Source organism: Centroberyx affinis, unplaced genomic scaffold, assembly GCF_046629955.1.
Source record: "Centroberyx affinis isolate AG114_WGS23_722 - 3 ecotype Tasmania unplaced genomic scaffold, CSIRO-AGI_Caff_v1 ptg005120l_1, whole genome shotgun sequence".
Classification (NCBI taxonomy): Eukaryota; Metazoa; Chordata; class Actinopteri; order Beryciformes; family Berycidae; genus Centroberyx; species Centroberyx affinis.
The window spans coordinates 33647-104806 of NW_027282538.1; the positions used below are offsets into that span (position 1 = coordinate 33647).

Below are 71160 nucleotides of genomic sequence, written 5' to 3' on the forward strand. Positions count from 1 at the left end.
AGGATTCTACTGCCCAGTGTTGCCAAGCAACAGGTTTACTGTTTCCCGACTGCAGGCTAGCTGCTACTTTGAGGTTAGCACAGACGAGCTCAGCTTACTTTCGTACCAATCAGTTCCGACCAAGCAATCTGATTGGTCAACTAGACATTTAGAACGTGATCAAATCAGCGTGACAGCACACCTAGCCGTGCTCATCACTAAATATTACTCCGCCGTATATTATCATACAATATATTTAAATATAACTCTGTTCAGCCTAGATGTTACCAGACGCTCTGGCATCCTCCAGCAACTGTGCCGGTGAGTCGGTGATACTAGCTTAAAAATACATGTGAAGTTCGGGACGTAGTAGCTAAATCTGTCTTCTCTTTTTTTCAGCAGATATCTAAATTACAACAAGATTAAGCTAGCAAGGCAGTTTTGTGTTTATATGTGTGGTATTTATTCTGTTTGGGAAATCCCACGATCTCGAGAAAGCATTAACGTTAGCTCAAGTTAGCTGGCTGACTCAACAGGGACTAGAAATCGTCTCTGTTGCTAGGTCGTTACTAAGGGTCGGCCTACTTGCTGGAGTAGTAAACTAAGTTCCATTACATAGGAGTCTACTGTCGTGACTGATTGTTTTCCAGTTATTAGTCATACCCCATGTATTTCCAGGGAAACACTAGCAAAAAGTTTTTTTAATTTTGAGAGCGAATTTTTAGGCCCCACAGTACATTTGGATTATATCTTTTATTTTGTTGGTAACTGTTGTATAATCGCAATATTACACATATTACACTTAAGTGATGCTTAGGACCGCATCACTGTCGTGCCAATAATGACGGTAAAGCTCACCCTCTCGTGTAATAATGCTTATTATTGTCGTGATTCGCTTTTTATTTCTCCTCACGAGAAGCTCCAGGCAGAGCTTTCTCCACACAAACAAACGCTATATGTGAACTCCAAGTCCCAGTGCTGTTATACTGTATATCAGCACTGATGGAATGCCTCTTGTCCAATCAAATTACTCGACCGGAACTAACTGTTATATAATATACATTGCATAACACGGATACAGATGCTGATGACACCAACATGTTGCTGAGCAGCTTCGCACACAGTCTCACTGTCACAAGTGTTTTTTTTTTGTTTTTTTTTTAATAATACACTCATTGGCAGGAAAAGGAATTAGGAATCTGTAATTGAGTTGGCTGTGTTATTGTATTGTCTGTACATAAAATTGTGAATTTTATACGAGTGTTGTTTATTTATTATCATCTTAATTTCACAAAATACTAACTCAAGAAATTCGAGAGTGCAGTGCCCGAGATAAAGACTAGACTAAGACAAATTATTCATGAATTATTAATTAATTATTATATTATTAAAATTCAAGACCGAGGCGAGACTGAGATCAAGAGAGACTAGTCTTGACAGCTACAACACTTTTTCCCACACTGACCACTTGAAATTAATTAGGCAAATTGGGTGAATCTACAGTGTCTCAATTAGTGGGGATGAGATGCTCTTCCCTGTGATTTAGGCTGATAAGACTTTTTATGAAAATCTTGCCTAATGCATCTTTAAAGCATGAAGGATATTGTGAATGTTTCCTTGTTGTTGTTCTACAGGTGAGCGGCCGGCATCCGACATGCAACTTCCTGCTGGAGCTGGAGCAAGACCAGGCGGAGTGTCTGAACAGGCTGAGGGAGCAGGACTCCACCGGCAACCCTAAAGGTCACATTCATGAATAAAACCCCAGTCCACACACTGCACAACAGTGAGTCTGTAACGCTTTGCTGCGCAGACTGGGTTTTCTCCTGGCTGTCTAAACAGGAAACATGGAGGAAAGGGAGAGTCGGCACACTGGAAGCTGATCCCAAGATGTTTATATTTATCAACACCTAGACAGGCGGCTTTCAGTTGGCAAACTCTACAGATATTCCCTGTTTTGCGTTTTGTCCAGCACCTGGGATGGGACTGGGATGTGTGTGATTTTATCCTGTTTTGTCTAAACGGGGAAAAAAAAAAAATCAGATTCCATCCCAGGTTTCTCCCTGTTCACATTTTCACAATAGGCGAATTAGAGCAGAGATCCAACAAACATCTCATGAGGAATAATATGAGTATGCTAAATATTCCAAATACTGGAATAACAAAACTGCTTTTTTATTTGATTTTTTGGCTTGAGAATGAGGCTTTTTAACCTTCTTGGTTGCTTAACAATTAATGGGAAAGAAAAACAAAACAAAATCTCAAAATGAACTGCAATTTCCAAATCGCAGAGGCTGCAATTAATTGCTTAAAGGAATAGTTCACCCAAAAATGAAAATCTAGTCATTATTTGTTCACCCCCATGCCAGCTGAAACACTGGTGAAGTTTGTTAGCCCATGTAACACTCCCACAGCTTCCCAGCACGACTCTGAGTGTTATATCAATATCATAAAATATTATATTATATTAGTGTTATAACAAACTTCACCAGAGTTTCAGCTGGCATGGGGGTGAGCAGATAATGACTGAAGAGAGAGGGGGACGTCCAGAATGGATTTGTGAACAAGGAGTTTTAGGGCGTTTTCACACCTATAGTTAGTTTGCTCTGGTCCGAATCAGTTGATGAGTTTGTGAACTTGGAGCGTTTTCCCCCTTGGTTCGGTTTCTTTTCACACGGAGAAAAATCCAAGCGAACCAAAATGCATCACTACAAACCACGTGAGAACGTTCACTCCGCTTATTGGTCAGATGTGTCTGGGGCGGGAGCAAGAAAGTAAATACAGGAAGAAGGTCCTGTGTTCTGGACTAGTGCACATTGCTATGCAACATGGAGCAACGGCAGAGTTGGCATTTGCTCATAACTGTTGTAATTATCTGGGCAATATACCAGGCAAAACTGTACCAGCAGAATGCCAAATGCACTTTGAGGAAACGTCTTGAAAATGCTGTACTGGCTACACCTGCTATACCTGCTGTACCTGCTATACCTGCTGTACCTGCTGTACCTGCTGTACCTGCTATACCTGCTGTACCTGCTATACCTGGCTACAGGAGCCGTTTAGCTCAAACTTGCAGAGTAAATTGAGTACACCTGGTAGTTGGGTCGGATCGAGGTCGGATCACGTTCCCACCACAAACGAACCGCTCCAGAGTTTGTTCGGGACCGGACCGAGACCGCCTCCTCTAAAGGGTCTCGGTGCGGTTGTTTTGGTCCGCACCCGAGTGCGATTACTGTGTTCACACCTGCCCAAACGAATCGCACCAAGGGGGAAAACGAACCAGAGTCCGATTTAACCGGACTAAAAGCGCAGGTGTGAAAACGCCCTTAGAGCTGCAGGTAATCTTTGGTCCATGAATCAAAACCGTTCATCAGACTCAAACTCAGTAAATCCTGCACACTGACTTTTTTTTTTTTTTTTTACAAAAGCCAGAAATCTCAGCACCTGGCCAAGTAATCGTTACATTACATCACTGGTATTGATCAAGAACCCCATCAACCCAGATATGTTATGGTCATCTTGTGCTCTGGGGCTGTAAAAAACCTTACTTATTGCCCCTTTAAATCTAAAAGTGAGACTAACCTCTTCAGCTGTTTGCAGCCCTGTGATCTGGCTGCTTGAAGGTCTTTAGATCATACCTCACCAGCTGCCTCAGACAGAAATGTAAGCAGTGCAGACAGTGTTTATACGCTCCGACCCCAGCTTAGGGACCATAATTAACACACTAATGTAAACCTCATGATGTACTGTGACGTTCCATGATACAAAGGTATGAATAGTAGTACATGTACACTACTAGCCTACTGTAACAAGACTGTTCAGCTGACTACAGTCTAAAACACCCTTTATCATGTACTGTAAAAACATATTAACAAGTCATTTCATAATGCATTGCAAAATAATATTTTTCTTAAATTAAGTGGCACATCTTCCATTAGGGAAAGTTAATTTTTTTTCAATCACTCCAACTTCTGTCATGAAATTTCTTCAAGAGTGGCAACGCCTCCAAATAAATCATCAGTCATTCCAGATGTTTAAAGATAATGTATATTTTTTCCAGAAAACATCTGGAACAAGTTGAATTCAGATTTTAAGTCTTATAGTGTTGTTTTTTTCCCCCTCCATAGAATACCAAATAATCCAACAGGATTCATATGAATCTTAGAGAACTTGTAGAACCTTATCAGACTGTCCTGTAAGATTTTATCCACATCCTAAATATTCTACATTTTTAGTTTTGAAATCAACAGAATCTATTGGATTCATAAAAGGTTGTAATTATTACTAAGAAATACGACCACAGTAATTATGGAGTTTGCCTGGTAATGGAGTAAACTCTTGTCCTGAACTGTAACTTTTCAATGACATTTTGTAGCTATACAAATTGTCTTCTCCTTCTCCTCCTCCTTCTTCTTCTTCTTCTTCTTCTTCTCCTCCATATTCTTCTTCTCCTTCATATCCATCTTCTCTTCCTCCTCCATCTTCTTCTCCTTCATCTTCTTCTCCTCCTTTTTCTTCTCCTCCTCCTCCTCCTTCATCTTCATCTTCTTCTTTCTCCTCCTCCTCCTCCTTCTTGGTCTTCTTCTTTTTCTTCTCCTCCTCCTTCTTCTTCTCCTTCTCCTTCGATTCCCTCTGGTCATATCAGTTCCCAAAAGATTTTTTGGGATTTCAGTAGTTTGATTTCATGAGGTCGGGCCAATATTTCTAATTTAGCTTTCTAATTTACAAAGCCTGTGCATGCCAAACCCCTCTACGAAGCCAAGTTGAGTCTTTAATGATTTCACTGTGACAGTTTTAGAATTAGAATTAATTTAACAGCGACTTCATCAACAATTTTCCCCACTAACTTAACTCTGGCACAGCGGGCAAAATCTGAGTCGCTTCACGCTTCTCAATTTAAGCGTCCAAATTTAACCTTTTAATAAGTTTGATTGAGTTTTTGTTTGGATAATATTGAGCACTAATGAGACAATTATACACAGCAAGAATCCAATTTCATCAGGAATGAGTCATCCCAAAAAGCAGCAGTACTCAGTAAACTTTTTTGAACACATTTGTGTGTCTAGTTTGGGACAGTACACATTTGTCTTACTTTTCAACACAACATGCTGTAATTTAGTAACAATACATATCAACTCAACATATATTATTATTAATATATGAAGAGTTTTGTTCTAAAATGAGATCCACCAATTGATAAATGTAACACCCTACTCTTACTAAATGATTGTTGGCATGAAAGTAAAACTCACGATTTGATATTATTGAAGTCATTAGCTATTTGGAGCCCTTAAGTCCAATTTTAGAGGATGTAATCATTATCTTTTTATGTAATCTTTATCTTTTTTAAATACTGGCCAATGAACACATTTTTCCTCAGTGTGTGGGAATGAAACTCTTCATATCTTATGTTAAAAAGTAACACAAATATGTGTTATCCCAAACTACATTAGACACATGGGTGTGTTGAAAATTAGACTATATTTGCTTGCTGTGTATAATTGCCCCAGTATTGAATCGGCTTGGCATCTATACAAGAACTCAGTCAAACTTATTATAAGATCTAATTAGTTTGTTGACTTTAAATTGAGACGGGTCAGCACACCTGCTTTTCACCTGCTGTGTGCAGTGTATCTACCATAATAATCTGTATAATGTAATGGATCCAGAGTATGTATCTACAGGTTTAATAAGCAATCTGTAGTCTTATTTCTGAAGTGCACATCCCTTTAAAAACAAACTCATTTTATTCAGCATTTCACCTCGGACAGACTGAGGACTAAAGCCTAAAACTTTATCCAAACACTGTGGCTTTGACTGGGACATTTCTGGAGAGTTAACGAGCGTGAATTTCCTCTCCAGTGATGTGGACGCCGAATCCCCCTGCTGTGTTAATTAAGGCTCAATGACATGAAGTAGAGCAAAATAACAACATGGCCCAAATCCTCCGTGGGGGAAAATTGATTGGGAAAACAATTTCTGAGGAGTGGTTTTATGCACTTTGAAGAGTGCATGAGGCTTTCAGGGATTCAGCTGAAGCATCAGCCACTTGTTGAGCGCCTTGGTCCGGAGCACCTTACAGTACGACGAGTGGTACAATCAGTACATAAACGAGAACAACCTTCGACCCTCAATGTAAAAAAGGAAAAAAAAAAACTCCTGTGAAAACCTCATTAGGGAAAAAAAAAAGACGGAAGAAACCATGGGCCAAGGACCTCAGAGAGAGGGATCCCCCATCCAGGACGGCCAGGCGAGCGATGGGTGCTGAGAGAGGGCAGATAAACAAAATAATCTGAATAATCACAATAAAAACACTTGGCTGTATGTCTGACAGCATTTCGGCATGGTATTCAAAAACCCATAACGGTCAAACAATCAATCAATAATCAGTGGGTGGTCCAAACGAATATTCGGATATTCTTTGCGTGCAGAAATCTCTGTGGCTCTGGTCCCCATTTCCTAATTACGATCGCTCTTAGAGGAAAATAAGTGTTTTTAAAGGAACAGTTCACCCAAAAATTAAAAATTCGGTCATTATCGGCTCATTCTCATGCCAGGACAAACTCGGGTGAATGTTTTTTCTTCATACAACTTACCTTGAGTTCTCCAGGCTCGCTGCTGGAGGAGCTTTCTTCCAAACAATTGCAGTGAATGGGGAGTAGGATGTTCTGCTTCAAAAAGGGGAAACAAATGTCCATAAAAATTACTCCATAAAGCTTGTGTAGTATAATCAAAGTCTTCTGATGCCTGACGATCGCTCTGAGTTGGAAAAAAAAAAATTTGATCCATTATTTCATGAAAATCCGTCCTGCTCCCCATTCACTCCCCTTCACTGCAATTGTTTGGAAGAAAGCTCCTCCAGGTTAAGTTGTATGAAGAAAAAACACTCACCCGAGTTTGTACTGGCATGAGAATGAGCAGATAATGACCGAATTTTAATTTTTGGGTGAGCTATTCCTTTAAGTGTGATTCTTATATAACCTTTATTTAACCAGGAAAGTCCCACAGAGATTAAGAATCTCTTTTTCAAGGGAGACCTGGCCAAGACAGGCAGCAGCATATATAAAAACACATAATTACAGACAGAAAACACAAAAGGAGACAAAATTAAAAAGAACTAACCAGGTAAATTAAAAACATTGACATCTTAAGGAATCTGCCTCTAATTCTGCAAAGGTTCGTTCATTATCTCTGCGTGTTTCTTTGCAAGCAAGCCGTTTCATTTGCAGGCAAAAACTCATCCGCCCATCCATCACCCGACACCCTTACTTTCCACTGAGCTGCTTCAGTGTGACTCTACTTCCTGTTTACAGTCCTGCCTCCTTTGCGGAAGCTCTTCATGCCGGGAGCCCTGTAACACTTTACATGCTTCCAACGAGTCATTTTGGTGCTAACGAGTCGGTGTGTGCCCAGTACGATCACAGAAGACTGTGGTCGTACTGGGCAAGGTTATATGAAAGAAAACAAAATAACAAAAACTAGGTGTGAAAAAACATTTCCGTTAACTGAAATAAAAATAAAAACGAGGTTTTACAAAAAACGATAACTAACTGAAACTGTATTGTGTGTTTACAAAACTAACTAAAATAAACTAAAATTATAGAGAAAATGTCTTTAGTTTTCGTCTTTGTCAATTTATTTCATACATAAACCTAGTATTTTGGGTGGATATGAAATCTGTTTTTTTTTTTATTTTTACCTTTTTGAATCTCGCCCCATATTACAAAAAAAAAGACTGAAACTAATAAAAACTAAACTAAAACTAAGCATTCTCAAAAAATAAAAACTAAACTAGCAAACCCGCTTTAAAAACGAATTAAAACTGAAATTGAAAACAAAAAGTCAAAACGAAATAAAAATAAACCCTAATGAAAAATGCAAAACGATAATAACCTTGGTACCGGGCAGCAGCTCCCAGGCGGGACTGGGTACAGCTGTGTGAATGTGAAGCGGGGCGATGCTGGGAAAGCTGTCCTTGAATAAATAAATAAATACAGGTTTGAAGTGACGCTGTGTCTCTGATCTCTCGCCTTGCTCGGAGGCTTTAAGCCGGTGGGCTCTGTGTCGTGGATGTACAGCGTGTTCCTGAGTGGTTCTGTGAAAGCGTAGAGAGAAAGCACCGGAACACTTAGTAGATAGATGGAGTGGATTTCATGCACCAGTGAGCCTGGCTCTGCATCCGAGCCGCTCCCCCCCCCCCCCCCCCCTCCCCATAGACATCTGTTCAGTTTCAGCTCTTCCTCTTCTCTTCCTCTGTTTCCTCCTCTTTTGTTGTCTTGTCCTTTCGTTTTCCATCTCCTCCATTTAGTCTCCCGCTCTCTCTCTCTCTACCTTTTGTTCTTCCTTCCTCTCTCTCTCTCTCTCTCTCTCTCTCATCTCTTTCCTTCTCATCCTTTTGTTTCCTATCTCTTTCCATTTCGTCTCACTCTTTCTCACTTTCTTTTCTCTGTCTCGCTTTCCCTCTCTCCCTCTCTCTTATCCTTTCGTTCCCTTGTTCTTTTGTTTCTTCTTTCGTACATTTGGTTTCTCTCCTGCTCTCCCTTTCTTACTTTCTCTTTCTTTATCCTAGCTTGTCTTTGTCTCTCTTTCTCCATCCATCTGCCTCTCTTCCTCTTTTCATCCTCTCATCCTTTTGTTATCCATTTCTCCTTCATTAAGTCTCTCTCCCTCTCTTTCTCTTCCTTTCTCTCTATCTCTTGCTCTCTCTCCCTCCATCTCTTCCTCTTTCATTCTCCTGCCCTTTTTGTTTTCTATCTCTTTTTCCATCACTTTCTCTCTTTTCCTCGTTTTCTGTCTCGTCTTCATTTAGTCTCCCTCCCTTTCCTCTCTCACTCTTCCTTGCTCTCTTTTGCTTTCTTTCTTGTCTTTTTGTTTTCAATCCCTCCTTCACTTACTCTCTCTTCCTCTGTCTCTTCATCTTCCCCTCCGTCCCTCCCTCCCTCTTTTCCTCTTTCCTTCTCTTGTCCTTTGGGTTTCTAACTCTTCTCCACTTAACCGTCTCTCCTGCTCTCTCTATCTCCCTCTCTTGCTCTTTCTCATACTCGTTCTTTCGTTTTCCCCTGTATTTAATCTCTCACACTCCCTTGGTTTTGTCTCTTTCTCTCTTTTACTTTCTCTCTCTCCCTCCCCTGCTTTCTTTTCCTCTTTATTTCAATTTTCAGTTTCTCCATTTACAGTCTTTTCCTCTCATCCCTCTCTCTCTTTTCCTTGCATTCTCTCCTCCTTTCATTTATATCTCTCCTTCACTTAGCCTTTCTCTTCCTGTCTTCCCCTCTCTTCCTCTCTCATTTCCTCTTTCACTTTCTCATCCTTCTGTTTCCTATCTCCCCTTCTCTTAGCCCTTCTCTTCCCCTCTCTCTCTCTCTGTCTCTCTCTCTCTCATTCTCCCTCTTGTCGTCTTTTGTTCTCTCCTAATTGTTTTCTATTTCTTTTGTTTTCCGTCTCCCCTCCACTCCCACTGAATTCCAAACAGCACAGAAAACAGCTGGAGACTGAAGTCGGTAAATCCACACTGGAATTGTTCTTTAAAGCCTCTCTCCCTCCCTCTTTCTCTCACTTTTTCTTTTCCTCTCTCATCTTGTCCTTTCATTTGCTATTTCTCCCTCACTTATTCCCTCTCTTCCCCCTGTCTCTCTCCCTCTTTCTCCTTCTCTCGTTCTATAGGGTCTCAAACTTCGCTGATTGATTCCTTAAATATTCATTGCTATGAAAAACATAACTTGAACTTTCCCTTCAGAATGTCAATTCAGTCTGAGAGTTAAAACACAAGGGTAAAATATTAATGGTAGGAAAAACTCCATTCTCTTCAGCCAAATGCAAATAGAAATATTTGCAGAGTGCTGATGGACTCTGCAGTGTGGTCATTTTTACATTTAACATTCGCAGCCTGTAGCTGGCAAGTTTATCCAGAGCCACTTACAGTGAGGTCAAGAGTAGAATAAGCTTCAATTCCTAGATCATCAACCAAGCAACCGATAGGGTCAGAGCAGCAGCACCCAGACAGTAGATGGAACAAATTACCCTGTCCATAACCTCTTAACCTTCCTTCAGATACAACAAGAAAAATATATCACGGTGGCATGAAAAACATGAAGTCAGTGGAAGGAGGCAAACAGCGTAAATTGAGGTGAAGAGGCATTTGCTCCAAGTGAAATTTTTCAATTTGAACAAGAAATTCCTCAGAGAAAATGAAATCCTAATATGTCCACAGAAGAGATGAGGTGAAACGGCTATAATCCAAACTGAATACTGGGACTGGAATAAACTTGTTGTGTGAAGTGACTTGTTTCCACATTCAGGTCAGTCAACTGGTGCTAGCCTATTGTAGCTCTGGCTCTGACACTGTGTGACAAAAAAAGTATTTTTTCAGTAGACTGAGCTAGCAGAGCTGTTTTTATGTGTAAAATATTTGGAACTTATTAAGTTTGGTGTGAAGTTACTCTTTAATGTATGTTTTCCACAGAAATATGTCATCCTACCCATTTTCAATCCTAATTCCTGTATAGAATCAGATACTGTGTGAAACATTACAGTGAAGAGAGGAGCAGTCTTAGAGTGTAACATGTAAGATAAATACGATGTGTTATAGCTGAATACAACTAGTCTAGAGCTGCAACGATTCATCAGTTAATCGATTAGTTGTCAACTATTAAATTAATCGCCAACTATTTTGATAATCGGTTTGAGTAATTTTTTAAGGAAAATAAGTCAAAATTCTTCCAGCTTCTTAAATGTGAATATTTTCTGGTTTCTTTACTCCTCTATGACAGTAAACTGAATATCTTTGGGTTGTGGACAAAACAAGACATTTGAGGACGTCATCTTGGGCTTTGGGAAACACTGATCCACATTTTTCACCTTTTTCTGACATTTTATAGACCAAACAACTAATCGATTAATCGAGAAAATATTTGACAGATTAATCGACAATGAAAATAATCATTAGTTGCAGCCCTAAACTAGTCATCACATTGCCATTGCTATAGTCCAAACACATCATGTCATGGAAGCAGGTTAAAAACGAGCTGGTTTGCTGAGTTTCTCATCTCCTCTGGCTGCGTGTTCATTTTTTTTACGCGACACTAATAGGTTTCTTTTTATAGCTGTTATTTGTTTTTTGTTTTTGTTTTTTCACAGAAGGATGGGTAAATTTTCACCAAGCAGACGGTCTTCGTTCTTCTGTCGCAAAAAAAAAAAAAAAGCCTTGTTGACTGTTGTGTTTGCCATCAGCGCTTTCGCACCCTTTTAGATCCGTGGCGAAGAGCTATTTTGGGAGACCATGTTGTGGGGAAAACACTTGAGGGGAGACTAGAATAAAATCCAGTCAGAAGTGATTCTATTGTGTCTGTTTTGTGTTGAATGATTCGGCCATAAGCTGGTATCTGTCTGGGAGAAATAAAACATGAATAAATGTCATGTTCTATTGTCCCTGATGTTAGCAACATTTCCAATAGCGATATGAAAGACTTGTGTTTCAGAAAAGATTGATTCTATATGGCAAACATTATCTATAAATCTGTAAAACAATAAGTTTGTTAATGAATATGTCTGTTATACACATGTTGTAAGTGATATATGAATGTGTCTGATTTTCTCATGTGAACTAGGCATTTAGAGCCCACTGACTGAAATCAAATCTATAAAAGTCGGTTCATTATTTAACAGTTTTCCATGATGCCGCCTTTGGTTCTGTTGCACAGGGCTGGGATGCAAAGGATCATGGGACAACATAGCATGCTGGGAGCGGGCCGAGATCGGCGAGACCGTCACCATCCCCTGTCCCCGAGTCCTCAAGACTTTATTCGGCAGAAACGGTAGGCTGTTTATTCAAATCGCGCTGAAAGAAAAGCGTGAAAGGCACTCCTCCTTCCGTTTATCAAACACTGAGATGCCTTCACTTGGGAAACATACCAACATGCTTGAGAAAAAGGCGTGTTGAGGCATGTGTGGGATTAGTTCAGTTTAGCTTTCTTTTCATTCAATTCTTCTTGCATTTCATTAAAACCCGTGTTGATTTAATGAGCGCTCCCAAAGAGAGAGAGCTGCTCGGCGGAGAGACTTTATGAAAACATTGATTCGACATGAATATGGAAAACATGCCCTCATTTGTTTGCACCTTCACTCTATTAAAACTGGGACAAGAAGCTGCAAACTGTAGGTGGGACTCTTTCTTTCTTTCTTTTCTTCTTTCTTTCTTTCTTTCTTGTTGTTCTCACAACCATCACATGACAAAAAGTAGATTTTCCTATTTGCTACATTTCTACACACTCTGTAACCCTAACCCTGACCTGACCTAACCTGACCCTGTCTCTAACATTAAGCGTCAGTGGCGGGAGGGGCTTATTTGAATATTAATGAGATATGGAGGAAGTGGTTGTGGAGGAATCTGCTCCGTCTGGGGAAAAGAGTTTTAGGTGGCTTGCACACCAGCATCGTTTGGTCCGGACTGTAGGACCTTTCGGATAATTTTGACAGGTGTGTATGTGCCTTGCGGACTCGGGTGCGGACCAAAATCTTGCAAAAGGTTCGCCAAAAAATCGGCGGTCTCGGTCCGCTTCCATTCAGACCGAGATGCGGATCATTTTGGTGTGAAAGCAACTTTGATAAAGTCCGAACCAAACGGAGGAAATGACAACGTGTGTGTAATGATTTGCTCTTTCACAGCGGGTTGTTTGGGTTGTTTTTAGCCAAATTACAGAGAGTTTCCGACTCTAGCTGCTCTGTGTTGGAGCGACGGTGGACTCAGTAGTGATATTCTTTTCTCCTTTTTCGGTTGGTAAGGAAATGATATTTTTCTTCAGTTGAACACGCCACATCTGCGGCCTCGGTCAATATTTTACGGAAACAAACATGCACTCACCTATGCAGAGGCACTGTTGACAGGGGAGTACAATGGCAAGGTGTACCATTATAATGTCTGGCCTCTGGATGTCATTCTAGTTTGATTTTTTTTTGTATTCCTTTCAAGATATCTGTCCTATAGTTCCACTTGATATTATAGTCGGTATAAAACGACCCGGACCAATACAGTGTAACAACCTAGTGAACTCTGGCTCGGACTTTAAGCGGACTTTGCGGTGTGAAAGCGCCCTTAGGTGAAGCAGCCAGTAACACTCCTTTGTCCATATTGCAGCTGAACTGAGCTGCATGCTGGGAAAAAAGTGCGGGAGGGGATCTTTGGTAATTCCAAAGTTTATCAAAATATCATTGGATGAAATATTTGTCTTCGCCACCAAGTACAGGATGAGTCATCAACAGAAATGTGCTGTTTACTGGAAGGAGACACTTAAACTCTAAGTACAGCAACATTTCCAATAAGTTAAAAAAATAATAATAATTTCATGGGATCTTTAACCTGAACCCAGACTCTATACTATCTATAAACTACTTTTCACACTGCTGCACCACCTGAAACTCCGTAGGCTTTCAGTGACACGTTATAGTCGCTTGACAGTAAGTTGAGTTTTGGCATTGACCTGCGATCTTTCTTTCCGTCTCACATCGTTCCACCTCGTTTGTCTCCTCTCTGTGAATGTGTGCCGTGAATTCCCCCCTGAATCCGTACTATTCTTCCAGCCAGAGACCAGATGGCGGTGTGGAGTTCCACCCCGAGCCATGTTCTCGTTTCCATTGATGTCTAAACGTTATGTAAGCACCCGCCGGCTCGTTCAAAGCCAAAGCTCCCGCCGCCGCCGCCGCCGCTTCCCCGTTCGGGACGCCCCCAAACCCCCCGAAAGTTACTCATTTCACAGAATTGGTAAATGACCCGCTTCTCTTTCAGTGAACTTTTAGGTCGCATTCCATTACATAAAGATTTCTCCTCGGTGAAAAGTCACGGGGGAAACGAGGAGAAGCTGCGAGGAGGAGAGGAAGCGAGTGAAGCGTGCCCTGCAGAGTGAAGTGACGTTTGAAGCGAGGCGTTGAGGCTCCTCCCACACAGGATGACAGCTGTCAGATCATTCCAAGGCTCATGCCTCATCCACATAGAAACGTTTCACAAAGTTAAGATTAATGTGTAATTCATCTGAACTATGTCAAAAAAAATATTTTAGGTTCTACCTCCATCATATCTCATCATCTTTTTGGTTTGTGGTTTTTAATGATTCATTGATGATAAAATCGTACACATAGCACCTTTTTTATTGCAGCTATAGAGGAGATACAGTAATATTATTAGCAATTCATTAACATAAACCCCAAAAATGAATAAATGAAAAATACATAAAGCATAAGAATTATTATTATATAATAACCTAATATAAATAATTATACTCTTATTTAAGTTCCTGGTGGTTGCTATCCCTTTTTTAAATCATCCCCTCCTTCCTTCCCTATCCCTTCCTCATCCATTCTCCTAACCACCTCCCCCCCCCCCCCCCTTCCCTTTTGCTGTCCTAAAAAACAAACAAACAAACAAAAAACATTCCCCATGTCTCCTCTTAAGCCCCTCCTTCACTCCCAAGGCTTCCTTCTCCCACCCATAACCTTCAACCCATGGGCGACTTCCACTAATCCAACATTTACATAACTGTAGACACAGAGCATGGTAATGGAGATCCTATTAATTTAGAGATCAATTTTCATTATTTGCTCCCAAAAATTATTAACTGGGCTGCAGTGCCACATCCTATGTAAAAATGTCCCAATCTGATTTGAGTCACGGTTTTCATTAGATATCTTCTTTTTGGGGTTAGGTAGAAACGATGTACAAATTTACAGTGCGTTGATTGATGATTCAAATTCTGTGAGGCACATGAGATATTTCTCCAAACTCTGTCCCAGTTTATAGAGGGATTAAAGATATAAAAGACATTTCTAACACCAAAGAAATGTCTTAAACTGATGTGTGTCATGAATTACCACAGATATAGCTGTAAGAACATAATGTGCAAAAATAGACAATGAAAGGCTGTTAATGAGGTTTAGTAAAAATGTATTATCCCTGAAGGGAAACGCCATGGCAACCCACACAAACACAATACACAAGAAAGATTAATTGAGAATGAGAGACGCATCAAGGTTTTCAAACACAGCAAACAAACAGCTCACTCAGAGAAGTGATTCCAGCAAGAGAGAAATGTGCTGGCCTTGATGTGAAAATGTCGTTTCATGGCACCTATTTCATGTCCCGGCTTATGAATATGACCGGAATAACAGAGGTATGTCTTAATTGCAGAGCAAGTAAAAAAAAAAAATCTGGGCAGAAATTTTGTCCTTTAAATGATCACCCAAAAATGATAAAAACAGACTGTGTCATAAATAATCATGTCACAGAGATTAATCAGCTGCAGCGTTTCCTCCTCTGTCCCTGTAATCACATTATGTGACAGCTCAGCTACTTCTGCCTATAGGGGAAAGTTTTTATATCCTATAAGTCAAACAGAGCTGTCAGCATATGAATATTTAAGATAACAGCTAACAAATGTTACTCTTTGAACTTACGCTGCCAATCAAATGAAGGGGCGGAGCTTCCTCTCCAAGCCGCTGCACTGAGATTTGGATGTAAACGTTGCAGCCTTGTAAACATTAAAAATTAAGACTTTCCGAATGTCTTTGATGGTAATAAATCAGTTCAACATATTCATTGGGGTCTAACAACATACTCTACGTCTGTACGAGTGAAACAAATCCACGTTGTTTACATGGAAAACGATGTACCTCAGGTAGTAATTTTTTTTCACTACATGAGGTAGAACTCTTCAATTTAATCTTGGATTGAGTCTTAAAACTTTACAGTGAAAATACTAAGTGAAAATAAAAAGTGAAAAAGAGTTCACGTTTCATTGCAATCAGGCTTTTTCAAGCATTTCTAGAATTAAAAATGTGTGCCACATTGCCAGAGTGGGACTCCATTCCCTGTGTAGATCAATGGGTAGCAGGGGTGGACTTAGTGATCTAAGCAAAGGAAAGCATGGGGCCCCCTGAATCCCAACTCTCTCACTTTTTAATCCATCCTTTCTATGTATAAACTTGGGTAGCTTTGTTTATTTTATTTTTTTTTAACTTCTCTCAGCTACTGATGCAGTGGCAAGGAAAATAAGCTTAAAGTCAATTGGCAAAATCTCACTAGAAGTTGTGTAGCCCACTGTAGCCTGAGTAGGGGGGGTGACCATGACTCAAGATTGAAATAATTTATTGTAACAAAGAGCGGTGTTTTTCAATAGTATGCTGTTTAAAAACAAGTTTACATTAGTCCTATTCTTGTCTTTTGTGGAGCCCAGAACGTTGCGTTTACATTTTACGTGTCTTAGACCACTGAGCCACCAGGACGCCCCCGACAATGTATTTTTGACATTATTCAATGGGTTTTGAAAGAATTTCATAAGGCAAAGAGGTCAGATACATTTCCGAACCCATAGAGGAACACGCAGCCCTTCAAGTGAAAACATGAAACAGTTACAAGGTTTTCACACGACAACAGTGATATGTTCATTTTATTCATACAACCCCAGTGATACATTTGATCACATTCTCTGCACTCACTCCAGGTGCCAACGAAACAGCAGGGGTCACCTGTGCCTCAGCCAAGCAAACCTGGTGATGAAATCAATTTGGACAGGGGAGACTTGGCCATGTAACTGACTCAGAGTTAACGCTGTGCCTGTCTTCGTTACACAAAATCGAAGACTATCCTGCACTCTCAAAAAAATGTACGAGCTGTTCTTTTATCCAGCATTCAGAAAGAAACTGTTTCAGCTACACAGAGTTCATCAGCATCACCAGGCATTGTTCATTGTAACTAGGGTATTGGCTTTTTATTAAAAGTTGAATATTAGATAGTGTCTTTGTCCAACACTAATAAGATGGAGGTGCCTCCCTGATCAGCCCTCCTCCCTCCCCTCTCCCAATTTACTCAACAGCTTCAGGGGCAACAATCAGTCCAAATGGGTTATGTCAAAATATCCAGTATTCAAAAACTATCCAGCTTAACATACTGATTTAACGAACTTCATTCAAATGTTAGTCTAAATACAAACTTCCAATAGCCTACGTGTTTTCTTACTGTTGACTGACACAAAGCTTGAGGTTTTTGCCTTGTTGAGAAGGTTAAAGGTCACCACTGCTCTCAGTGTTTTTTTTTGCTCCATTTGCAGTGAATGTAAGCAGGGGCGGCGCATAATTTGTTTTAATTTTGTGCTATCGATTATTTTGAAAGAGAAGGTGTCACTTTTCTCAAATGGTGGATATCACATTTTGGAACAAAGCTCTCGCCGTGGGAGTGAAGTGTGGAGATAATTAGCTGTGTTTATTTACTGATACACAACAGAATAAAATTAATCAAAATCAATAAAAATAAAACTTTTTCACAGCAGTATTCAGTTTGACCGGCCAATATTCATCTTTGTTTTTCTTAGTCCACAGATTGTGACATAAATATAAATTTGCAGCAGTGTCAGTTTTCATCAGGCAAAGCACGTCTTACAGGGAGATAGGCAGTGTAAAAGAAAACACATCTCATCCTCAGTCTGATTTTGTGAACAGTCGTTCACACTCTCTCTCCCTTCCTTATTTCTTTCCTCTCTCTGTATTCTGACCCTTGTGGAAGTTGGAAATGCTTCATATCCACCTCACGTTCAAACATCCTACTTTCGAACATCCCAAAAAGTTTTCCATACATTAGAAACACGGGAACAGTAGCATCAATCCAAAAACGCTTGGGGCGAGGAAAGCAATCTCACAAATCTAGATTACATCTGTTTACGCCCCAGACGAACGCCTCTGTGCATCTGCATTGTCAACAACAGCCAGCGGCAATGAAAGATTAATAGTCCAGCCCACATCCGTCCCTCTTCACAACTGACATCGCTGGGACGCTCGGGGAGCTGGGAGGGGAAAGTGAAAGAGCCAAAGTTTATGGAAAAGTATCATTTAGTTGGGAAAAAAGTTTTTTTTTAATTTATATTTTGATTGGAATTTGATGTCTATGTTTTCTAACATGCTGCTTTTTCTGTAGTGTGTACATCTATTCAGAGGTAATAGAGGCAGTAGAGGTAAAAAAAAAAGACCTACAGCTACTTCAGTTGATTTATTTCTGAGGTCATTTTAAAGGAGTACAATGAGTTCTTGAGAGATCAGTCCATTGGTCAAGTGATGAAAAGTGAGAACACAGACACCAAAATTATACGTGTCCCTGGTAGATCATTTGCTCCGGTGCTCTGTGCTTTAGCATGTATATTGAGTGATAGTGGGCTCCATGCTAACACTTTAGCATACAATATATTGCGTGATAGTATAGGCTCCATGCTAACCCTTTAGCATAGACTATATTGCGTGATAGTAGGCTCCATGCTAACACTTTAGCATAGACTATATTGCGTGATAGTAGGCTCCATGCTAACACTTTAGCATAGACTATATTGAGTGATAGTAGGCTCCATGCTAACCCTTTAGCAAACACTACATTGTGTGATAGTATAGGCTCCATGCTAACACTTTAGCATAGGCTATATTGAGTGATAGTAGGCTCCATGCTAAACTTTAGCATAGGCTACACTATATTGTGTGACAGTAGGCTCCATGCTAACCCTTTAGCAAACACTATATTGCGTGATAGTATAGGCTCCATGCTAACACTTTAGCAAACACTATATTGAGTGATAGTAGACTCCATGCTAACTTCATGGATCAGGCTGTCTGTGGGTCAAACATGTTATATTTATATTATTTATCTCAGACACCACTGGTCTGATTTTGACAAAACTTGAAAGGAAGATACATTTTGGCTCTGTGTTCTTCTGGTATTCAAAAAAATACAGATTCGCCTGATAGAGGTGCTATAATTAAAGGCCTTATAACTCCTACACCTAAGTCTGATTGATATGAAACTTGCTACTTAAATCCGACTATCCTTACAGGAGCGCTACAATTAAAGGTCAAAATGTCGAATTTTGAAAGGCCATAACTGCTACACCACCGGTCCAATTGTGATGAAACTTGGAGGGATGATGCATCTTGTTATTTATTATCCTAAGGGGCTTCTGCAACATTCGCGGGGGACAACATGTTTACTTGTTCTTCCTCTCACAGTGAATATAAGCAGCAGCTGCATGTAATTTGTTGATGTTAGGTGTCATTTTTTCAAAAGGTGGAGATCTCATTTTGGAATTAAACTCTTCATATAGAGACAGAAAAGACACTTAGGTGCTTAGGTGCATCTCCACATGTTTTCTCACAGTGTGCCAGTGTGTGTGTCAGTATCAGCTGTGAACGTTGGCAAGTTTCACTCTCTTTTCAGACACCAGTAGTTAAAAGGAATGGCCTGGTAAGAAGTTCGTTGAGAGATATTAGAGTATTGTACTACAGTATACTGATTTGTTTCTACTGTGTAACACTAAAGAAAGAACTGTCTGCAGTATTAATGCAAGATAAATGCGTGAAGGAGGACTTCTACACAAGCTGCATGCCGCTGCACCGGAGTCACCAAGAGAAATGTATTGTGCTTGGTGATTAAAGTGATTCAGATCTCAACTGAATGTGTTTGTAATGTGTTTTTGCTCCATTTGCAGTGAATGTAAGCAGGGGCGGCGCATAATTTGTTTTAATTTTGGGCTATCGATCATTTTGAAAGAGAAGGTGTCACTTTTCTCTAATGGTGGATATCACATTTTGGAACAAAGCTCTCGGTGTGGGAGTGAAGTGTGGAGATAATTAGCTGTGTTTCTCTTCCTCTCACAGGGAACATTAGCAGGAACTGCACAGCGGAGGGATGGTCTGACATTTTCCCCAACATAACCAGTGTGTGTGGGTCGGAGCCAATCCAGGATAAGGTACAGTAGGCATCTGCACTACTGAACATCTTTTGTATTTGAATGTTTTTATTATGCATACCGCATACCGTTGCCTTTTATACTTTCCGTCTGTTGTATTTATTTTCACCACTGCACTGGAGTTTATGTTGTAAACGTCAGAGCGATGTTTCTGTATTCTAATGGATTCCACTGGCAGTAACAGAAACCTGAACATAATGTGGACCATTAGTGGCCTGTGATTGGCAGAGCCTGCAGGGCTGATTGTTAATTAACCCCGGTTAGTGGGTTAGATTGCAGCATCTTTAAAAGGTCGATATGTCCAGCAGGAAGCTGCCTCTTACTATCAATACTTTGATACCTGCTTGAATATGAGCAATTAGTGTGTGTGTGTGTTTGCCTGCCTGATTTTTGCATCCGTAAAGGAAACATTCACCCTTGGATACTCTATCGTCAATGCATTCTGGGATTCATTTTGTCTTGTCTACTTCTACGTCTACTTGTAGTTGGTGATTCTCAACATTTCCCATAATGCCTTTCAACAACCCCCCCCTCCCAGAGCGGTAGTGATAGCATGGCGAGTTTTTTCCAGTCAGGAAAAAATGTGAGAGTGCAGAGAGAATGATTGAAGATCACAGCAGCAGGATCTGATGTTGAATCTGTTCACCGACGTGTTCAATGTCAGTTTTCATTTTCTTGTCTCATTCAAATGAATAGGAAGTGAAAATCTGAATGCTACAAACATCCAGCTGCATCCGATCTTGGTGAGTAGTTTATATTCTGGTTTTCATGGCGGTCAAGTGCCGAATAACCCCCATCTAACTGGAAAATCGCTTTAAAGTCACCAGTAGATGAGTGGACAGCAGACAGCAACCAGCAGGGGGCGATGTTCATTAGGGCTGAGGGGAAAGTCATTTTTTTGGCCTGTGATCGCTCCTCCACCCGAACAGCGAGGACACCCAAAAGACAGAAAGAGGTTTTGGTGAGAAGCCCGGTCAGCCTGGCTCGGCCTCGTTGGCGGTAATTGCGTCTCCCCTCCCCTTTCGCCGGTTTGGTTCATTTTGGGTCACGACTGTTTCTTTTTCTGAATCGGCCATTGTGCTATCTATCACTCTCGCCTTCTTTTCTCCCTTTCTGTCTCTGGTCACACTCTCACTCTCGCTGTTTAACTCTCCCAGTCTGTACTGGGCCGGCTCCCAGTGCCCAAAACTTTGAACTGGTCTCGTCTCACTCTGAAAAAGATACAGTATCTTTTCTGTTCACTGAGGATTAAATAAAGCAAAACTCCAAACTGTGGCTTTCATCCAAGAGCAGCAGACAGAAAGTGTTTTTCACCTGGATGTAATGAGTTTTGCTGAACACACCACTGAATAATATGTTTTCAAATGATATACCACAGGGCCAAAGGAATGAAGTCTTTCCTGCTTTCAGAAAGAAACTTTACTATTCAAGAATTAACAGACAAACAAAACAAACTTACACTGTTGTGATGATTGAAACTTTAACTCAATACTTGCAAAAATGCAAAAGTGTTGAAAAAGTGTAATGGAAAATGCATTTGCTTTGTGTGTTAGCAAGAATGTCAAAAAGAAAAACAATTACTTCTAGTGTGATATTGTCGATGTTAATGACATCTGAATATACAACTGAAACACTGAGAAAGAAAAAGGTTTAAAATCCCATGTTTTTATGGCTGGGCTGCTCCTCTGTTTACACCTGAATTATAAACAGAGCTTTTAAAAGTTTAACTAGCTGTTCCACCCTGTGAACTCAACACAATGTTTAATTTCAAGACTTAATAAGGATTACACTTTGTAGATAACAGACATGTTTTACTTTGACTGACCTGTTTCACTTCAGCAGAAGTAGAAACAGATAAATTTGCTAATTTGCAGACTATCTTTTCTGTGGAGGCGGGGATAGGGGGGGTTCCAGGACATTCCAGGTCTTCTACTTTAATATCAAAAATATATAATATTTAGATTCATTAAGACAATATTTACTTGACTTGAAATATCTGGACACCTCGTCTATGATTGACCAGTTGTCCACGAAGAAGAAAAATACAACAAACTACTAAATGTACCCAGAAATGCAAAGTACCTCACCAATAGCTGTTTTGTTTTTTTTAAGTGTGTTCAAGTGTTTTATGGTGGATTTTTCCTTTAAGTTTGAATTTGTCACTTACTGTGGGTGGAGATTTGAGCAAATAGGGTTAGAGTCAACGCAGTATCAATTAGTGTGAATTATGCTGATAATACAGGTTCATTTTTAAAATCCAGTTAATCCAAAATAAGAGTTAGCCTCTTTACAAATGAAATTCAAATGAAACTGACCCTAACCTTCGCTTGGTGAGCAGGTGAACAGAGTAATGCAGTCCTGTTTACTAAACCAAACCACTTGTTGTTTTCCAGAAGGTCATCCATGCCTTTATCCCCTCTGCTGCAGCTCCCTCTGCTCCTGCCTCAGTCAAAAAGTCTCTCTCGCTCCTCCAGCTTGTACAGAATTCAGAAAGGCTTACCTGTTGCTCACAGAACTGATTTCAATATTTTACTGATCATTTTTACAGCTGGTCTAGATCTGGTGCCAGGCTACATCCCTAGACCTTTTTTAAGAACCTTGTGAGATCCTCTGGCTGTTCCTCGGTGGATCTCTAGATTGAAAACAAAAGGTGATCGATCATTTGCCGTTAGAGCGCCTGCACTCTGGAGCGGCCTGTCTTCTTTTAAATCGCTTCTCAAGACACACTTGCTTGTACGTAATTGTTTCTCTGTCTTTTTAGTCTTGTGTTGTTGCCCTTATTGTTCCCTCCGCCAACAGAGTTAGACGGGGATTTTGCTTTCGGCCCATTCCGTCTGTCTTACCGTTTGTTTGTTTCTGTATCTATCAGCAGGATATCTCCAAAAGTTCTGAACAGATTTGCACAGAACTTTGTGGAAAATTTGGTCATGGGGCAATCAAGAACTGATTAAGTTTTCGCACCGATTGGCCAAAGGGTGCGTGGACTTAAGACATGTAACTTCTGAACTTATTGACTCATGACACCATGAAACTTTTGTAGAAAGTTTGGTGGTGAATTGCTGCCTCAGTCCTTGTGCATGAACCATCTGAAACTGCTGGTCTACAACTGCTGCTCATTTGAAAATGTGGCACATTTAAAAGATGGAGTTTAAAGGATAACGCGTGTTTGGTGTTTTTTTAATGCATTTCTTACTGTCAACAAATCCTATGAAAATTACATAATCAACAATACGTTTGCTCTACTCCCGTTACTTTCCGACTTCCCACGTTCCGTTTTTAGCCTTCAAACCAGAAGTCATTGGCTCCAAAAACCTTGAAATACAGCTCACACAGACATAGTTTCAATTTTAAAAGTCGCTAACTGTTACCATGAAAAGTCAGGCTGTTGTAGTTATTACCAAATCAAATTCAAATGGGAATAAGTTCTTCATTACTACGGGGACTATTTTCGGTGCTACGGAACTACTTTCCTGAGATGGAAAACGTGTTTACGGCCGGCTTATTAAGTTGTTTGAGGAAAAAGTCGGCTGGCCCGGTGCATCGCGATGATGAAATATACAATATACAATACAATGGAGTTCTATGGCTGCTGGGACATGGCTTTAATTTTTTATGTACTTTCTTTGCCAAATATACAGTATAGAAAGCGTTGACCAAATTAAACTTTTGTTAACTATCTGACTTGGAAATGGCAGATCTTGACAAGGTGTTGGCGGAGATCTTTCTATGAATTTCCCCAAGGGGATTAATAAAGTGCCATCTTATCTTAACTTGTTTTCTTTCTGTGTTTTGTCTCTCAATCTCTGTAAAGCATTTTGTAAACTTTAAGCATTATTATTCTTCTCATTATTAATGCATACAAATTTTGCCAAGTGCAGCTTTAATATGAACTTCTCATGTATCAATGAAACCTTGTTTACAACACGCATAACCATAAAATAACACAATTTCATTACAGTTTTCCTGTTGGAGAAACCAAATCATTGTTACAAAACCCAAACCCATTACAGCGTGCTTTTCCATTTCACGTAAGAACAAAACATAAAAGAAGTTTCCCATTCTCGTCACCCCCTGTTGCTGAAAACAAGCGGCGCTGTAAGTTCACATTTGTTCTTGGGAGTAAATTCTGCAATTGCTCGACTTGACGCTGTCGTTTATTTTTCTCCTCCGTTTCTGAGAGAATCAGAGAATCGAGGGAATTGTAGAACTCTCTGAAGCGCTGATGCAGAACAAACACTTCATTACGGACATTTTCTTGTTGCACTAGCAGAGAAAAAAATCTATGAGCTGGGCCGTTGGCATGCGTGTGTGTGTGTGTGAGAGAGACAGGCATCATGGCATGCTTGCACATTTGCATGCGTGTGTTTGTGTGTGAGAGAGTGAGAGAGAGGCAGAGGGAAATGGAGAGAGAAAGTGTGTGTGTGTGTGTGTCAGTCACAGAGTCCCAATCACTGATAGTTGCTGTGCAGTGAATACACAGCAACCCAGATCCTTCATTAACTTCATTAACAAGGCAGTGCAGCACACACACACACATGCAAAGTCATTTTATTTAGTTATTCATTTGTATTATTATTTTCATTCAGTTGCATTTAGATGCGTTGGCAATACTGTTCATTTAATAAATGGTATTGCCATGTTAATAAAGCAGATTGAATTGAACTGAACTGACTGAAAGGAAGAGACAGAAATAGAGAGATAGCTAATCGGTTGTTTATTTGTTATTGTTCTGTAGAGAATAATTTGTTTTGTCATCTTCTGCTTTGGCAGTGTATGGAATTATGGTGTAATACCAATAAAGCAGCATTGAATTGAAATGAATTGAATTGCACTGATAGAAGCACCTTGATGAAGCTCTGTGGGTTTTTTTTGGAGAAGACTGATAGCGGCATTACGCAACGTATCGGGTCAGATCAGAGCGGTCAGACTCTGCAGGGCTGCTGTCCACGCAGCGGTGGCCATCTTACGAGTCTCCCATCATGCATCTGGCCTTTATTAGTGCTGCCGTGGGAATAGCAAAAATATCCAAACTGGCAGGGAAGCCTGGTGGTTGTAGAGGCTGGCCCGTAACCAACACTTCTTAAAACTCATAGATTTGCTTATATGCGATGCCGTCTTTTCATCTTAATTATTTTTTATTTTATTTATTTTCTTAATTACTTTTATTTTATCCTTACTATTTATTTTGGTATTTATCTACTTGAATGTTGCTCTTTTCCACCTCTGTCCTCTTCTTCCAATTTACTTCCTATTTCACACTTTTCCATTGATTTTTACATTCATTTTGAGTATTCTCCTGTCACCACTTGTAAACTCTCTTTTTAAAAGCGCTATATAAATAAGATTTATAAGATTATTATTAACAGAGTAGGGTGATAATGCATTACTTGTGTTAGTGTTGTTATTACCTTTTCCAGTAAACAGTAGAGTGCTTCATTACTATTTTAATGTCAGTAATAATATTTCAGTTACCAATGAAACAAATTATTTGTTACCTCCTCCAACAGAGTCAGACGGGGGTTTTGTTTTCCCCCTGTTCCATCTGTAAGTCTGTCTGGCTGTCTGTTAGCAGGATGACTCCAAAATTGATGAACGGATTCACAGGAAACTTTGTGGAAAGTTCGTCATGAGGCAAAGAAGAACTGAAGAATTTGAACTTTGTTTATTGAGCAAGTGCACAAAGCCAATCTAGCTTTTTTTTCACACATCAAATCACTAAAACCTGGTAAAAGACTGGTTCAATCTTTCCATCTACATATTCACTTCATCCACACAATCAGTCTGTTAAACCAGTATGTCAGCACTGTGGAGGAAAACAATGAATCCTCTCCCTATTGATTATAATAATAATGATTACATTTGTAGTTCACTTTTCTTAACAAAGTTACAAAGTGTCGGGAACAAAATCAACATATTAACAACTATTCAGCTATAATAAAGGGAAGACTTCTAGTGCTGGCTCCATTAAGGCCCATGCAGTGGAACAGAAACAGCAGAAAATATTACAGCAACAATACAAATATGCAACAAAGATAAGAACTATATAGACCACACAACAGTTTATATTTTCATATGATTAAATGTTTTTTTGGATACTCTCTATTACTGACTGATATAACTAAATAGTGATTCAACCTATATCCAGTTCATGAAAACTTTTCCATTGTTTTTCCTCTGCCGCACAGGAAGTGATGCGTTTTACGTTTCCGGTTTGTTTGGAATAAACAGAAGAAGAAGAACTGTGTAGTTAGCATGAGCAGTGATAGCCACCATGGCTGAACAGACAAAGAAAAGAGAAAATCAAACTGCATCAACAGAAAATCCAAGCTCCGCCCACACTGTTTGATTGACAGGTGATCTATGGGACATGCAGAGCAGAAACACCACAGTGATGAGGCTGAGCAACAAAGATGGAGACAAAAAAAGAAAAACGTAAAAAACAGAATCTCACACATTGCTGCTTTAATAACTCCTGTCTACTTGAGCTTGCTCAACTCAGCAGTGACTCCATAATGAAGCCAAAGTCCAGCATAGAGAGGCTGAGTAAATGTGGTCTGGACTCTGTGGAGGAGAGTCATGGTTTCAGAGACGCTGTAGAAGGACAGAATACCTGCTCTGTGATCCAGGTACACTCCTACTCTGGAGGACCGAGGGCCTGGGATGGGAGTTTTGATATTGTTATGTATGAATTGATTGTAGAAATAATCTAATGCCCAAGACTTGTCATTGCATCCAAACTCACTTTCATCCCCTGTTCTGCTAATATCCTTATATGAGACTGCTATTGAAACTTCTGTCCCGCTCCACTCCACCTCCCAGTAACAACGTCCAGTCAGACCCTCTCTACTCAGGACCTGTTGCTTGTCAGTGAATCTGTCTGGGTGACTAGAATATAACCGTTTTTTTCTCATACGTGTTGCTTTTCTGTTCCCCTCAGATAATGACAGCCATGTGTATGCTGTGTTTGGATCCAGTGTGATTTGATGTGAATATTGTAAGAATTCAGCTCTGGTCTTGGGCTCTCTTGGTTGTGACAGTAAAACATCCACTTCAGTCACTGTCCATGAGATCTTAGTCCATTCCTCTGTAAGAATGCCCTGTAGTTTATCTCTGGCCTCTGACACAGCCACAGTCACATCCTCAAAGTAGCGCAGAGGACGGATATTGGTGCTGGGTAAGTCTGTAGATTCACTGAGACGTGACAGCGAGGGGTAATTGTGTAGAAAATGGGTGTGATCCTCTGTGTGTGAGAGCTGCTCCAGCTCAGCGTCTTTCCTCCTCAGCTCAGCAATCTCCTGCTTCAGCTTCTCCTGAAGTTCTTTGGCCCGACTCGCTTCCGCTTTCTGCTGGGATCTGATCTGCTCCTTCACATCAGAGCTTCTTTTCTCAATGAGACGGACCAGCTCAGTGAAGTTCTTCTTACTGTCCTTCACTGCTTTATCAGCAGAGAGATTGATAGCCTCCACCTCCTGTTGAAGCACCTTCACGTCTTTCTCTCTGTCCTGGATTCTCTGCTGGATTTTTTGCCGACTCACCCCGAGCTCTTTCTGCCTCTCGGTCCTTTCTGCTGCAGCTGAGACTGTGTCGTGGCCTTTATGTTCATCCATGGAGCAGAGATAACAGATACTCTGCTGATCAGTACAGCAGAAAATCTTCATCACCTCGTCATGACGAGAGCAGATGTTCTCCTGAAGCTTCATGGTGGCTTTGACTAGCCTGTGTTTCTTTAATGGAGCTACATCATAGTGAGGCTGGAGGTGCTGCTCACAGTAAGAGGCCGGACACACCAGACAGGACTTGAGGGCTTTCAGCTTTCTCCCAGTGCAGACATCACAGGCCACATCTCCAGGTCCGGCATAGCAGCGATCAGGAGGAGCAGCTTGGAGTCCTGTCTTCTTCAGTTCCTCCACCAACTCTACTAACATGGTACTTTTCACCAGGACAGGCCTTGGTGTGAAGGTCTGTCTGCACTGGGGCAGCTGTGGATTTTCTTCTGATCCTCTTCATCCCAGCAGCTTTTAATACAGCTCATGCAGTAGCTGTGCCCACAGGGAATAGTCACCGGATCCCTCAGTAGATCCAGACAGATCGAACAGCAGAATTTTGCTCCGTCCAGTTGAATTCCTTGCTGCGCCATTTCACTTCTCAGTAACAGTGTGTCAGATAGTTTCACTTGCTCCCAACAGATAAAAGTTGTGCTCCGATCCAAACCAAAAATCTGTTCCTTCTCTTCATGTTCATCTGCTGATCTGCAGTGAATGGGCTTGTCAGCTCTTGCACTTCACAGCATGTTGTTCACACCCATCTTTAAACTGGCAGATCTGTGAAAGGGGAGGGAACAGGAAATATCTGGACAGAATGGAGCTGGCTGTGTATGAGACCAGGGAGAAGAGGGAGGGGCTATCAGGCTTTGCTTTATTCCAGGAAGAGGAGCGGTTTGAAAGAGGCAGTGTGTGTTTAGCTCTCGTTTACAATATGAAGTGAAGATTATGAGAAATAGAAACTTAACAGTAGGATGAATCTCTCTCTCCCCTTATTCCTCTCTCTCTCTCTCTCTCTCTTTTTCTGTCTCTCTCTCTCTCTCTGTCCTCTCTCGCTCTCTCGCTCTCTCTCTCTCTCTCTCTCTCTGTCTCTCTCTGTCCCTCCCTCTCTCTCTCTCTCTTTCTCTCTCTGTCTCTCTCTCTCTCTCTCTCTTCAGTGGTGGAAAGAGTGCTAGAATGTTCTACTCAAGTAGAAGTACTGTTACTTTGGTGATATTTTACTTGAGTAGAAGTAAAAGTACTGCTGTAAAAATCTACTGAAGTAAAAGTAAAAAGTGTCTGATTTAAAATGTCCTGAGTAAAAGTTCCTGAGTTCCTCTTTAGAACAGAGAACGTTGTTAGCTGTGATCTTTTCCATGTGATTCTAAAAGGAGAGAAGACAGAGTTCAGACTAGATTCTTTTAACTGGAAACATTAGAAACGACAAAATAAAGTGCAGAAACAAAGTAAAGTCAGATTCCTCTTCTCACTGTGAATGGATCCACAGTTTGTCAGTTTACGTTGATCCAGTTTCTGCTGCTGATGGAGAGACACACAATCTGTTCTGTGATGGATGGGAGTACACAAAAAGTACACAAGTACACAAAAAAGCGACTCAACTACAGTAACTTGAGTAAATGTTATTACTTGCACAGGTTAACCCAGGGATGGAGAGTGAGTGTCCTCTCTGTGTTTTGAATGAAACTGTTGCACATGATTTACTTACTATGTTGTTTGCTCTTGTTGCCCTCTAAAAGACTGCTGTTACATTCAAAAATGTTGTTGCATCAATAAGACGGATTAACACATCTCTGTTTCCTCTCACTTTAACATTGTTATTTGCTCTCTGCAAACACACTCTGTCCTCATTCAACTCGTTGATAGGCACCCGACCAAAAAGCTTCAACCTACTGTTAACGACAATGTGATCAACACACTTGTCGTGCCTTTTCGTAGCCCTATCTAAAGTCTTTAGATCTAATCCTTCAACAGACCCAGTGTTGAACTGAGCTGTAGGTTCCCCATCAGAAGACATGGCCAACAATACAGTCTGTTAGTCGTGGGACGGCCCGTTAGCTAGCGGTCTCTCTCATACCTTTTTTTTTCATCATAGTTACCTCATTGATGTGCTGTGACATCTCATCCACGCTTTTCTTCTTCAGCTGATCAAAACAACAGACGTCCGACAGTTAAACACATCATGTCAGACCACTAGAAATTGCAAAACGTAACTTAAAATGTAAATAGATTACTTGATAATTCATGATTCACTGATAGAAGACTGTCACTGCCATCTTCCCTCAGAATAAAGACTTAGTGGCCGTCAACTTGACAAAACTGGCAAACCGAGTTCTTCTCAGTTCCGATTACTGATTTATTAGTCCGTTAACTTTGGATCAAATCAGAATCAATAACGTAATTCAAGATAATCCGTTGTGCAGTTATGAAGTTGTGCGGCCAAATATATCAGAACATGCACTGTAGCGTGAATGCAGCTATACTAACATTAGCTAGCACGCTAGATAATCTATCTGACTGTGACCAGATATATCAAGTAATCTGAAATAAGCTCGTCTCGGCTGATCTTCTTCATTAACAGTACTTGGTGTTCCACTGAGGAGTTGGAAATGTCCGAAGCAAGTAATATCAACACCGATTTAGTTGTTTATAGTCACTTTATTAAGTTACAGCAACAGTATTACACTCTCTGCAGTACAACTGAACGGCCGTCGGCAGGCAGTGCATTGACTGGAACAACTGGTAAAGCAAAGCATTATGGGAAGGGCTAAAATCCAGTATCAAGGTGGGAAAAAGGTACATTTGGACTCCGTTGGAAGTGCCTAAATAATCTAACCCTAAAATGTTCACGTTTTATTATTATTTTTTTTAATCTGCTATGAATTGCTATCAATTGCTTTTCCACCAGTTCACCCCACTACAATACAATAATAGAGAATTGAAGAATTTAATCATTCATTGGACCAACGCAATGTTAATATTGTGTTCTGGTTGTTCACTGATAAAGGAGGACGTCCTCCCTTGAAGCATCATTTTATGTGCTTTGGCCAACATAAAAAATGAAGTACATTGAATTGATATGAGAGCCCGTCCCACGGAGGACAGCAAGTCTCCGTCCTCCTCTGTCCTCCACCCAAAATTACAAAGTGTTGGGAACAAAATCAACATATTAACAACTATTCAGCTATAATAAAGGGAAGACTTCTAGTGCTGGCTCCATTAAGGCCCATGCAGTGGAACAGAAACAGCAGAAAATATTACAGCAACAATACAAATATGCAACAAAGATAAGAACTATATAGACCACACAACAGTTTACATTTTCATATGAATAAGTGTCTGTTTGGATACTCTCTATTACTGACTGATATAACACAATAGTGATTCAACCTATGTCCAGTTCATGAAATCTTTTCCATTGTTTTTCCTCTGCCGCACAGGAAGTGATGCGTTTTACTTTTCCGGTTTGTTTGGAATAAACAGAAGAAGAACTGGGTAGTTAGCATGAGCAGTGATAGCCACCATGGCTTAACAGACAAAGAAAAGAGAAACTCAAACTGCATCAACAGAAAATCCAAGCTCCGCCCACACTGTTTGATTGACAGGTGATCTGTGGGAAGTGCAGTGCAGAAACACCACAGTGAGGCTGAGGGCCAAACATGGAGAAGAAACAAATACAATGTAAAAATCTAATTTCCACACATTGCTGCTTTAATAACTCCTGTCTACTTGACGTTACACAACTCAACACTGTCTCCTATACAATAATTAAGCCAAAATCCAGGATAGAGAGGCTGAGTGAATGTGGTCTGGACTCTGTGGAGGAGAGTCATGGTTTCAGAGACGCTGTAGAAGGACAGAATACCTGCTCTGTGATCCAGGTACACTCCTACTCTGGAGGACCGAGGGCCTGGGATGGGAGTTTTGATATTGTTATGTATGAATTGATTGTAGAAATAATCTAATGCCCAAGACTTGTCATTGTATCCAAATCCACTTCTATTCCCTGTTCTGCTAATATCCTTATATGAGACTGCTATTGAAACTCTCCCGCTCCTCTCCACCTCCCAGTAACAACGTCCAGTCAGACCCTCTCTACTCAGGACCTGAAACCTGTCAGTGAATCTGTCTGGGTGAGGAGGATATAACTGTTGTTTTCTCATACGTGTTGCTTTTCTGTTCCCCTCAGATAATGCCAGCCATGTGTCTGCTGTGTTTGGATCCAATGTGATTTGATGTGAATATTGTAAGAATTCAGCTCTGGTCTTGGGCTCTCTTGGTTGTGACAGTAAAACATCCACTTCAGTCACTGTCCATGAGATATTAGGCCATTCCTCTGTAAGAATGCCCTGTAGTTTATCTCTGGCCTCTGACACAGCTGCAGTCACATCCTCAAAGTAGCGCAGAGGACGGATATTGGTGCTGGGTGAGTCTGTAGATTCACTGAGACGTGACAGCGAGGGGTAATTGTGTAGAAAATGGGTGTGATCCTCTGTGTGTGAGAGCTGCTCCAGCTCAGCGTCTTTCCTCCTCAGCTCAGCAATCTCCTGCTTCAGCTTCTCCTGAAGTTCTTTGGTCCGACTCGCTTCCGCTTTCTGCTGGGATCTGATCTGCTCCTTCACATCAGAGCTTCTTTTCTCAATGAGACGGACCAGCTCAGTGAAGATCTTCTCGCTGTGCTCCACTGCTTTATCAGCAGAGAGATTGATAGCCTCCACCTCCTGCTGAAGCACCTTCACGTCTTTCTCTCTGTCCTGGATTCTCTGCTGGATTTTTTGCCGACTCACCCCGAGCTCTTTCTGCCTCTCAGTCCATTCTGCTGCAGCTGAAACTGTGTCGTGGCCTTTATGTTCATCCATGGAGCAGAGATAACAGATACTCTGCTGATCAGTACGGCAGAAAATCTTCATCACCTCGTCATGACGAGAGCAGATGTTCTCCTGAAGCTTCATGGTGGCTTCGACCAGCTTGTGTTTCTTTAATGGAGCTGCATCATAGTGAGGCTGGAGGTGCTGCTCACAGTAAGAGGCCAGACACACCAGACAGGACTTGAGGGCTTTCAGCTTTCTCCCAGTGCAGACATCACAGGCCACATCTCCAGGTCCGGCATAGCAGCGATCAGGAGGAGCAGCTTGGAGTCCTGTCTTCTTCAGTTCCTCCACCAACTCTGCTAACATGGTACTTTTCACCAGGACAGGCCTTGGTGTGAAGGTCTGTCTGCACTGGGGGCAGCTGTGGATTTTCTTCTGATCCTCTTCATCCCAGCAGCTTTTAATACAGCTCATGCAGTAGCTGTGCCCACAGGGAATAGTCACCGGATCCTTCAGTAGATCCAGACAGATCGAACAGCAGAATTTTGCTCCGTCCAGCTGAATTCCTTGCTGCGCCATTTCACTTCTCAGTAACAGTGTGTCAGATAGTTTCACTTTCTATCAACAGAAAACAAGTTGTGCTCCGATCCAAACAAAAAATCTGTCCCTTGTCTTCATGTTCATTTGCTGATCTGCAGTGAATGGGCTCGTCAGCTCTTGCACTTCACAACATGTTGTTCACACCCATCTTTAAACTGGTAGATCTGTGAAAGGGGAGGGAAAAGGAAATATCTGGTCAGAATGGAACTGGCTGTTTGAGACCAGGGAGAAGAGGGAGGGGTTATCAGGCTTTGGTTTATTCCTGGAAGAGGAGCGGTTTGAAAGAGGCAGTGTGTGTTTAGCTCTCGTTTACAATATGAAGTGAAGATTATGAGAAATAGAAACTTAACAATAGGATAAATCTCTCTCTCCCCTTATTCCTCTCTCTCTCTCTCTCTCTCTCTCTCTCTCTCTCTCTCTCTCTCTCTCTCTCTCTCTCTCTCTCTCTCTCTCTCTCTCTCTCTCTCTCTCTCTCTCTCTCTCTCTCTCTCTCTCTCTCTTCAGTGGTGGAAAGAGTGCTAGAATGTTCTACTAAAGTAGAAGTACTGTTACTTTGCTGATATTTTACTTGAGTAGAAGTAAAAGTACTGCTGTAAAAATCTACTGAAGTAAAAGTAAACAGTGTCTCATGTAAAATGTCCTCAGAGTAAAAGTTCCTGAGTTCCTCTTTAGAAAAGAAAACGTTGTTAGCTGTGATCTTTTCCATGTGATTCTAAAAGGAGAGAGGACAGAGTTCAGACCAGATTATTTTCACTGGCAGTATTTGGAAGTTATAAAATAAAGTGCAGAAACAAAGTAAAGTCAGATTCCTCTTCTCACTGTGAATGGATCCACAGTTTGTCAGTTTACGTCGATCCAGTTTCTGCTGCTGATGGAGAGACACACAATCTGTTCTGTGATGGATGGGAGTACACAAAAAGTACACAAGTACACAAAAAAGCGACTCAACTACAGTAACTTGAGTAAATGTAATCAGTTACTTCCACCCTTGCACAGGTTAACCCAGGGATGGAGAGTGAGTGTCCTCTCTGTGTTTTGAATGAAACTGTTGCACATGATTTACTTACTATGTTGTTTGCTCTTGTTGCCCTCTAAAAGACTGCTGTTACATTCAAAAATGTTGTTGCATCAACAAGACGGATTAACACATCTCTGTTTCCTCTCACTTTAGTAAGGGATAATGCCCGACGAGGTGTCCATTATCAGAAATTAATGGACGACGGGGAGGCCTGAACCGTACGAGACGCAGCGGAGGACGGTTGCTTCCGCGGAGTCCATTAATTTCTGATAATGGACTCCTCGTCGGGCATTATCCCGCTTATACCATGGTCACTTGCCAAAGAAAAAAAAATTAGACCATTAATTTATATTTTCATAAGTTTTGTAATCAAAATCTAAAGTTTTTCCACAAGCCATAACTCAGTTTCCCTGGTAACACCTGAGGGTTTGACTAATACCTGGAACAATCATTACCATCCCATAAGGTTCTTATGCAATGGAAACATTGTTCACTACTCCAGTAAATAGGACGAACCTTAGATACGACTTGGCGGGAGATATTTCTAGTCCGCTGAGCTCATAGAACCCTTTGGCTCAGCTATGAGCCAGAAAGCTAACGTTATGCTAGCAACATTCAAAGTCAATAACAAACAGTAAATATAATTTGACAGTATGTTTAACAACAAGACTAGCTAGCTACCCAGCCATGTCATTGTCCCCAAATCAATAACAAGATTTTCACAAACAAATGAGATAGGCCATGTGTATTGTCGGCCGCAGCCTGAAGTAGCGAGTTGAATAGCGAATGGGATGTGAGATGATCGCTTACCGTATGTGATGCAAAGTATCAGTCAGTTCAGAGGGGCAGTGTACTTCTTGCAGCTTGTGTGTTACAGTCGCCATCCTGTGGCGTTCAGAGGATGAGGCACTGTTGCTATGGTTACTCATTTTAGATACAGGCTGATGCTACGTAGCCAGCGCATTAATTTAGAACGGCGAACAGACAGTTTCACTGGAACTACTTAGTAGGTGTACATTATCAGGAATTAATGGACACCCTGCAGCCAATCAGAATCGAGTATTCACCCAGACCATGGTATAAACATTGTTATTTGCTCTCTGCAAACATACAGCCATATGTGGCTGCATAAGCTTAGATGCCAGTCAGAATATATGGTCTAATAACAATTCCCCGACTCAGCCAGATTTACTATGCTGCACCGCAAGTCCACGCTGACTGGAAAACCTGCGTACACGAGTTGAGAGTTGATCGTAGCCTCCGTACACGTCCAAATCGATAAATGCCGAGCTTTGCGTGGAAATGATCGTACGCCCAGTTTTCTGTCGTACGTTCGTTTCGTAAATGAGGGCCATTGTGTGTGTCTGGGTGTATGGGATCAAGGTTCAAGGTTCAAGGTTTAAGGTTCGTTATGGTCATAAGCACAACAAAACAGCGAGAAGCAGATAATGTTAGCTATGAAATTCTTGAGTCTGGAGCTAGCCACAACAATACAGCAGTATATAAACACTGCAGTAATAAAATAGCAGTGCAAAATGGTGACCATCAGTAAAAAGTAATACAAATATAACATGACAGAGTATAATTACAGTATAAAGTATGCAAGTGTGTGTGTGTGTGTGTGTGTGTGTTTCTGGGAGGGGGGGGTCAAGTGTTAAAGTGTGTGTGTGTGATGATCCAATAGCTTGGCTTGAAAGTGCTGGTGTTTTTTCTCATTTGAACCCATATAAGTCCAGTGTGGAAGGTTTTATTTTCCTTTGGTACAAGGAAAATAATAGATAGATAGATAGATAGATAGATATATAGATATTCACACTACATTTTATTCAAGGTTTCTCCACATGTTCTGTTTCAATATTCAATACTTTTTCCAGACCTTCATTTCCTGGCTGGATTTTGAAGATTTTGCTCAGTTCAGTGTGAAATATTCTGATAGTGGCTTAACTAGCTCATATCATTTTGAAGTTTATTCTTCATCACAATATCTGAAATGACAGCTGGTCCACGACTACATAAAGTCTGTGGTCATATGTGTGTCAGAACTGAACAAAACTTTTTCAGACATTTTATGTGATTCCCAAACTTGACCTGGAAATGATCAAATGAATTCTTCCTACTTTTCCAGGCTTTTCAGGCCTGCATGAGAAACTCTGTTTATTGAGCAAGTGCACAAAGCCAATCTAGCTTCTAAAAAGCAACAGATGATTAAACACTTGGAGGTTGCAAGCTTAGTCCTCCATGACAAAACTGTTTCAGTGAAGAAAGTTGCAAGGATAGAGATTGATTGGCAAATGTTATCCATCCACACTGTCCTTCAGTCTTTCCATCTAAACATTCACTTCATTCATACATTTAACCAGTTACATTAACAACAGGATTGTCCTTCATTCTTTCCATCTTCACTAGTGTTTCTTCTTTGGTAACACTGCTGCTTCATTTGACTTTTGATTCCACATCTGCTCTAAACATGAAGACTGCACTTTGTTGTGTTTTAGGCGGAAAATCGTCTCAGTTATACTGTTATATTAGTTTCACATTTTCTCTAGCAGCTTTGATAGACTTCCTGGAAAGAATACAGAAGAAATACTTTATTAATTCTTTGAAAAAAAACTTTATTGATCTTTGCAAACATTCACTTTGATCACACATCAAATCACTAAAACCTGGTAAAAGACTCTGGTTCAATCTTTCCATCTACATATTCACTTCATCCACACAATCCATCTGTTAAACCAGTATGTCAGCACTGTGGAGGAAAACAATGGATCCTCTCCCTATTGATTATAATAATAATAATAATGATTACATTTGTAGTTCACTTTTCTTAACAAAGTTAAAAAAGTGTCAGGAACAAAATCAACATATTAACAACTATTCAGCTATAATAAAGGGAAGACTTCTAGTGCTGGCTCCATTAAGGCCCATGCAGTGGAACAGAAACAGCAGAAAATATTACAGCATCAATACAAATATGATAAAGATAAAGATAAGAAGATAAGAACTATATAGACCACACAACAGTTTACATTTTCATATGATTAAATGTTCATTTGGATACTCTCTATTACTGACTGATATAACACAATAGTGATCCAACCTATATCCAGTTCATGAAAACTTTTCCATTGTTTTTCCTCTGCTGCACAGGAAGTGATGCGTTTTACGTTTCCGGTTTGTTTGGAATAAACAGAAGAAGAAGAACTGGGTAGTAAGCATGAGCAGTGATAGCCACCATGGCTGAACAGACAAAGAAAAGAGAAACTCAAACTGCATCAACAGAAAATCCAAGCTCCGCCCACACTGTTTGATTGACAGGTGATCTATGGGACATTCAGAGCAGAAACACCACAGTGAGGCTGAGGGACAAAGATGGAGACAAAAAAATAAAACGTAAAAATCAGAATCTCAATAACTCTTTAATAACTCCTGTCTACTTCAGCGTACACAACTCAGCAGTGACTCCATTATCAAGCCAAAGTCCAGGATAGAGAGGCTGAGTGAATGTGGTCTGGACTCTGTGGAGGAGAGTCATGGTTTCAGAGACGCTGTAGAAGGACAGAATACCTGCTCTGTGATCCAGGTACACTCCTACTCTGGAGGACAGCGGGCCTGGGATGGGAGTTGTGATATTGTTATGTATGAATTGATTGTAGAAATAATCTAATGCCCAAGACTTGTCATTGCATCCAAACTCACTTTCATCCCCTGTTCTGCTAATATCCTTATATGAGACTGCTATTGAAACTTTCCCGCTCCACTCCACCTCCCAGTAACAACGTCCAGTCAGACCCTCTCTACTCAGGACCTGCCACCTGTCAGTAAATCTGTCTGGGTGACGAGAATATAACTGTTCTTCTGTCATATATGTTGCTTTTCTGTTCCCCTCAGATAATGACAGATGTGTGTCTGCTGTGTTTGGATCCACTGTGATTTGACGTGAATATTTTAAGAATTCAGCTCTGGTCTTGGGCTCTCTTGGTTGTGACAGTAAAACATCCACGTCAGTCACTGTCCATGAGATCTTAGTCCATTCCTCTGTAAGAACGCCCTGTAGTTTATCTCTGGCCTCTGACACAGCTGCAGTCACATCCTCAAAGTACCACAGAGGACGGATATTGGTGCTGGGTGAGTCTGTAGATTCACTGAGACGTGACAGCGAGGGGTAATTGTGTAGAAAATGGTTGTGATCCTCTGTGTGTGAGAGCTGCTCCAGCTCAGCGTCTTTCCTCCTCAGCTCAGCAATCTCCTGCTTCAGCTTCTCCAGAAGTTCTTTGGCCCGACTCGCTTCCGCTTTCTGCTGGGATCTGATCTGCTCCTTCACATCAGAGCTTCTCTTCTCAATGAGACGGACCAGCTCAGTAAAGTTCTTTTCACTGTCCTCCACTGCTTTATCAGCAGAGAGATTGATAGCCTTCACCTCCTGTTGAAGCACCTTCACATCTTTCTCTCTGTTCTGGATTCTCTGCTGGATTTTTTGCCGACTCACCCCGAGCTCTTTCTGCCTCTCAGTCCTTTCTGCTGCAGCTGAGACTGTGTCGTGGCCTTTATGTTCATCCACTGCGCAGAAACAACAGATACACTGCTGATCAGTACGGCAGAAAAGTTTCATCACCTCGTCATGATGAGAGCAGATGTTCTCCTGAAGCTTCATGGTGGCTTCGACCAGCTTGTGTTTCTTTAATGGAGCTACATCATAGTGAGGCTGGAGGTGCTGCTCACAGTAAGAGGCCAGACACACCAGACAGGACTTGAGGGCTTTCAGCTTTCTCCCAGTGCAGAAATCACAGGCCACATCTCCAGGTCCGGCATAGCAGCGATCAGGAGGAGCAGCTTGGAGTCCTGTCTTCTTCAGTTCCTCCACCAACTCTGCTAACATGGTACTTTTCACCAGGACAGGCCTTGGTGTGAAGGTCTGTCTGCACTGGGGGCAGCTGTGGATTTTCTTCTGATCCTCTTCATCCCAGCAGCTTTTAATACAGCTCATGCAGTAGCTGTGCCCACAGGGAATAGTCACCGGATCCCTCAGTAGATCCAGACAGATCGAACAGCAGAATTTTGCTCCGTCCAGCTGAATTCCTTGCTGCGCCATTTCACTTCTCAGTAACAGTGTGTCAGATAGTTTCACTTTCTATCAACGGAAAAAACAAGTTGTGCTCCGATCCAAAACAAAACTCTGTCCCTTGTCTTCATGTTCATTTGCTGATCTGCAGTGAATGGGCTTGTCAGCTCTTGCACTTCACAGCATGTTGTTCACACCCATCTTTAAACTGGCAGATCTGTGAAAGGGGAGGGAACAGGAAATATCTGGACAGAATGGAACTGGCTGTGTATGAGACCAGGGAGAAGAGGGAGGGGTTATCAGGCTTTGGTTTATTCCAGGAAGAGGAGCGGTTTGAAAGAGGCAGTGTGTGTTTAGCTCTCGTTTACAGTATGAAGTGAAGATTATGAGAAATAGAAACTTAACAGTAGGATAAATCTCTCTCTCCCCTTATTCCTCTCTCTCTCTCTCTCTCTCTCTCTTTTTCTGTCTCTATCTCTCTCTCTGTCCCTCTCTCTCTCGCTCTCTCTCTCTCTCTCTCTCTCTCTTTTTCTGTCTCTATCTCTCTCTCTGTCCCTCTCTCTCTCTCTCTTCAGTGGTGGAAAGAGTGCTAGAATGTTCTACTCAAGTAGAAGTACTGTTACTTTGCTGATATTTTACTTGAGTAGAAGTAAAAGTACTGCTGTAAAAATCTACTGAAGTAAAAGTAAAAAGTGTCTGATTTAAAATGTCCTGAGTAAAAGTTCCTGAGTTCCTCTTTAGAACAGAGAACGTTGTCAGCTGTGATCTTTTCCATGTGATTCTAAAAGGAGAGAGGACAGAGTTCAGACTAGATTCTTTTAACTGGAAACATTAGAAACGACAAAATAAAGTGCAGAAACAAAGTAAAGTCAGATTCCTCTTCTCACTGCGAATGGATCCACAGTTTGTCAGTTTACGTTGATCCAGTTTCTGCTGCTGATGGAGAGACACACAATCTGTTCTGTGATGGATGGGAGTACACAAAAACTCTTGCACATGATTTACTTACTATGTTGTTTGCTCTTGTTGCCCTCTAAAAGACTGCTGTTACATTCAAAAATGTTGTTGCATCAACAAGACGGATTAACACATCTGTGTTTCCTCTCACTTTAGTAAGGGATAATGCCCGACGAGGTGTCCATTATCAGAAATTAATGGACGACGGGGAGGCCTGAACCGTACGAGACGCAGCGGAGGACGGTTGCTTCCGCGGAGTCCATTCATTTCTGATAATGGACACCTCGTCGGGCATTATCCCGCTTATACCATGGTCACTTGCCAAAGAAAAAAAAATAAGACCATTAATTTATATTTTCATAAGTTTTGTAATCAAAATCTAAAGTTTTTCCACAAGCCATAACTCAGTTTCCCTGGTAACACCTGAGGGTTTGACTAATACCTGGAACAATCATTACCATCCCATAAGGTTCTTATGCAATGGAAACATTGTTCACTCCTCCAGTAAATAGGACGAACCTTAGATACGACTTGGCGGGAGATATTTCTAGTCCGCTGAGCTCATAGAACCCTTTGGCTCAGCTATGAGCCAGAAAGCTAACGTTATGCTAGCAACATTCAAAGTCAATAACAAACAGTAAATATAATTTGACAGTATGTTTAACAACAAGACTAGCTAGCTATCCAGCCATGTCATTGTCCCCAAATCAATAACAAGATTTTCACAAACAAATGAGATAGGCCATGTGTATTGTCGGCCGCAGCCTGAAGTAGCGAGTTGAATAGCGAATGGGATGTGAGATGATCGCTTACCGTATGTGATGCAAAGTATCAGTCAGTTCAGAGGGGCAGTGTACTTCTTGCAGCTTGTGTGTTACAGTCGCCATCCTGTGACGTTCAGAGGATGAGGCACTGTTGCTATGGTTACTCATTTTAGATACAGGCTGATGCTACGTAGCCAGCGCATTAATTTAGAACGGCGAACAGACAGTTTCACTGGAACTACTTAGTAGGTGTACATTATCAGGAATTAATGGACACCCTGCAGCCAATCAGAATCGAGTATTCACCCAGACCATGGTATAAACATTGTTATTTGCTCTCTGCAAACATACAGCTATATGTGGCTGCATAAGCTTAGATGCCAGTCAGAATATATGGTCTAATAACAATTCCCCGACTCAGCCAGATTTACTATGCTGCACCGCAAGTCCACGCTGACTGGAAAACCTGCGTACACGAGTTGAGAGTTGATCGTAGCCTCCGTACACGTCCAAATCGATAAATGCCGAGCTTTGCGTGGAAATGATCGTACGCCCAGTTTTCTGTCGTACGTTCGTTTCGTAAATGAGGGCCATTGTGTGTGTCTGGGTGTATGGGATCAAGGTTCAAGGTTTAAGGTTCGTTATGGTCATAAGCACAACAAAACAGCGAGAAGCAGATAATGTTAGCTATGAAATTCTTGAGTCTGGAGCTAGCCACAACAATACAGCAGTATATAAACACTGCAGTAATAAAATAGCAGTGCAAAATGGTGACCATCAGTAAAAAGTAATACAAATATAACGTGACAGAGTATAATTACAGTATAAAGTATGCAAGTGTGTGTGTGTGTGTGTGTGTGTGTGTGTGTGTTTCTGGGAGGGGGGGGTCAAGTGTTCAAGTGTGTGTGTGTGATGATCCAATAGCTTGGCTTGAAAGTGCTGGTGTTTTTTCTCATTTGAACCCATATAAGTCCAGTGTGGAAGGTTTTATTTTCCTTTGGTACAAGGAAAATAATAGATAGATAGATAGATAGATAGATAGATAGATAGATATTCACACTACATTTTATTCAAGGTTTCTCCACATGTTCTGTTTCAATATTCAATACTTTTTCCAGACCTTCATTTCCTGGCTGGATTTTGAAGATTTTGCTCAGTTCAGTGTGAAATATTCTGATAGTGGCTTAACTAGCTCATATCATTTTGAAGTTTATTCTTCATCACAATATCTGAAATGACAGCTGGTCCACTACTACATAAAGTCTGTGGTCATATGTGTGTCAGAACTGAACAAAACTTTTTCAGACATTTTATGCGATTCCCAAACTTGACCTGGAAATGATCAAATGAATTCTTCCTACTTTTCCAGGCTTTTCAGGCCTGCGGAAGAAACTCTGTTTATTGAGCAAGTGCACAAAGCCAATCTAGCTTCTAAAAAGCAACAGATGATTAAACACTTGGAGGTTGCAAGCTTAGTCCTCCATGACAAAACTGTTTCAGTGAAGAAGAAAGTTGCAAGGATAGAGATTGATTGGCAAATGTTATCCATCCACACTGTCCTTCAGTCTTTCCATCTAAACATTCACTTCATTCATACATTTAACCAGTTACATTAACAACAGGATTGTCCTTCATTCTTTCCATCTTCACTAGTGTTTCTTCTTTGGTAACACTGCTGCTTCATTTGACTTTTGATTCCACATCTGCTCTAAACATGAAGACTGCACTTTGTTGTGTTTTAGGGGGAAAATCAGCTCAGTTATACTGTCATATTAGTTTCACATTTTCTCTAGCAGCTTTGATAGACTTCCTGGAATGAATACAGAAGAAATACTTTATTCATTCTTGGGGGAAAAAAAACTTTATTGATCTTTGCAAACATTCACTTTGATCACACATCAAATCACTAAAACCTGGTAAAAGACTCTGGTTCAATCTTTCCATCTACATATTCACTTCATCCTCACAATCAATCTGTTAAACCAGTATGTCAGCACTGTGGAGGAAAACAATGAATCCTCTCTCTATTGATTATAATAATAATGATTACATTTGTAGTTCACTTTTCTTAACAAAGTTACAAAGTGAAGGGAACAAAATCAACATATTAACAACTATTCAGCTATAATAAAGGGAAGACTTCTAGTGCTGGCTCCATTAAGGCCCATGCAGTGGAACAGAAACAGCAGAAAATATTACAGCAACAATACAAATATGCAACAAAGATGAGAACTATATAGACCACACAACAGTTTACATTTTCATAAGAATAAATGTTCATTTGGATACTCTCTATTACTGACTGATATAACACAATAGTGATCCAACCTATATCCAGTTCATGAAATCTTTTCCATTGTTTTTCCTCTGCCGCACAGGAAGTGATGCGTTTTACTTTTCCGGTTTGTTTGGAATAAACAGAAGAAGAAGAACTGGGTAGTTAGCATGAGCAGTGATAGCCACCATGGCTGAACAGACAAAGAAAAGAGAAACTCAAACTGCATCAACAGAAAATCCAAGCTCCGCCCACACTGTTTGATTGACAGGTGATCTGTGGGAATTGCAGTGCAGAAACACCACAGTGAGGCTGAGTGACAAAGATGGAAAAAAACAAAACATAAAAATTAGAATCTCACACATTGCTGCTTTAATAACTCCTGTCTACTCGAGCTTACACAATTCAGCAGTGGCTCCAACACCAAGCCAAAATCCAGGATAGAGAGGCTGAGGGAATGTGGTCTGGACTCTGTGGAGGAGAGTCATGGTTTCAGAGACGCTGTAGAAGGACAGAATACCTGCTCTGTGATCCAGGTACACTCCTACTCTGGAGGACCGAGGGTCTGGGATGGGAGTTGTGATATTGTTATGTCTGAATTGATAACTATTGTCGCAACAATATAATGCCCAAGACTTGTCATTGTTTCCAAATCCACTTTCATCCCCTGTTCTGCTAATATCCTTATATGCGACTGCTATTGAAACTCCCCTGCCGCTCCACTCCACCTCCCAGTAACAACGTCCAGTCAGACCCTCTCTACTCAGGACCTGAAACCTGTCAGTGAATCTGTCTGGGTGACTAGAATATAACAGTTTTTTTGTCATATATGTTGCTTTTCTGTTCCCCTCAGATAATGACAGATGTGTGTGTGCTGTGTTTGGATCCAGTGTGATTTGACATGAATATTGTAAGAATTCAGCTCTGGTCTTGGGCTCTCTTGGTTGTGACAGTAAAACATCCACTTCAGTCACTGTCAATGAGATCTTAGTCCATTCCTCTGTAAGAATGCCCTGTAGTTTATCTCTGGCCTCTGACACAGCCGCAGTCACATCCTCAAAGTAGCGCAGAGGACGGATATCGGTGCTGGGTGAGTCTGTAGATTCACTGAGACGTGACAGCGAGGGGTAATTGTGTAGAAAATGGGTGTGATCCTCTGTGTGTGAGAGCTGCTCCAGCTCAGTGTCTTTCCTCCTCAGCTCAGCAATCTCCTGCTTCAGCTTCTCCTGAAGTTCTTCGGCCCGACTCGCTTCCGCTTTCTGCTGGGATCTGATCTGCTCCTTCACATCAGAGCTTCTTTTCTCAATGAGACGGACCAGCTCAGTGAAGATCTTCTCACTGTGCTCCACTGCTTTATCAGCAGAGAGGTTGATAGCCTCCACCTCCTGTTGAAGCACCTTCACGTCTTTCTCTCTGTCCTGGATTCTCTGCTGGATTTTTTGCCTACTCGCCCCGAGCTCTTTCTGCCTCTCAGTCCTTTCTGCTGCAGCTGAGACTGTGTCGTGGCCTTTATGTTCATCCATGGAGCAGAGATAACAGATAAACTGCTGATCAGTACGGCAGAAAATCTTCATCACCTCGTCATGACGAGAGCAGAAGTTCTCCTGAAGCTTCATGGTGGCTTCGACCAGCTTGTGTTTTTTAAAGGTAGAAGATTCATAGTGAGGCTGGAGGTGCTGCTCACAGTAAGAGGCCAGACACACCAGACAGGACTTGAGGGCTTTCAGCTTTCTCCCAGTGCAGACATCACAGGCCACATCTCCAGGTCCGGCATAGCAGCGATCAGGAGGAGCAGCTTGGAGTCCTGTCTTCTTCAGTTCCTCCACCAACTCTGCTAACATGGTACTTTTCACCAGGACAGGCCTTGGTGTGAAGGTCTGTCTGCACTGGGGGCAGCTGTGGATTTTCTTCTGATCCTCTTCATCCCAGCAGCTTTTAATACAGCTCATGCAGTAGCTGTGCCCACAGGGAATAGTCACCGGATCCTTCAGTAGATCCAGACAGATCGAACAGCAGAATTTTGCCCCGTCCAGCTGAATTCCTTGCTGCGCCATTTCACTTCTCAGTAACAGTGAGTCAGATAGTTTCACTTGCTCTCAACAGAAAACAAGTTGTGCTCTGATCCAAAACAAAACTCTGTCCCCTTGTCTTCATGTTCATTTGCTGATCTGCAGTGAATGGGCTTGTCAGCTCTTGCACTTCACAGCATATTGTTCACACCCATCTTTAAACTGGCAGATCTGTGAAAGGGGAGTGAACAGGAAATATCTGGACAGAATGGAACTGGCTGTTTGAGACCAGGGAGAAGAGGGAGGGGTTATCAGGCTTTGCTTTATTCCAGGAAGAGGAGCGGTTTGAAAGAGGCAGCGTGTGTTTAGCTCTTGTTTACAACATGAAGTGAAGATTATGAGAAATAGAAACTTAACAATAGGATAAATCTCTCTCTCCCCTTACCCCCCCCCCCCCCCTCTCTCTCTCTGTCTGTCTGTCTCTCTCTCTTTCTCTCTCTCTTCAGTGGTAGAAAGAGAATGTTCTACTCAAGTAGAAGTATTGTTACTTTGCTGATATTTTACTTGAGTAGAAGTAAAAGTACTGGTGTAAAAATCTCCTACAGTAAAAGTAAAAAGTGTCTGATTTAAAATGTCCTCAGAGTAAAAGTTCCTGAGTTCCTCTTTAGAACAGAGAACGTTGTTAGCTGTGATCTTTTCCATGTGATTCTAAAAGGAGAGAGGACAGAGTTCAGACCAGATTCTTTTCACTGGAAACATTAGAAGTTACAAAATAAAGTGTAGAAACAAAGTAAAGTCAGATTCCTCTTCTCACTGTGAATGGATCCACAGTTTGTCAGTTTACGTTGATCCAGTTTCTGCTGCTGATGGAGAGACACACAATCTGTTCTGTGATGGATGGGAGTACACAAAAAGTACACAAGTACACAAAAAAGCGACTCAACTACAGTAACTTGAGTAAATGTAATCAGTTACTTCCACCCTTGCACAGGTTAACCCAGGGATGGAGAGTGAGTGTCCTCTCTGTGTTTTGAATGAAACTGTTGCACATGATTTACTTACTATGTTGTTTGCTGTTCTTGTCCTCTAAAAGACTGCTGTTACATTCAAAAATGTCGTTGCATCAACAAGACGGATTAACACATCTCTGTTTCCTCTCACTTTAACATTGTTATTTGCTCTCTGCAAACACACTCCGTCCTCATTCAACTCGTTGATAGGCACCCGACCAAAAAGCTTCAACCTACTGTTAACGACAATGTGATCAACACACTTGTCGTGCCTTTTCGTAGCCCTATCTAAAGTCTTTAGATCTAATCCTTGAACAGACCCAGTGTTGAACTGAGCTGTAGGTTCCCCATCAGAAGACATGGCCAACAATACAGTCTGTTAGTCGTGGGACGGCCCGTTAGCTAGCGATCTCTCTCATACCTTTTTTTCATCATGGTTACCTCATTGATGTGCTGTGACATCTCATCCACGCTTTTCTTCTTCAGCTGATCAAAACAACAGACGTCCGACAGTTAAACACATCATGTCAGACCACTAGAAATTGCAAAACGTAACTTAAAATGTAAATAGATTACTTGATAATTCATGATTCACTCATAGAAGACTGTCACTGCCATCTTCCCTCAGTATAAAGACTTAGTGGCCGTCAACTTGACAAAACTGGCAAAACGAGTTCTTCTCAGCTCCGATTACCGATTTATTATTCTGTTAACTTTTGATCAAATCAGAATCAATAACGGTATGCAAGATAATCCGTTGTGCAATTATGAAGTTGTTCGGCCAAATATATCAGAACATGCACTGTAGCGTGAATGCTGCTCCCTAGATAATCTATCTGACTGACCAAATATATCAAGTAATCTGAAATATGCTTGTCTTGGCTGATCTTCTTCATTAACAGTACTTGGTGTTCCACTGAGGAGTTGGAAATGTCCGAAGCAAGTAATATTAACACCGATTTAGTTGTTTATAGTCACTTTATTAAGTCACAGCAACAGTGTTACACTCTCTGCAGTACAACTGAACGGCAGTCGGCAGGCAGTGCATTGACTGGAACAACTGGTAAAGCAAAGCATTGTGGGAAGGGCTAAAATCCAGTATCAAGGGGTAAAAAAGGTAAATTTGGACTCTGTTGGAAATGCCTAAATAATCGAACCCTAAAATTTTCACGTTTGATTTTTTTATTTTTTAATCTGCTATGAATTGCTATCAATTGCTTTACCACCAGTTCACTACACTACAATACAATAATAGAGAATTGAAGAATTGAAATTCATTGGATCAACGCAATGTCAATATTGTGTTCTGGTTGTTGACTGATAAAGGAGGACGTCCTCCCTTGAAGCATCATTTTACGTGCTTTGGCCAATATAAAAAATGAAGTACATTGAATTGATATGAGAGCCCGTCCCACGGAGAGCAGCAAGACTCCGTCCTCCTCTGTCCTCCACCGCCACTTCAGACAGACTGGCCTTTCCCCTCTTGTCTCATATTTTGATCTCCCTCTTGCCTCTCAAAAATAGAGGAGGAGCATCCTCCTCTGCCTCTGTGGACCAGCCTCCTCTGCTGTGTACACGCTCCAAAAGAAAAAATTATGTACACTACTAAACATTTTGTTTGAGCAGGGTAAGTTGGCCTTTTGGCTGAGCTGCAGAGATAAGGTGAGGGCTGCTGGGCCGACTGATCTCTGGCCAGTTGTCTAATTAAGACTGTCTGTTGCATAAATATTACTGTAAGACTGACTTATTTTGAGACAGGAAGTGTTAAGAACTTTGTTGCTAAGGCAGTGAGTCGGCCTAAGGGGGCGATCACACCGAGAAGCGTCTCTAGAAATGCGTCGCCACCAAAACCATCGTTTTCCTATCGTACGGCACGGTGAATGAAGATGAAAAGCTGATATTAGCGGTCTTTAACCCGGTCGCACACGCAGCCCTGCTCCACAGGCGCACCGAGCTGTTTGGCCGGACGCCGTCTGCCGAGGAGTTTTTGAAGCGGTTGGGCCTGTAGCGACGCTTCTCGGTGTGATCGCCCCCTAACTGTCAGAGAGGGAAGTTTAAATACTGAAGCTATTTCGAACAAGATGGCAAATGTTTTTTTTTTTTATAATCCTGAAGAAGAAAGCGAGTCCTTAGAGATAGAAACAAACTGTTAGAGATCTACAACAATCAACAACTAGTGGAGTGACTGCAATTTCCTAGAGAAACCATCCTGATCTTAAATCTGACTTAAAGACTAGGTCTGTCTTTATGCAACTGGCCTCTGGTGTCTGTGTTTAGGGGGACGGTTACAGCATGCCTCAGGTTGAGTACATGTTGTTGGATTAATAACATTGATGCAGTCTGTACTGTGGGGAGGAGGGTTGAATATTTGTATTTAAATGTGATTTGTCAGCTGGGCTCTGTCAGTTATATTGAGGCTGTAAATGGTGTTGTTGCTGTTCTTATAATTGTTTTTATCTTGTCTGTTTTTTTCCTGTGTGTGGGTGTATGGGATCAAGGTTCAAGGTTTAAGGTTCTTTATGGGCATAAGCACAACAAACCAGCGAGAAGCAGATAATGTTAGCTATGACATTCTCGAGCCTAGAGCTAGCCACAACAATGTAAACAAAGTAAACAAATGCAGTATACAAACAATGCAGTAATAAAATAACTGTGCAAAAAGTGACCATCAGTAAGAAGTAATAAAAATATAAAGTTACAGAGTATAATAACAGTATAGTATAAAATAAAATAAAATATATCTACTTTTTTCAAAATATATGGCCATATGAAATGGAATGAAGATGAGATGTGTGTGTGTGATGGTCCAATAGCTTGGCTAGCATGTGCTGGTGTTTTTTCTCATTTAACTAGGGCTGGAACCGAATATTCGACTGTTCGGATATTCGTTCGTTGGGTAGGTATTCGGTTTTCAATTTTGGGATTCGGATATTCGTTTCTTTAAATGTAATTTTATATGTAATCCGTAAGCTGGTTGCCATTGACGCTGCGAAGCAGTTTCTTTTTTTTTTTACTTGCATTCAAATGTCAGTCACATTTTCTGATCGCCATGGTGGCACAGAGAAAAAAGTACGACCTGAAATTCAAGCTGTCAGTTGTCAAATTTGCTGAACAAAACTCAGGAGAAGCAGCAGCAAGACATTTCTCCGTTTATCTTTTTTTTTAAATCTTTTTTCTAAGGTAGGCTACCGGTATTTTGATACAGGGCTCTCTCTCTCTCTCTCTCTCCCTCTCTCTCTGTGCTTTAGAACGTAACCGCTGTGAAACAATCAGAAAATAACGTTTTATTTCTCTGATTCACCGGCTTTCTCGCTACTACCGCTCCCTCTCTTCATTCACTTTCTAGCTCGCTCGACCATCTCTCTTTCTCTCTAGCTCGCTCAACCATCTCTCTCTCTCTCTCTCTCTCTCTCTCTCACCCTCTCTCTCTCTCCCGGGCTATTAATTGAAGTTGTATGTATGTTAAGTATGCTGAAGTATATTCAGCGCTGTGTTTTTGTGAGGAGGAACTGTGACTATGTGTGAACTTTGTCGGGTGAACTGTTACCCGTGTATGGAAAACCAAGCAGTTTGAAGGTGCGTGACTCTTAACACCCCCCCCACCCCCACCCCCACCCCCGCTGCGGCTGAAGCTTCGAATATTCGCTGATGATTACTACCGAAGCTCCGAAGCCCAAAAAATTGTATTCAGGACAGCCCTACATTTAAGTCCAAGTTTTAATTTTCCTTTGGTACAAGTTTTCCAAGGATCTTATGAACAAATCTGAGAAAGAAAGAAATTAAATTGAATTGCATTCATCCCAAAGATTGATATAGATAGATAGAATGAGATAGATAGATAGATAGATAGATAGATAGATAGATAGATAGATAGATAGATAGATAGATAGATAGATAGATAGATAGATAGATAAAACAACATTAAAACTACCAAACCCACTGAAAATGAACTAAAACTGAACTTGAAATATATATGAATGGATGTGTGGTGAGTATTACAAGCAGAAATAAAGGAAGCAAGCAATTTGATTCATAAAATATCCTATATGATATTCACACTACATTTTATTCAAGGTTTCTCCGCATGTTCTGTTTCAATATTCAATACTTTTCCCAGAACTTCATTTTCTGGGTGGATTTTGAAGATTTTGCTCAGTTCGATGTGAAATATTCTGATAGTGGCTTAACTAGCTCATATCTTGTTGAAGTTACTACATAAAATCTGTGGTCATATGTGTGTCAGGACTGAACAAAACTTTTTAAGACATTTTATGCGATTCTCAAACTTGACCTGGAAATGATCAAATGAATTCTTCCTACTTTTCCAGGCTTTTCAGGCCTGCGGAAGAAACTCTGTTTATTGAGCAAGTGCACAAAGCCAATCTAGCTTCTAAAAAGCAACAGATGATTAAACACTTGGCTTTTGCAAGCTTAGTCCTCCATGACAAAACTGTTTCAGTGAAGAAAGTTGCAAGGATAGAGATTGATTGGCAAATGTTATCCATCCACACTGTCCTTCAGTCTCTCCATCTAAACATTCACTTCATTCATACATTTAACCAGTTACATTAACAACAGGATTGTCCTTCATTCTTTCCATCTTCACTAGTGTTTCTTCTTTGGTAACACTGCTGCTTCATTTGACTTTTGATTCCACATCTGCTCTAAACATGAAGACTGCACTTTGTTGTGTTTTAGGGGGAAAATCGTCTCAGTTATACTGTCATATTAGTTTCACATTTTCTCTAGCAGCTTTGATAGACTTCCTGGAAAGAATACAGAAGAAATACTTGATTCATTCATGGAAAAAAACAAAACTTTATTGATCTTTGCAAACATTCACTTTGATGACACATCAAATCACTAAAACCTGGTAAAAGACTCTGGTTCAATCTTTCCATCTACATGTTCACTTCATCCACACAGTCAATCTGTTAAACCAGTATGTCAGCACTGTGGAGGAAAACAATGAATCCTCTCTCTATTGATTATAATAATAATGGTTACATTTGTAGTTCACTTTTCTGAACAAAGTTACAAAGAGTCAGGAACAAAATCAACATTTTAACAGCTATTTAGCTATAATAAAGGGAAGACTTCTAGTGCTGGCTCCATTAAGGCCCATGCAGTGGAACAGAAACAGCAGAAAATATTACAGCAATAATACAAATATGCAACAACGATAAGATAATATCCAGTTCATGAAAACTTTTCCATTGTTTTTCCACTGCCGCACAGGAAGTGATGTGTTTTACGTTTCCGGTTTGTTTGGAATAAACAGAAGAAGAAGAACTGGGTAGTAAGCATGAGCAGTGATAGCCACCATGGCTGAACAGACAAAGAAAAGAGAAACTCAAACTGCATCAACAGAAAATCCAAGCTCCGCCCACACTGTTTGATTGACAGGTGATCTATGGGACATGCAGAGCAGAAACACCACAGTGAGGCTGAGGGACAAAGATGGAGACAAAAAAATAAAACGTAAAAATCAGAATCTCAATAACTCTTTAATAACTCCTGTCTACTTCAGCGTACACAACTCAGCAGTGACTCCATTATCAAGCCAAAGTCCAGGATAGAGAGGCTGAGTGAATGTGGTCTGGACTCTGTGGAGGAGAGTCATGGTTTCAGAGACGCTGTAGAAGGACAGAATACCTGCTCTGTGATCCAGGTACACTCCTACTCTGGAGGACAGCGGGCCTGGGATGGGAGTTGTGATATTGTTATGTATGAATTGATTGTAGAAATAATCTAATGCCCAAGACTTGTCATTGCATCCAAACTCACTTTCATCCCCTGTTCTGCTAATATCCTTATATGAGACTGCTATTGAAACTTTCCCGTTCCACTCCACCTCCCAGTAACAACGTCCAGTCAGACCCTCTCTACTCAGGACCTGCCACCTGTCAGTGAATCTGTCTGGGTGACTAGAATATAACTGTTCTTCTTCCATATATGTTGCTTTTCTGTTCCCCTCAGATAATGACAGCTCTGTGTTTGCTGTGTTTGGATCCAGTGTGATTTGACGTGAATATTGTAAGAATTCAGCTCTGGTCTTGGGCTCTGGTTGTGACAGTAAAACATCCACGTCAGTCACTGTCAATGACATCTTAGTCCATTCCTCTGTAAGAATGCCCTGTAGTTTATCTCTGGCCTCTGACACAGCTGCAGTCACATCCTCAAAGTAGCGCAGAGGACGGATATTGGTGCTGGGTGAGTCTGTAGATTCACTGAGACGTGACAGCGAGGGGTAATTGTGTAGAAAATGGGTGTGATCCTCTGTGTGTGAGAGCTGCTCCAGCTCAGCGTCTTTCCTCCTCAGCTCAGCAATCTCCTGCTTCAGCTTCTCCTGAAGTTCTTCGGCCCGACTCGCTTCCGCTTTCTGCTGGGATCTGATCTGCTCCTTCACATCAGAGCTTCTTTTCTCAATGAGACGGACCAGCTCAGTGAAGATCTTCTCACTGTTATCTACTGCTTTATCAGCAGAGCGATTGATAGCCTTCACCTCCTGTTGAAGCACCTTCACGTCTTTCTCTCTGTCCTGGATTCTCTGTTGGATTTTTTGCTGACTCACCCCGAGCTCTTTCTGCCTCTCAGTCCTTTCTGCTGCAGCTGAGACTGTGTCGTGGCCTTTATGTTCATCCATGGAGCAGAGATAACAGATACACTGCTGATCAGTACGGCAGAAAATCTTCATCACCTCGTCATGACGAGAGCAGATGTTCTCCTGAAGCTTCATGGTGGCTTCAACCAGCTTGTGTTTCTTTAATGGAGCTACATCATAGTGAGGCTGGAGGTGCTGCTCACAGTAAGAGGCCAGACACACCAGACAGGACTTGAGGGCTTTCAGCTTTCTCCCAGTGCAGAAATCACAGGCCACATCTCCAGGTCCGGCATAGCAGCGATCAGGAAGAGCAGCTTGGAGTCCAGTCTTCTTCAGTTCCTCCACCAACTCTGCTAACATGGTACTTTTCACCAGGACAGGCCTTGGTGTGAATGTCTGTCTGCACTGGGGGCAGCTGTGGATTTTCTTCTGATCCTCTTCATCCCAGCAGCTTTTAATACAGCTCATGCAGTAGCTGTGTCCACAGGGAATAGTCACCGGATCCTTCAGTAGATCCAGACAGATCGAACAGCAGAGTTTTGCCCCGTCCAGCTGAATTCCTTGCTGCGCCATTTCACTTCTCAGTAACAGTGTGTCAGATAGTTTCACTTGCTCTCAACGGAAAAAACAAGTTGTGCTGTTTGAGACCAGGAAGAGGGAGGGGTTATCAGGCTTTGCTTTATTCCAGGAAGAGGAGCGGTTTGAAAGAGGCAGTGTGTGTTTAGCTCTCGTTTACAATATGAAGTGAAGATTATGAGAAATAGAAACTTAATGATAAATCTCTCTCTCCCCTTATTCCTTTTCTCTCTCTCTCTCTCTCTCTCTCTCTCTCTCTCTCTCTCTCTCTCTCTCTCTCTCTCTCTCTCTCTCTCTCTCTCTCTCTCTCTCTCTCTCTCTCTCTCTCTCTCTTCAGTGGTGGAAAGAGTAGTAGAATGTTCTACTCAAGTAGAAGTACTGTTACTTTGCTGATATTTTACTTGAGTAGAAGTAAAAGTACTGCTGTAAAAATCTACTGAAGTAAAAGTAAAAAGTGTCTCATGTAAAATGTCCTCAGAGTAAAACTTCCTGAGTTCCTCTTTAGAACAGAGAACATTGTTAGCTGTGATCTTTTCCATGTGATTCTAAAAGGAGAGAGGAAAGAGTTAAGACTAGATTCTTTTCACTGGAAGCATTAGAAGTTACAAAATAAAGTGCAGAAACAAAGTAAAATCAGATTCCTCTTCTCACTGTGAATGGATCCACAGTTTGTCAGTTTACGTTGATCCAGTTTCTGCTGCTGATGGAGAGACACACAATCTGTTCTGTGATGGATGGGAGTACACAAAAAGTACACAAGTACACAAAAAAGCGACTCAACTACAGTAACTTGAGTAAATGTTATTACTTGCACAGGTTAACCCAGGGATGGAGAGTGAGTGTCCTCTCTGTGTTTTGAATGAAACTGTTGCACATGATTTACTTACTATGTTGTTTGCTCTTGTTGTCCTCTAAAAGACTGCTGTTACATTCAAAAATGTTGTTGCATCAACAAGACGGATTAACACATCTGTGTTTCCTCTCACTTTAACATTGTTATTTGCTCTCTGCAAACACACTCCGTCCTCATTCAACTTGTTGATAGGCACCCGACCAAAAAGCTTCAACCTACTGTTAACGACAATGTGATCAACACACTTGTCGTGCCTTTTCGTAGCCCTATCTAAAGTCTTTAGATCTAATCCTTGAACAGACCCAGTGTTGAACTGAGCTGTATGTTCCCCATCAGAAGGCATGGCCAACAATACAGTCTGTTAGTCGAGGGACGGCCCGTTAGCTAGCGGTCTCTCTCATACCTATGATTTAGCATTTTTCATCGTGGTTACCTGAGGAGTTTGTCATCCAGCAGTCTCAATCCTCACCTTTGCTGAATTATCCAAAACGGTTGTCAATAAATAATCCACCAGATTCTCTTCCCTCTCTCTGCATCCGTGTCCCTCTGTGATCCCGTCAGCAGCACTACTCTCCTCCAAATCCATTTTGCTGTTAGCTGAGCAGTGCTTCCAAATGAAAGCTGGTTGTAGCACTTGCTAGTAGGGCTGCTACAACTAGCTAGTAAGGTAACTGTTAGCTTGCGTTAGCAGTTGGCTAACGCAAGTTGCTAGCTACTGCTCGATAAAAAAGGGGAAAAAAGGTAAATCTGAAAACAAGGAAATTTGGATTCCGTTGGAAATGCCTAAATACAATTTTTAATTTGCACAGTATAATTTATGATGATGTGATGTTCTATCAATTGCTATCAATTTCTTTACCACCAGTTTGCCACACTACAATGAAATCGTAGAGAATTGAAGAATTGAATCATTCATTGGACCAACGCAATGTCAATATTGTATTCTGGTTTTTGACTGATAAAGGAGGATGAATCATTCATTGGACCAATCCGTTGTCAATGTTGTATTCTGGTTGTTGATTGGTAAAGGAGGATGTCCTCCCTTGAAGCATCATTTAACGTGTTTTGGCCAATATAAAAAAGTTAAATACATTGCTGCCCTCCGCAGCAATGGAGGGCAGCAAGACTCCGTCCTCCTCTGTCCTCCACCGCCACTTCAGACAGACTGGCCTTTCCCCTCTTGTCTCATATTTTGATTCATATTTCAAAAATAGAGGAGGAGCATCCTCCTCTGCCTCTGTGGACCAGCCTCCTCTGCTGTGTACATGCTCCAAAAGAAAAAATTATGTAACTGCTAAACTTTTTGTTTGAGCAGGCTAAGTTGGCCGTTTGGCTGAGCTGCAGAGATAAGGTGAGGGCTGCTGGGCCGACTGATCTCTGGCCAGTTGTCTAATTAAGACTGTCAGTTGCATAAATATTACTGTAAGACTGACTTATTTTGAGACAGGAAGCGTTAAGAACTTTGTTGCTAAGGCAGCGAGTCGGCCTAAGGGGGCGATCACACCGAGAAGCGTCTCTAGAAACGCGTCGCCACCAAAACCATCGTTTTCCTATCGTACGGCACGGTCGCGTTTTTCTGGCGGTTTTTAGGCGAACATAAAAGTTAAAATATTTTCAGCTTTTTAGCACAAGGTGCGGAGTCACACCGCTCGTCAATGTCTCACTTGGGCCAGGCGGCCAATCAAATCAAGCAGAAGGCGGGCTTTCCTTCCCGTTTTGATGGGGTTTTGATGTGGTGGGAACGGTGGGACACTGGCAAACACAGATGAAAAGCTGATATTAGCGGTCTTTAACCCGGTCGCACACGCAGCCCTGCTCCACAGGCGCACCGAGCTGTTTGGCCGGACGCCGTCTGCCGAGGAGTTTTTGAAGCGGTTGGGCCTGTAGCGACGCTTCTCGGTGTGATCGCCCCCTAACTGTCAGAGAGGGAAGTTTAAATACTGAAGCTATTTCGAACAAGATGGCAAATGTTTGGTTTTTTTTAATAATCCTGAAGAAGAAAGCGAGTCCTTAGAGACAGAAACAAACTGTTAGAGATCTACAACAATCAACAACTAGTGGAGTGACTGCAATTTCCTAGAGAAACCATCCTTGTCTTAAATCTGACTTAAAGACTAGGTCTGTCTTTATGCAACTGGTCTCTGGTGTCTGTGTTTAGGGGGACGGTTACAGCATGCCTCAGGTTGAGTACATGTTGTTGGATAAATGACATTGATGCAGTCTGTACTGTGGGGAGGAAGGTTGAATATTTGTATTTGAATGTGATTTGTCAGCTGGGCTCTGTCAGTTATATTGAGGCTGTAAATGGTGGTGTTGCTGTTATTATTGTTTTTATCTTGTCTGTTTTTTTCCTGTGTGTGGGTGTATGGGATCAAGGTTCAAGGTTTAAGGTTCTTTATGGGCATAAGCACAACAAAACAGCGAGAAGCAGATAATGTTAGCTATGAAATTCTTGAGCCTAGAGCTAGCCACAACAATACAGCAGTATACAAACAATGCAGTAATGAAGTAATAAAAATATAAAATAAAAAAAAGAGAGGGGAAATAATAATTATATAAGATCTAATTATAATTTTATAGTTTAAAAGAACTAAGAACTCAGGTCACTGGGGAGTGGTGGGAGGGGGTCAAAAAGACGGATCGGAGGGCGGGGGTAAAGAGCGGGTTATGTTGTAATCAGGATCATAGGAGGGCTAAATTGAGGTTTGATAATAAATTGCGATCAAATTATATTTGAAATTTTGGCTAGGGCATAGCACACCAATGTGCTTATCTTGGGTTCTCCTGGGTACACATTCTGTTGCTGTATTATTCACATCATTTATTTTTGTATTTCATTTCATCTCACTATGTGAATGTAAATGTATGTAGCCTACATTTATAATGTATATGTGATTACTTTAGTATATAGATGTAGATGTGTTATGCAATGGCAACACAATATTTAAATATTGTGAAATATTCTGATAGTGGCTTAACTAGCTCATATCATGTTGAAGTTTATTCTTCATCACAATATCTGAAATGACAGCTGGTCCACGACTACATAAAGTCTGTGGTCATATGTGTGTCAGGACTGAACAAAACTTTTTCAGACATTTTATGCGATTCCCAAACTTGACCTGGAAATGATCAAATGAATTCTTCCTACTTTTCCAGGCTTTTCAGGCCTGTGGAAGAAACTCTGTTTATTGAGCAAGTGCACAAAGCCAATCTAGCTTCTAAAGAACAACAGATGATTCAAAAGATTGATTTGCCAATGTTATCCATCCACACTGTCCTTCAGTCTTTCCATCTAAACATTCACTTCATTCATACATTTAACCAGTTACATTAACAACAGGATTGTCCTTCATTCTTTCCATCTTCACTAGTGTTTCTTCTTTGGTAACACTGCTGCTTCATTTGACTTTTGATTCCACATCTGCTCTAAACATGAAGACTCTATCACTCAGCCCTGAGGTATGTCAATAATGCTAGCTTCAGGACCCATCATTGTATCTTATACAGTATGGTAGGATGGTCATCCCTCACTTTATGTAGGCTTCAACACTGGTACATTTTAGTCTATAAGATTATTTCAGGCAAATTACCTACTTACTTAAGCCAGACATTTTTACCTTTGCAGAGCAGTCATAATCTTAGGTCACACAAATGGCTTCAGTTTGAAGTGCCTTCTTGCAGAACAGAGGTTGGCAGATCAAGCCTGTTCTACTATGGTCCTTGGTCCTGGAACGATTTGCAGGCCAATCTTAAACTTGATGCCCTTACCTCTTTAAATGATTTAAAACTCAGAATAATGGAAGTGGTCACTGTTAGCTGCAGTTGCTTCACCTAACAAACCCTTGATTAAATATTGCTGCCTTGTTTTTGTTTATGCACTGTATTATGTAATGTATTCTTGTCATACCTATTGTTGCTGTTGTGATTGGATGATGTTGTCCTGTTTTGTGTTTGTTGCTGCTATTTGACCCTGTCTTGGCTAGGTCTCACTTGTAAAAGAGGTTTTAAAACTCAATGTGACTTCCTAGTTAAATAAAGGTTATATATATATATAGACTGCACTTTGTTGTGTTTTAGGGGAGAAATCGTCTCAGTTATACTGTCATATTAGTTTCACATTTTCTCTATCAGCTTTGATAGACTTCCTGGAATGAATACAGAGGAAATACTTTATTCATTCTTGGAAAAAAAAACTTTATTTTTCTTTGTAAACATTCACTTTGTTCACACATCAAATCACTAAAACCTGGTAAAAGACTCTGGTTCAATCTTTCCATCTACATATTCACTTCATCCACACAATCAATCTGTTAAACCAGTATGTCAGCACTGTGGAGGAAAACAATGGATCCTCTCCCTATTGATTATAATAATCATGATTATATTTGTAGTTCACTTTTCTTAACAAAGTTACAAAGTGTTGGGAACAAAATCAACATATTAACAACTATTCAGCTATAATAAAGGGAAGACTTCTAGTGCTGGCTCCATTAAGGCCCATGCAGTGGAACAGAAACAGCAGAAAATATTACAGCAACAATACAAATATGCAACAACGATAAGAACTATATAGACCACACAACAGTTTACATTTTCATATGAATGAATGTCTGTTTGGATACTCTGTATTACTGACTGATATGACACAATAGTGATTCAATCTATATCCAGTTCATAAATCTTCTCCTCTGTCTGTTCTAAACAGCCGGTGTCTGGTAGCTCTTTCCTGGGAAAAATCCTCTGCCGCACAGGAAGTGATGCGTTTTACGTCTCTGGTTTGTTTGGAATAAACAAAAGAAGAAGAACTGGGTAGTTAGCATGAGCAGCGATAGCAACCATGGCTGAACAGACAAAGAAAAGAGAAACTCAAACTGCATCAACAGAAAGTCCAAGCTCCGCCCACACTGTCTGATTGACAGGTGATCTGTGGGAAGTGCAGAGCAGAAACACCACAGTGAGGCTGAGGGACAAAGATGGAGAAAAAAACTTAAAAGGTAAAAATCTGAATCTCACACATTGCTGCTTTAATAACTCCTGTCTACTTGAGCTTACACAACTCAACAGTGTCTCCTCTATAATTAAACCAAGATCCAGGATAGAGAGGCTGAGTGAATGTGGTCTGGACTCTGTGGAGGAGAGTCATGGTTTCAGAGACGCTGTAGAAGGACAGAATACCTGCTCTGTGATCCAGGTACACTCCTACTCTGGAGGACCGAGGGTCTGCGATGGGAGTTTTGATATTGTTATGTATGATTTGATTGTTGTAATAATCTAATGCCCAAGACTTGTCATTGTATCCAAATAGACATTCAGCCCCTGTTCTGCAATTATACTTACATGCTACTGCTATTGAAACTCCCCTGCCGCTCCACTCCACCTCCCAGTAACAACGTCCAGTCAGACCCTCTCTACTGTGGACCTGCCACCTGTCAGTGAATCTGTCTGGGTGACTAGAATATAACTGTTCTTCTCCCATTAATGTTGCTTTTCTGTTCCCCTCAGATAATGACAGATGTGTGTGTGCTGTGTTTGGATCCAGTGTGATTTGACGTGAATATCGTAAGAATTCAGCTCTGGTCTTGGGCTCTCTTGGTTGTGACAGTAAAACATCCACTTCAGTCACTGTCCATGAGATCTTAGGCCATTCCTCTGTAAGAATGCCCTGTAGTTTATCTCTGGCCTCTGACACAGCTGCAGTCACTTCCTCAAAGTAGCGCAGAGGACGGATATTGGTGCTGGGTGAGTCTGTAGATTCACTGAGACGTGACAGCGAGGGGTAATTGTGTAGAAAATGGGTGTGATCCTCTGTGTGTGAGAGCTGCTCCAGCTCAGCGTCTTTCCTCCTCAGCTCAGCAATCTCCTGCTTCAGCTTCTCCTGAAGTTCTTCGGCCCGACTCGCTTCCGCTTTCTGCTGGGATCTGATCTGCTTCTTCACATCAGAGCTTCTTTTCTCAATGAGACGGACCAGCTCAGTGAAGATCTTCTCACTGTCCTCCACTGCTTTATCAGCAGAGAGATTGATAGCCTTCACCTCCTGTTGAAGCACCTTCACGTCTTTCTCTCTGTTCTGGATTCTCTGCTGGATTTTTTGCCGACTCACCCCGAGCTCTTTCTGCCTCTCAGTCCATTCTGCTGCAGCTGAGACTGTGTCGTGGCCTTTATGTTTATCTATGGAGCAGAAACAACAGATACACTGCTGATCAGTACGGCAGAAAATCTTCATCACCTCATCATGACGAGAGCAGATGTTCTCCTGAAGCTTCATGGTGGCTTCGACCAGCTTGTGTTTTTTAAAGGTAGAAGATTCATAGTGAGGCTGGAGGTGCTGCTCACAGTAAGAGGCCAGACACACCAGACAGGACTTCAGGGCTTTCAGCTTTCTCCCAGTGCAGACATCACAGGCCACATCTCCAGGTCCGGCATAGCAGCGATCAGGAGGAGCAGCTTGGAGTCCTGTCTTCTTCAGTTCCTCCACCAACTCTGCTAACATGGTACTTTTCACCAGGACAGGCCTTGGTGTGAAGGTCTGTCTGCACTGGGGGCAGCTGTGGATTTTCTTCTGATCCTCTTCATCCCAGCAGCTTTTAATACAGCTCATGCAGTAGCTGTGCCCACAGGGAATAGTCACCGGATCCTTCAGTAGATCCAGACAGATCGAACAGCAGAATTTTGCCCCGTCCAACTGAATTCCTTGCTGCGCCATTTCACTTCTCAGTAACAGTGAGTCAGATAGTTTCACTTGCTCCCAACAGATAAAAGTTGTGCTCCGATCCAAACCAAAAATCTGTTCCTTGTCTTCATGTTCATTTGCTGATCTGCAGTGAATGGGCTCGTCAGCTCTTGCACTTCACAACATGTTGTTCACACCCATCTTTAAACTGGCAGATCTGTGAAAGGGGAGGGAACAGGAAATATCTGGTCAGAATGGAACTGGCTGTTTGAGACCAGGAGGAAGAGGGAGGGGTTATCAGGCTTTGGTTTATTCCAGGAAGAGGAGCGGTTTTAAAGAGGCAGTGTGTGTTTAGCTCTCGTTTACAACATGAAGTGAAGATTATGAGAAATAGAAACTTAACAATAGGATAAATCTCTCTCTCCCCTTATTCCCCCCCCCCCCCTCTCTCTCTCTCTCTCTCCAGTGATGGAAAGAGAATGTTCTACTCAAGTAGAAGTACTGTTACTTTGCTGATATTTTACTTGAGTAGAAGTAAAAGTACTGCTGTAAAAATCTCCTTCAGTAAAAGTAAAAAGTGTCTGATTTAAAATGTCCTCAGAGTAAAAGTTCCTGAGTTCCTCTTTAGAACAGAGAACGTTGTTAGCTGTGATCTTTTCCATGTGATTCTAAAAGGAGAGAGGACAGAGTTCAGAAGTTACAAAATAAAGTGTAGAAACAAAGTAAAGTCAGATTCCTCTTCTCACTGTGAATGGATCCACAGTTTGTCAGTTTATGTTGATCCAGTTTCTGCTGCTGATGGAGAGACACACAATCTGTTCTGTAGTGGATACACATAAAGTACACAAGTACACAAAAAAGCGACTCAACTACAGTAACTTGAGTAAATGTAATCAGTTACTTCCACCCTTGCACAGGTTAACCCAGGGATGGAGAGTGAGTGTCCTCTGTGTTTTGAATGAAACTGTTGCACATGATTTACTTACTATGTTGTTTGCTCTTGTTTCCCTCTAAAAGACTGCTGTTACATTCAAAAATGTTGTTGCATCAACAAGACGGATTAACACATCTCTGTTTCCTCTCACTTTAACATTGTTATTTGCTCTCTGCAAACACACTCTGTCCTCATTCAACTCGTTGATAGGCACCCGACCAAAAAGCTTCAACCTACTGTTAACGACAATGTGATCAACACACTTGTCGTGCCTTTTCGTAGCCCTATCTAAAGTCTTTAGATCTAATCCTTGAACAGACCCAGTGTTGAACTGAGCTGTAGGTTCCCCATCAGAAGGCATGGCCAACAATACAGTCTGTTAGTCGTGGGACGGCCCGTTAGCCAACGATCTCTCTCATACCTTTTTTGTCATCATGGTTACCTCATTGATGTGCTGCGACATCTCATCCACGCTTTTCTTCTTCAGCTGATCAAAACAACAGACGTCCGACAGTTAAACACATCATGTCAGACCACTAGAAATTGCAAAACGTAACTTAAAATGTAAATAGATTACTTGATAATTCATGATTCACTGATAGAAGACTGTCACTGCCATCTTCCCTCAGTATAAAGACTTAGTGGCCGTCAACTTGACAAAACTGGCAAACCGAGTTCTTCTCAGCTCCGATTACTGATTTATTAGTCCATTAACTTTGGATCAAATCGGAATCAATAACGTTATGCAAGATAATTTGTTGTGCAGTTATGAAGTTGTACGGCCAAATATATCAGAACATGCACTGTAGCGTGAATGCAGCTATACTAACATTAGCTAGCTCCCTAGATAATCTATCTGACTGACCAAATATCTCAAGTAATCTGAAATAAGCTCGTCTCAGCTGATCTTCTTCATTAACAGTACTTGGTGTTCCACTGAGGAGTTGGAAATGTCCGAAGCAAGTAATATTAACACTGATTTAGTTGTTTATAGTCACTTTATTAAGTTACAGCAACAGTATTACACTCCCTGCAGTACAACTGAATGGCCGTCGGCAGGCAGTGCATTGACTGGAACAACTGGTAAAGCAAAGCATTGTGGGAAGGGCTAAAATCCAGTATCAAGGGGTAAAAAAGGTAAATTTGGACTCTGTTGGAAATGCCTAAATAATCGAACCCTAAAATTTTCATGTTTGATTTTTTTATTTTTTAATCTGCTATGAATTGCTATCAATTGCTTTACCACCAGTTCACTACACTCCAATACAATAATAGAGAATTGAAGAATTGAAATTCATTGGATCAACGCAATGTCAATATTGTGTTCTGGTTGTTGACTGATAAAGGAGGACGTCCTCCCTTGAAGCATCATTTTACGTGCTTTGGCCAATATAAAAAATGAAGTACATTGAATTGATATGAGAGCCCGTCCCACGGAGAGCAGCAAGTCTCCGTCCTCCTCTGTCCTCCACCGCCACTTCAGACAGACTGGCCTTTCCCCTCTTGTCTCATATTTTGATCTCCCTCTTGCCTCTCAAAAATAGAGGAGGAGCATCCTCCTCTGCCTCTGTGGACCAGCCTCCTCTGCTTTGTACACGCTCCAAAAGAAAAAATTATGTACACTACTAAACATTTTGTTTGAGCAGGGTAAGTTGGCCTTTTGGCTGAGCTGCAGAGATAAGGTGAGGGCTGCTGGGCCGACTGATCTCTGGCCAGTTGTCTAATTAAGACTGTCAGTTGCATAAATATTACTGTAAGACTGACTTATTTTGAGACAGGAAGCGTTAAGAACTTTGTTGCTAAGGCAGCGAGTCGGCCTAAGGGGGCGATCACACCGAGAAGCGTCTCTAGAAACGCGTCGCCACCAAAACCATCGTTTTCCTATCGTACGGCACGGTCGCGTTTTTCTGGCGGTTTTTAGGCGAACATAAAAGTTAAAATATTTTCAGCTTTTCAGCACAAGTTGCGGAGTCACACCGCTCGTCAATGTCTCACTTGGGCCAGGCGGCCAATCAAATCAAGCAGAAGGCGGGCTTTCCTTCCCGTTTTGATGCCGTTTGATGTGGTGGGAACGGTGGGACACTGGCAAACACAGATGAAAAGCTGATATTAGCGGTCTTTAACCCGGTCGCACACGCAGCCCTGCTCCACAGGCGCACCGAGCTGTTTGGCCGGACGCCGTCTGCCAAGGAGTTTTTGAAGCGGTTGGGCCTGTAGCGACGCTTCTCGGTGTGATCGCCCCCTAACTGTCAGAGAGGGAAGTTTAAATACTGAAGCTATTTCGAACAAGATGGCAAATGTTGTTGTTTTTTTAATAATCCTGAAGAAGAAAGCGAGTCCTTAGAGATAGAAACAAACTGTTAGAGATCTACAACAATCAACAACTAGTGGAGTGACTGCAATTTCCTAGAGAAACCATCCTGATCTTAAATCTGACTTAAAGACTAGGTCTGTCTTTATGCAACTGGCCTCTGGTGTCTGTGTTTAGGGGGACGGTTACAGCATGCCTCAGGTTGAGTACATGTTGTTGGATTAATGACATTGATGCAGTCTGTACTGTGGGGAGGAGGGTTGAATATTTGTATTTAAATGTGATTTGTCAGCTGGGCTCTGTCAGTTATATTGAGGCTGTAAATGGTGTTGTTGCTGTTCTTACAATTGTTTTTATCTTGTCTGTTTTTTTCCTGTGTGTGGGTGTATGGGATCAAGGTTCAAGGTTTAAGGTTCTTTATGGGTATAAGCACAACAAAACAGCGAGAAGCAGATAATGTTAGCTATGACATTCTCGAGCCTAGAGCTAGCCACAACAATGTAAACAAAGTAAACAAATGCAGTATACAAACAATGCAGTAATAAAATAACTGTGCAAAAAGTGACCATCAGTAAGAAGTAATAAAAATATAAAGTTACAGAGTATAATAACAGTATAGTATAAAATAAAATAAAATATATCTACTTTTTTCAAAATATATGGCCATATGAAATGGAATGAAGATGGGATGTGTGTGTGTGATGGTCCAATAGCTTGGCTAGCATGTGCTGGTGTTTTTTCTCATTTAACTAGGGCTAGACCCGAATATTCGACTGTTCGGATATTCGTTCGTTGGGTAGGTATTCGGTTTTCAATTTTGGGATTCGGATATTCGTTTCTTTAAATGTAATTTTATATGTAATCCGTAAGCTGGTTGCCATTGACGCTGCGAAGCAGTTTATTTTTTTTTTAACTTGCATTCAAATGTCAGTCACATTTTCTGATCGCCATGGTGGCACAGAGAAAAAAGTACGACCTGAAATTCAAGCTGTCAGTTGTCAAATTTGCTGAACAAAACTCAGGAGAAGCAGCAGCAAGACATTTCTCCGTTTATCTTTTTTTTAAAATCTTTTTTCTAAGGTAGGCTACCGGTATTTTGATACAGGGCTCTCTCTCTCTCTCTCTCTCTCTCTCTCTCTCCCTCTCTCTCTGTGCTTTAGAACGTAACAGCTGTGAAACAATCAGAAAATAACGTTTTATTTCTCTGATTCACCGGCTTTCTCGCTACTACCGCTCCCTCTCTTCATTCACTTTCTAGCTCGCTCGATCATCTCTCTTTCTCTCTAGCTCGCTCAACCATCTCTCTCTCTCTCTCTCTCTCTCTCTCTCTCTCTCTCTCTCTCTCTCTCTCTCTCTCCCTCTCTCTCTCTCTCGGGCTATTAATTGAAGTTGTATGTTAAGTATGCTGAAGTATATTCAGCGCTGTGTTTTTGTGAGGAGGAACTGTGACTATGTGTGAACTTTGTCGGGTGAACTGTTACCCGTGTATGGAAAACCAAGCAGTTTGAAGGTGTGTGACTCTTAACACCCCCCCCACCCCCACCCCCGCTGCGGCTGAAGCTTCGAATATTCGCTGATGATTACTACAGAAGCTCCGAAGCCCAAAAAATTGTATTCAGGACAGCCCTACATTTAAGTCCAAGTTTTAATTTTCCTTTGGTACAAGTTTTCCAAGGATCTTATGAACAAATCTGAGAAAGAAAGAAATTAAATTGAATTGCATTTATCCCAAAGATTGATATAGATAGATAGAATGAGATAGATAGATAGATAGATAGATAGATAGATAGATAGATAGATAGAACAACATTAAAACTACCAAACCCACTGAAAATGAACTAAAACTGAACTTGAAATATATATGAATGGATTTGTGGTGAGTATTACAAGCAGAAATAAAGGAAGCAAGCAATTTGATTCATAAAATATCCTATATGATATTCACACTACATTTTATTCAAGGTTTCTCCGCATGTTCTGTTTCAATATTCAATACTTTTCCCAGAACTTCATTTTCTGGCTGGATTTTGAAGATTTTGCTCAGTTCGATGTGAAATATTCTGATAGTGGCTTAACTAGCTCATATCTTGTTGAAGTTACTACATAAAATCTGTGGTCATGTGTGTCAGGACTGAACAAAACTTTTTCAGACATTTTATGCGATTCTCAAACTTGACCTGGAAATGATCAAATGAATTCTTCCTACTTTTCCAGGCTTTTCAGGCCTGCGGAAGAAACTCTGTTTATTGAGCAAGTGCACAAAGCCAATCTAGCTTCTAAAAGGCAACAGATGAATAAACACTTGGAGGTTGCAAGCTTAGTCCTCCATGACAAAACTGTTTCAGTGAAGAAAGTTGCAAGGATAGAGATTGATTGGCAAATGTTATCCATCCACACTGTCCTTCAGTCTCTCCATCTAAACATTCACTTCATTCATACATTTAACCAGTTACATTAACAACAGGATTGTCCTTCATTCTTTCCATCTTCACTAGTGTTTCTTCTTTGGTAACACTGCTGCTTCATTTGACTTTTGATTCCACATCTGCTCTAAACATGAAGACTGCACTTTGTTGTGTTTTAGGCGGAAAATCGTCTCAGTTATACTGTCATATTAGTTTCACATTTTCTCTAGCAGCTTTGATAGACTTCCTGGAAAGAATACAGAAGAAATACTTTATTCATTCTTGGAAAACAAACTTTATTGATCTTTGCAAACATTCACTTTGATCACACATCAAATCACTAAAACCTGGTAAAAGACTCTGGTTCAATCTTTCCATCTACATGTTCACTTCATCCACACAATCAATCTGTTAAACCAGTATGTCAGCACTGTGGAGGAAAACAATGAATCCTCTCCCTATTGATTATAATAATAATGATTACATTTGTAGTTCACTTTTTTTTAACAAAGTGAAGGGAACAAAATCAACATATTAACAACTATTCAGCTATAATAAAGGGAAGACGTCTAGTGCTGGCTCCATTAAGGCCCATGCAGTGGAACAGAAACAGCAGAAAATATTACAGCAACAATACAAATATGCAACAAAGATAAGAACTATATAGACCACACAACAGTTTACATTTTCATATGAATAAATGTCTGTTTGGATACTCTCTATTACTGACTGATATAACACAATAGTGATTCAACCTATATCTAGTTCATGAAAACTTTTCCATTGTTTTTCCTCTGCCGCACAGGAAGTGATGCATTTACGTTTCCGGTTTGTTTGGAATAAACAGAAGAAGAAGAACTGTGTAGTTAGCATGAGCAGCGATAGCCACCATGGCTGAACAGACAAAGAAAAGAGAAACTCAAACTGCACCAACAGAAAATCCAAGCTCCGCCCACACTGTTTGATTGACAGTTAATCTGTGGGAAGAGCAGTGCAGAAACACCACAGTGAGGCTGAGCAACAAAGATGGAGAATTATCTTTTTTTTCACACATTGCTGCTTTAATAACTCCTGTCTACTTCAGCTTACACAACTCAGCAGTGGCTCCAACACCAAGCCAAAGTCCAGCATAGAGAGGCTGATTGAATGTGGTCTGGACTCTGTGGAGGAGAGTCATGGTTTCAGAGACGCTGTAGAAGGACAGAATACCTGCTCTGTGATCCAGGTACACTCCTACTCTGGAGGACCGAGGGCCTGGGATGGGAGTTTCGATATTGTTATGTATGAATTGATTGTAGTAATAATCTAATGCCCAAGACTTGTCATTGCATCCAAACTCACATTCATCCCCTGTTCTGCTAATATCCTTATATGCGACCGCTATTGAAACTCTGCCCCTGCTCCACTCCACCTCCCAGTAACAACGTCCAGTCAGACCCTCTCTACTCAGGACCTGACGCCATTTATTGAATCTGTCTGGGTGACGAAAATATAACTGTTTTTCTGTCACACGTGTTGCTTTTCTGTTCCTCTCAGATAACAACAGTTTTGTGTCAGCTGTTTTTGGATCCAGTGTGATTTGACGTGAATATTTTAAGAATTCAGCTCTGGTCTTGGGCTCTCTTGGTTGTGACAGTAAAACTTCCACTTCAGTCACTGTCAATGAGATCTTAGGCCATTCCTCTGTAAGAATGCCCTGTAGTTTATCTCTGGCCTCTGACACAGCTGCAGTCACATCCTCAAAGTAGCGCAGAGGACGGATATTGGTGCTGGGTGAGTCTGTAGATTCACTGAGACGTGACAGCGAGGGGTAATTGTGTAGAAAATGGGTGTGATCCTCTGTGTGTGAGAGCTGCTCCAGCTCAGCGTCTTTCCTCCTCAGCTCAGCAATCTCCTGCTTCAGCTTCTCCTGAAGTTCTTCGGCCCGACTCGCTTCCGCTTTCTGCTGGGATCTGATCTGCTCCTTCACATCAGAGCTTCTTTTCTCAATGAGACGGACCAGTTCAGTGAAGATCTTCTCACTGTGCTCCACTGCTTTATCAGCAGAGAGATTGATAGCCTTCACCTCATGTTGAAGCACCTTCACGTCTTTCTCTCTGTTCTGGATTCTCTGCTGGATTTTTTGCCGACTCACCCCGAGCTCTTTCTGCCTCTCAGTCCTTTCTGCTGCAGCTGAGACTGTGTCGTGGCCTTTATGTTCATCCACTGAGCAGAAACAACAGATACACTGCTGATCAGTACGGCAGAAAAGCTTCATCACCTCGTCATGACGAGAGCAGATGTTCTCCTGAAGCTTCATGGTGGCTTCGATCAGCTTGTGTTTCTTTAATGGAGCTGCATCATAGTGAGGCTGGAGGTGCTGCTCACAGTAAGAGGCCAGACACACCAGACAGGACTTGAGGGCTTTCAGCTTTCTCCCAGTGCAGAAATCACAGGCCACATCTCCAGGTCCGGCATAGCAGCGATCAGGAGGAGCAGCTTGGAGTCCTGTCTTCTTCAGTTCCTCCACCAACTCTGCTAACATGGTACTTTTCACCAGGACAGGCCTTGGTGTGAATGTCTGTCTGCACTGGGGGCAGCTGTGGATTTTCTTCTGATCCTCTTCATCCCAGCAGCTTTTAATACAGCTCATGCAGTAGCTGTGCCCACAGGGAATAGTCACTGGATCCTTCAGTAGATCCAGACAGATCGAACAGCCGAGTTTTGCTCCGTCCAGCTGAATTCCTTGCTGCGCCATTTCACTTCTCAGTAACAGTGAGTCAGATAGTTTCACTTGCTCTCAACGGAAAAAATAAGTTGTGCTCTGATCCACACCAAAAATCTCTTCCTTCTCTTCATGTTCATTTGCTGATCTGCAGTGAATGGGCTTGTCAGCTCTTGCACTTCACAACATGTTGTTCACACCCATCTTTAAACTGGCAGATCTGTGAAAGGGGAGGGAACAGGAAATATCTGGTCAGAATGGAACTGGCTGTTTGAGACCAGGGAGAAGAGGGAGGGGTTATCAGGCTTTGGTTTATTCCAGGAAGAGGAGCGGTTTGAAAGAGGCAGTGTGTGTTTAGCTCCCGTTTACAACATGAAGTGAAGATTATGAGAAATAGAAACTTAACAATAGGATAAATCTCTCTCTCCCCTTATTCCTCTCTCTCTCTCTCTCTCTCTCTCTCTGTGTCTCTCTCTCTCTTTCTGTCTCTCTCTCACTCTCTCTATCTTTCTCTCTATCTCTCTCTCGCGCTCTCTCGTGCTCTCTCTCTCTCTCTCTCTCTCTCTTCAGTGGTGGAAAGAGAATGTTCTACTCAAGTAGAAATACTGTTACTTTGCTGATATTTTACTTGAGTAAAAATCTACTGAAGTAAAAGTAAAAAGTGTCTCATTTAAAATGTCCTCAGAGGAAAAGGTCCTGAGTTCCTCTTTAGAACAGAGAATGTTGTCAGCATGTGATTCTAAAAGACTAGATTCTTTTCACTGGAAACATTAGAAATGAAGAATAAAGTGCAGAAACAAAGTAAAGTCAGATTCCTCTTCTCACTGTGAATGGATCCACAGTTTGTCAGTTTACGTTGATCCAGTTTCTGCTGCTGATGGTGAGACACACAATCTGTTCTGTGATGGATGGGAGTACACAAAAAGTACACAAGTACACAAAAAAGCGACTCAACTACAGTAACTTGAGTAAATGTAATCAGTTACTTCCACCCTTGCACAGGTTAACCCAGGGATGGAGAGTGAGTGTCCTCTGTGTTTTGAATGAAACTGTTGCACATGATTTACTTACTATGTTGTTTGCTCTTGTTTCCCTCTAAAAGACTGCTGTTACATTCAAAAATGTTGTTGCATCAACAAGACGGATTAACACATCTGTGTTTCCTCTCACTTTAACATCGTTATTTGGTCTCTCCAAACACACTCAGAGCTTCTTTTCTCAATGAGACGGACCAGCTCTGTCAAGATTTTCTCGCTGTTCTCCACTGCTTTATCAGCAGAGAGATTGATAGCCTCCACCTCCTGTTGAAGCACCTTCACGTCTTTCTCTCTGTCCTGAATTCTCTGCTGGATTTTTTGCCGACTCACCCCGAGCTCTTTCTGCCTCTCAGTCCTTTCTGCTTCAGCTGAGACTGTGTCGTGGCCTTTATGTTCATCCATGGAGCAGAGATAACAGATACACTGCTGATCAGTACGGCAGAAAATCTTCATCACCTCGTCATGACGAGAGCAGATGTTCTCCTGAAGCTTCATAGTGGCTTCGACCAGCTTGTGTTTTTTAAAGGTAGAAGATTCATAGTGAGGCTGGAGGTGCTGCTCACAGTAAGAGGCCAGACACATCAGACAGGACTTTAGGGCTTTCAGCTTGGTGTGAAGGTCTGTGTGCACTGGGGGCAGCTTTGGATTTTCTTCTGATCCTCTTCATCCCAGCAGCTTTTAATACAACGATGCAGTAGCTGTGCCCACAGGGAATAGTCACCGGATCCTTCAGTAGATCCAGCAGAGTTTTGCTCTGTCCAGCTGAATTCCTTGCTGCGCCATTTCACTTCTCAGTAACAGTGAGTCAGATAGTTTCACTTGCTCTCCACGGAAAAAACAAGTTGTGCTCCAAACCAAAAATCTGTTCCTTTTCTTCATGTTCATTTGCTGATCTAGAGTGAATGGGCTTGTCAGCTCTTGCACTTCACAACATATTGTTTACACCCATCTTTAAACTGGCAGATCTGTGAAAGGGGAGGGAACAGGAAACATCTGGACAGAATGGAACTGGCTGTTTGAGTCCAGGAAGAAGAGGGAGGGGTTATCAGGCTTTGCGTCATACCAGGATGAGGAGCTTGAACGAGGTCAATCTCGGAACCCATCGTCTATCCGTCTGACCACGATTAGACTCTGGGGGCGACGGCAAATATTTCGGGGTTTCCGGTGTAGCCAGCGGACATCCGGGCCAAGACTTCCTCTTCCGTGCGCCGGTCATTGTTTACAGTCCGATTAGCAACTTGAGACGCGAGAATGCCTAAAAAACTTGTGAAACAATCCGT

At 41.4% G+C, this 71160-nt stretch overlaps 6 protein-coding genes and 2 pseudogenes across 6 annotated transcripts; all 8 read right to left on the minus strand.

The window, feature by feature from the left end:
* Window positions 1–25451: 25451 nt before the first annotated feature.
* Window positions 25452–27894, minus strand: LOC139666768 (tripartite motif-containing protein 16-like; annotated as a pseudogene).
* Window positions 27895–29991: 2097 nt separating this feature from the next.
* LOC139666772 (E3 ubiquitin/ISG15 ligase TRIM25-like) lies at window positions 29992–32725 on the minus strand. Its single transcript, XM_071546090.1, has one exon. The coding sequence runs from the start codon at window positions 32668–32670 to the stop codon at window positions 31006–31008; it is 1665 nt and encodes a 554-aa protein (XP_071402191.1). The 5' UTR covers window positions 32671–32725; the 3' UTR covers window positions 29992–31005.
* Window positions 32726–36317: 3592 nt separating this feature from the next.
* Window positions 36318–38846, minus strand: LOC139666771 (tripartite motif-containing protein 16-like). The gene has a single exon (XM_071546089.1). It carries the CDS (start codon window positions 38796–38798, stop codon window positions 37140–37142), a length of 1659 nt encoding a protein of 552 aa, XP_071402190.1. The 5' UTR covers window positions 38799–38846; the 3' UTR covers window positions 36318–37139.
* A 3498-nt stretch (window positions 38847–42344) lies between these two features.
* Window positions 42345–44841, minus strand: LOC139666769 (tripartite motif-containing protein 16-like). The gene has a single exon (XM_071546086.1). It carries the CDS (start codon window positions 44816–44818, stop codon window positions 43151–43153), a length of 1668 nt encoding a protein of 555 aa, XP_071402187.1. The 5' UTR covers window positions 44819–44841; the 3' UTR covers window positions 42345–43150.
* A 5450-nt stretch (window positions 44842–50291) lies between these two features.
* On the minus strand, window positions 50292–52996 carry LOC139666770 (E3 ubiquitin/ISG15 ligase TRIM25-like). Its single transcript, XM_071546087.1, has one exon. It carries the CDS (start codon window positions 52958–52960, stop codon window positions 51305–51307), a length of 1656 nt encoding a protein of 551 aa, XP_071402188.1. The 5' UTR covers window positions 52961–52996; the 3' UTR covers window positions 50292–51304.
* Window positions 52997–58829: 5833 nt separating this feature from the next.
* LOC139666767 (tripartite motif-containing protein 16-like) lies at window positions 58830–60522 on the minus strand. The gene is made up of 2 exons (XM_071546084.1): window positions 59117–60522; window positions 58830–59041 (listed from the first exon to the last, which is right to left on the minus strand). Exons 1-2 carry the CDS (start codon window positions 60520–60522, stop codon window positions 58858–58860), a joined length of 1590 nt encoding a protein of 529 aa, XP_071402185.1. The 3' UTR covers window positions 58830–58857.
* A 5904-nt stretch (window positions 60523–66426) lies between these two features.
* On the minus strand, window positions 66427–69319 carry LOC139666765 (tripartite motif-containing protein 16-like). The gene is made up of 2 exons (XM_071546083.1): window positions 67469–69319; window positions 66427–67393 (listed from the first exon to the last, which is right to left on the minus strand). Exons 1-2 carry the CDS (start codon window positions 68874–68876, stop codon window positions 67215–67217), a joined length of 1587 nt encoding a protein of 528 aa, XP_071402184.1. The 5' UTR covers window positions 68877–69319; the 3' UTR covers window positions 66427–67214.
* On the minus strand, window positions 68948–70926 carry LOC139666766 (tripartite motif-containing protein 29-like; annotated as a pseudogene).
* Window positions 70927–71160: the final 234 nt, after the last annotated feature.

Excerpts from the sequence above, each read along its gene's own strand:
- LOC139666769 (XM_071546086.1), bottom strand. The coding sequence starts at position 44,818 with ATGGCGCAGCAAGGAATTCAGCTGGACGGGGCAAAATTCTGCTGTTCG.
- LOC139666770 (XM_071546087.1), bottom strand. The coding sequence starts at position 52,960 with ATGGCGCAGCAAGGAATTCAGCTGGACGGGGCAAAACTCTGCTGTTCG.
- LOC139666765 (XM_071546083.1), bottom strand. The coding sequence starts at position 68,876 with ATGGCGCAGCAAGGAATTCAGCTGGACGGAGCAAAACTCGGCTGTTCG. Across the intron at positions 67,394-67,468 it reads GGATGAATGTGAGTTTGGAT|GCCCTCGGTCCTCCAGAGTA; the intron begins GCAATGACAAGT and ends CTCCCATCCCAG.
- LOC139666771 (XM_071546089.1), bottom strand. The coding sequence starts at position 38,798 with ATGGCGCAGCAAGGAATTCAGCTGGACGGAGCAAAATTCTGCTGTTCG.
- LOC139666772 (XM_071546090.1), bottom strand. The coding sequence starts at position 32,670 with ATGGCGCAGCAAGGAATTCAGCTGGACGGAGCAAAATTCTGCTGTTCG.
- LOC139666767 (XM_071546084.1), bottom strand. The coding sequence starts at position 60,522 with ATGGCGCAGCAAGGAATTCAGTTGGACGGGGCAAAATTCTGCTGTTCG. Across the intron at positions 59,042-59,116 it reads GGGGCTGAATGTCTATTTGG|AGACCCTCGGTCCTCCAGAG; the intron begins ATACAATGACAA and ends AACTCCCATCGC.